This window comes from Carettochelys insculpta, chromosome 23, assembly GCF_033958435.1.
Source record: "Carettochelys insculpta isolate YL-2023 chromosome 23, ASM3395843v1, whole genome shotgun sequence".
Taxonomy (NCBI): Eukaryota; Metazoa; Chordata; order Testudines; family Carettochelyidae; genus Carettochelys; species Carettochelys insculpta.
In genome coordinates, this window is record NC_134159.1 from 8,027,612 (window position 1) to 8,098,032 (window position 70,421).

Here is a 70,421-nt window from a genome sequence, read left to right on the forward strand (position 1 = left end):
ATTCCCATGAAAGACCCATACAGTTATGACCGATGTATTTCAACACTTGTGGCCTGCATTCTCAAAGTATTTAGGCTCCTAAATCCTATTGAAATAGATGGAAGTTAGCCTCCTAAATATCATTGAGCATCTGGGCCTGTGATACAAGATTGAAAAAAGCTGATTTTTTGGTACTACAAGAAAGAGTCATAATTGTTTGACTGTCTTACCTCAAACTTAATATGAAAAAAATACATCTTTAAATTAAACTGATTTTTAACCTAGGACTACAAATATTTGTGTAGATTGCATCAATGAAGATAGGGCCCATCATTTTAATTTTATTTTTCCTGGGAATTTTCAGTGTTTTTTTACCATAACAGGTGAAAATCAGTGCCAAAAATAATTTTCTGTGTAAATATTGGGGTTTATTCTGGTGGACAAAAAAGACGGGACAAAAGTATTCAACAGATTAACTATTTGAATTCCTTTAATCAGTGTGGATGGAACTCAACAAATCAAAACACAATGCCACCTGAGTGTAACAAAATGATAGCTCTCTAATAGCCAGACAAAACTTTTCATATGAATAAGTGGTTTACTGTTGTAAATTTAGAAATTTTATCCTATATTTATATTTAATAATTGGACAACCATTTGCAGCACGTACTTTCAACTCCAGCCTTTTCTCCCATTTTTGTGTTTTACTACTTCCTTGTGTTCTAACATGTTCTGATACATATCTTCATTTTCTTCCTATTTTAGCATGTCTCATCTTTAAACTTTTATTTGCTAACAGCTTGAACGTGTGAGATTCATCAGTATGTTCCAATGTACACACACTTCAGCACTTGTATCTTTTATCCTCACTTCAACAAGCAGCTTTCCATGTTATCATAACACATACATCTCATAATATACTGTATTTTTCTAATAAAGCAAGTTCTTACATACATTTAAATGATATAGATGTAGGGGGAAAGAAATCAGAAAAAAAATATTTTTTGTAAAACCCATGCTTAACTATAGAATAGAGTTAAAGTGGTTTGGGTGCCTTAAATATGCTTTTCCATATCACTTCTGAATTTCCTGTATTGTAATGCTTGTTTTGTTACACCATCTCTAATTATTTTACCCTTACATTTATCAAAAGTCTCAATTCACAGGCAAATGGTGCCTGTGTGGGCAGGGAAGGAGCAGGTAGGGGCACTGCATTTACCAATTAGGTTTTTGAAGGGGGGCATAGGGGAACTGTGCACTTAACAAATACTTCTGGGACATCTTTGTCTCAATCTTTTAAAAAAAAAAAAAAAAAAAAAAAAAGAAGAGCTTAGAATCACAGAACACTAGAACAAGAAGGGACCTCAAGAGGTCATTGAATCCAGACCCCTGCCTTCATGGCAAGACCAAGCACCATCTGATCATCCCTGACAGATGTCTATCTAACCTGCTCTTAAATCATGTTGAGGGGTTTGGGGCAAGGGGACAGGCCGGTCCGAGAATGCATGTGCACGGATTCACACTTACCCCATTTTTTAAAAGTTAAACATTTCTGCATGCCCAAGGAAGAACACATCGCTGGCCTTTGAACAGGACTCCACACTACACCCCAACATGAAAGCACAGGAGCCTTCGTGCTTTCGCTCAAACCTTGACAGAAGTTTCACAGACTGAAACAAGAAGTCCTGCGGCACCTTACCGGCTAGCGGATATTTTAGAGCGCACGCTGTCATGGGCAAAGACCCACGTTGCCAGACGCATCTGATGAAGTGGGTCTTTGCCCACAAACACTTATGCTCCAAAATATCTGCTAGTCTATAAGGTGCCACAGGACTTCCTGCTGTTTTTGAAGACACAGACTAACTCAGCGACCCCTCTGATACATTTCACAGGCTTGTGTGCTATTCTGCCCTCCCCCTTAAATTTTCAGTGTCACCCCTGCCACTGCCATATGAGGCCACGCAAGCCACATAGGGCACCACAGACAGCTGACAGGGCTTTCCTGAGCATGCACAAGGCATGGAAGGCAGAGCTGGGGATCCATCCCACAGCTCCAGCTCTGCTCTGCTCCCCTCTCCTTAAAGGCAAAAGAACTCAAGGACGCTGAAGGCAGAGGACTGTGTTCCAACTAGAGGCCGGCTGCTGGTGGGGTCAATGCTAAGGCGGCCGTAGGCTTCGCCTACCTCAAACGGCTCAGCGACAAAGACTTTCCCGCGCGCAAGCCCGCCCCAGAACCCAACTCTCCCCCACCTTCCCAGCCTCACGCGTGCGCCTTGCCGGCGAGACGGATCGTACCATTCTTCTGAGGTGTCTACGGGGGGGAATGTTAGAATTGCTGCTGTCTCCGTCCCGAGGTACATCTTCGCACAAACCAAGGGAGGGATCCTGAGGTCCGCATGAGCGCTGCTGTACCCGGTTCCAAACAGACCTATTGCCCGACGTCGGCTCTTTCCAGTGCATTTCCAGATCAACCCCCGCAGAAGGAATGGTTCGTCCCGAGGCCGGGCTTTGCCACTGAGGGCCGGGAGCCGCCATTTTGTCAGCGGCGGCTGCAGGAGAGTGGAGGTGTCTGGAGCCTGCTTACCCGGGGTAAGAGCCCCCGGTCCAGTGAGTGGAACAGAGTTAGAGGCGCTGGTGTTTCGCGGCTGGGCCCTGCCGGAGCGGGTCGGGGACCGCGGGCAGCTAGGCCCGGCGGGACGCACGGAAAGGCCTAGCTCAGAGGTGTGTGGGCGGGTGTTATAAACTAGGCCTCGTGTAGGGGTAGCTTATCGGCCAGCCATATGGCCTGGTCCTCACCCCTTTCTCCTGGTAATGGTTTGATCCTGACTCCCTTCTCTCCTTTCCTGTGGTTTGCGCTGGCTGTGGTCGGAAGAAGTGGGTCCGTCCCGCGAAAGCTCCCCACCTAATAAGTTATTTTGCTCGTCTTTAAAGTGCTGCTTGACTGCTTTTTCTGTCTCCTCCCTAGTATGATTTACACCGTCTTCCCCCGTCCCCCTGATAAATGGTTTGGCCCCACCCTTGCAGTACCTGATCCCTACTCCCCCTTTACCTCCCTTTCCAGTATGGTCTGGCGCTTGGTTTCCTCTTTTTTCTCTTCCTAGCAGTTCCTCTTTTCCTTCACCCCGTCCCACCCATGCTTGGCTCTTGCTCCGTCCCCTAAGTTGGGCTGTTTGGTGAGATCACTGCAGATTGTAAACAAACTCTTTTCTTTTTCCAAGTTTTAAATATTTTTGTGCATAATCCCTTCTCTCCTGGCAGCCCCACTTAAATGTCACTTTACACATTTGGTATAAGAACATAGCACGAAAGCCATAGCTAGGATAAAATGCAACCTCCTGCTAGGGTCCTAGGACGGAAAGCGTGGTCAGTGTTTTACAAAGAAGCAAAGTGATTTATTGTGAGATTAAAAATAAAATTAGAGTAAAAAGATTGCCGATTCTCTCTTTCCATCTGTCTTTTTTTTTGTTAGTAAAATCCAGCAAAGATGTCTGAATACATCCGTGTTACTGAGGATGAGAATGACGAGCCCATTGAAATCCCCTCAGAGGATGATGGCACTGTGCTGCTATCCACAGTTACTGCTCAGTTCCCTGGAGCATGTGGCCTACGTTACAGGAACCCAGTGTCTCAGTGTATGAGAGGAGTCCGTCTAGTGGAAGGAATTCTGCATGCTCCAGATGCTGGCTGGGGAAATCTGGTCTATGTTGTTAATTATCCCAAAGGTTTGGTTTTGTTCCATGATTTTTTGGTACATCCCTATTTTCTTAGTTACAAGGAATTTTACAGCAAGATATAGAGATTCCTTAGCTTTTATGTATTCGTGTTAATTTATAAAATTATAGTGCAGCTGCAAATAAGCCCTTTTCACTTAAAAGTTTGTGCCTGGCCAACAGTGTGAATTTCAGAAAGTCCTTAAATTCATGAGAGTATTGTTTAGTATCATAATTGTACAAGGTGCTTTAAAATAAGACTTTATCTTGTGGATTGTAAGGCATTTAACAATCTTAATTCAGAACTTCCAAAAGTCCAGTCCTGCAGTGATGTCTGTGCAAGGCTGAGGTTCGCCCATATGACAATCATTTTGTGATCAGGGCCAAGGACATTAGTGTTGTAGGAAAGGGCGTGGGAAAGGTAAAAGATCACACACACACAAAAGGGGTGTGTGAAGTGTGTACTTTTTAACTGAGTAGCTGTTGTTTCAAAGTGTATATAATACAAACTCTGGTCAGGCATGTGAATGTTATTTGGTAGTACTTGGGTGGAACACAAGCTGAAAGATGAATTTGAATCTGCCTGTCTTCTGCACTCTTCTCCCCAGTATTATAGGACAGTGGAATATACATACAGCAAATAGTATTTCTTCCCTGTTAGTTTCCACAATATGTACTGCAAAAAGGATCTAATCCTTGTATTATGCTGTTTCTGACCAATGGCATTAGCTTTCTTTTCATGAGATGTGGAGTTGACAGTTTCTGATGCACATGTTTACATTCAGATAACAAGAGGAAAATGGATGAAACAGATGCCTCGTCAGCTGTGAAAGTAAAACGAGCAGTACAAAAGACTTCTGATTTAATAGTTTTGGGTCTTCCCTGGAAAACCACTGAACAAGATCTAAAGGAGTATTTCAGTACATTTGGAGAAGTTCTCATGGTGCAGGTAACTTTTATTGCACTTGATGCTCTACTTGAATCAAAATGTATGAATTCAAATAACTTGGGAAGTTTTTCTGCATGGGCCAGCACAAAGCAAATAAGGTAGTAAAACATCAGAGTATGTCCTTAGTGTACAGTAAACTCTCCTGTCCAACTGGGAATAGGTTGCCAGATATTCTGGATAATAGAGAGGTATGCCTAAAAATGCAGAACACTAAAGAAAAACAAGATTAGATATTAAGAAACAAACAAAAATGTACACAGACTACTTCATTTACCAACAACAGTAATACTGTATACTGTAAACTTATACTGTGTTTGCTGTATTTATTTGTACTTACTTTCACTATACTGTTCTTACGGAAAACATAACTAAAATTTGCTTATGGTTAAAATGCTGGTTATTTGAATGTTCCAGATGATAGAATGCCAGAGATGAAAGAGTTTACTGTAACATTAAAATTTGTTTTATGCTGTTTGCTTTGCAATTGGCTGTTTTTCTTGGAGGTATCTTGGTATGCGTTCAGATAGTTGAGCCATACATATCAAGACTGATTTCTGAGAATAAGATAGTTCTGTTTTTATGCCAGCGTAAATGAGATATTATATGGCCCATTGGGGTAGTTGATTTTTGTACTTGAAAGTTAGTTTATTGGTATGGTGTAATTGTAGCATTTGTGAAGTCTTATATTTTTACAGTTCTTGTTTGAATTTGAAACTTTAACAGTAAATTTGAGTTTAATTTTAAGGGTTTGTTTTATATTGAGATTGCATTAGCACTTTCCCACCATGAATCAAGGTCATGCTCTTTTGAACAGTACTTGCTGGAATGGTAATTCACACGCTCATAAGTATGAAACTTGTCAGATGCTTTTATGTGGTATCATTGCTAGTACCACAGACCATTATTTCATGAGGGAAATAGAAGCCTCATGAAGATAGGATCAGCATTTTTGCATTGAACTCTTAGTCATACTTTAGTAATCCTAGCATTCCTTTTGATCTAAGAAAGGAGTACTAATTAGCATGTGTTGCAGGTAGTTTAAGAATACCAGTGCATATGCTGCTTCAGTATTTCAAATAGCTAGATCATCTTTTTCTCTCTCTCTCTCTCTCTCTCTCCCCCCCACCCCACCTTCTTCTACTTTAGGTTAAAAAAGACATTAAAACTGGTCATTCAAAGGGATTTGGTTTTGTTCGATTTACGGAGTATGAAACTCAGGTGAAAGTGATGTCTCAACGACACATGATAGATGGAAGATGGTGTGACTGTAAACTTCCTAATTCTAAGGTATTGTTCCTTAAATTATTTTAGTGTTTGTAGAAACAAAACATACTCTTTTTATTAGTCCAGTTGAATGAAGGAAAGGAATAGGTATAAGGGAAAGCAAAGGGTGGGAGGATGGGCTTTAGAAGGATCCTTGAGGCATATCAGAAGACGAAGGCATGGGACCTGTAAACTGGAGGGTTGATGCTGAGGTGAAGAGAGAGAAGGAGCAGTAGGATGGGGATTTGAGAAAATTACTCCTTCACACAGGAGAGAAGATGCTAGTCTGAAAACTGTAGAAACCAGTCTGATGTCTAAAATAAATGTCTGACTGTCCCTGTTCTGCACAAAGGGAGAAAGTAAGAAACAGAGGATAGGTAACATGTCCAAGGCCAGACTGGGTCAGTGGCAGAGCTGGGAATAGAACTCAATACTTTTAACTCGGCCTGCTTCCTCAGTATATAAGCAAATATATGTTTGCTGCCTCCCTAACTAGTCCTCTTGTCATCACTTTTCAATTTTCAGCTTCCTCCAACTTGGCATCACCTCTAAGAGATACTGCTTGAGCAGGATATTCTAAACCAGTGTTTCTCAACCTTTTGTTTTTTTCTATCAAGTACCCCTTTAAGAAAATTTTAAGTACTTCCAGATTTCTAAGGGTACGTGTCTGACCAGTTGAGAAACATGGTCCTAAAATAATCTGAGGTCTTGAAACAAGTGCCATTCAGCCTTTCTGGATTATTCCCTTTTCAGGAGTTAGATATGTTTTGCATAATGCCAAGTTACACCTTGCTTAAAAACTACTTACTTACAAAAACATGCAAAAATATCACAGAAGACTACAACATAAAACTTGCTAATTTTCTACCATCTTCTTATCAAATAAATGAATTGAAATGGAAATATTGTACTTACAATTCCACATAAGACATATGAAGTAGTTGATACAAGTCATTCTCTGAATGAACTTTCAGATTGTACTGACTTTCCTAGTGTTTTTATGTCGTTTGGTGTAAAACTAGGCAAATATTTAGATGAGTTGATGTGTACCCCTGGAAAACCTCAGTGTACCCGCAAGGGGACACATAACCCTGGTTGAGAAACACTGTTCTAAACAAATCTGTAGTCATCAGAAGAGCTCTAGATTATGGGATGGTTAATGGCGGTGGACAGTATAGAGTGATCTTTCGACTATGGTCAGCACTATTGGAACTGCACCACTGTAAGAGCAAACAGGATAGATTTCCCTAAAACTTCTAGTGTGAACAAGCCCCTTGCATTTTCATCTACTTGGGAATTCCAAGTTCATCCTTACAGTCTGTCTCTCATGTGGTACAGATTTTAATTACATTATCTCAGGTGGACTGGACAGCAACTGGAGGTTGCTTTTCTTCAGATCTTCCTGCAGCTGTGATACACTCCCATAGCCTAGTTAACTGTTTCTTTTGCTATTGAGAATATCATGCTAAACTACGTTGTATGCAATATTCAGAAGGATGATGGCAGTTTTTTGGTCAGTATTGCTTTTTCTGTGATTCTACTCAGCAAAGTCCTGATGAACCTTTGCGCAGCAGAAAAGTGTTTGTTGGGCGCTGCACTGAGGATATGACTGCAGATGAGCTCCGGCAGTTCTTTTCTCAGTATGGAGAAGTGGTGGATGTCTTCATCCCCAAACCCTTCAGAGCTTTTGCTTTTGTTACATTTGCAGATGATCAGGTATTTATTTTAAAATAATTTAGTCCCTGATATTTAGGAAACCATTTCCCAAGTCTTTTCAATACTCCTCAGACTGTAAATGTTGAAAAACACTGCCACTTAGCGTGTAATTATTGGATTTGAATATATAGTGTTTTTCTCATTGCAGTTGGAAAATTTCAGTTCCACTTTGAATTTCTGTTGAATTACATCAAATGCTTACAGTTCATGTCTACAGATTCATACAGTTTAGCTAGTAGTGTGTGTATGGATCTCTGCACGAGACTAACTTAAGTTTATTCAGTGAAGTGAAAGGATTTTTGCTTTTAGTTTGAATCAAATCTTCACATACCATTCCTTTACAGCTTACAAATCTATTCAGAATCATGTGGTTTGTCTTGTGCTGTAACAAGTAACTTAAAAGGGGTCTAACTTTATTTCTTTACATCCCTTATTTCTTATAGGTTGCCCAGTCTCTTTGTGGAGAGGACTTGATCATTAAAGGAATCAGCGTACATATATCCAATGCTGAACCTAAGCACAATAGCAATAGACAGTTAGAAAGAGGTGGACGATTTGGTGGCAATCCAGGAGGCTTTGGGAATCAGGGTGGATTTGGTAATAGCAGGGGGGGAGGAGGCGGCTTGGGGAACAACCAGGGCAGTAATATGGGTGGAGGAATGAATTTTGGAGCATTTAGTATCAACCCTGCTATGATGGCAGCAGCTCAGGCAGCATTGCAGAGCAGCTGGGGAATGATGGGCATGCTAGCTAGTCAACAGAACCAGTCTGGGCCATCAGGAAACAACCAACCTCAAGGCAACATGCAAAGAGAGCAGAACCAGGGTTTTAGTTCAGGAAGCAATTCTTATGGAGGATCTAATTCGGGGGCAGCAATAGGGTGGGGGTCAGCATCAAATGCAGGATCAAGCAGTGGGTTTAATGGAGGCTTTGGTTCAAGTATGGATTCCAAATCATCAGGCTGGGGAATGTAGACACAGTGGGCTCTGATACTGACTCTGTGGTGGGAAATCAAATTTTTCTAAACTCATGGTAAGTATATTATAAATTGCATATATTCTAAATTTTTCCTGATCAATTTGTTCAATGTGCAGTATATTCAACAGTATTTTTGACGTTTTTCTTTTGTAAAACGAAAGGTTGAAGGAATTTTATAAGTTTTGTTACATAATTTGTTGGACTATTGAATGGTTGAAAGTGAATTGCTGTTTGCCTGATGGGTAAACTAACACACTACAATTGAGAGGAAAGGTTTCTCCTGTAATATTTTATTCCTTGTTTCCTGGCCAGATGAATTCTTTGCATGTTCAAAAAAGGAAACCATTGGTCAGAAACTACATTCTTTTCCTCGTTTGTTTTAATTTGATCCCCACCATAAGAATCTCTCCAAATGTCCGAGTTGGAGAACGCAGTGTCACTGTTGATTTTTTTTTTTTTTTTCTTTTAACACTGTCTTCCCTCATATACTAAGTATGATATGAAGGCTTCATTTAATCTCTGCAGTTCATCTCATTTCAAATGTGTATGGAAGAAGCACTTAATTGAAAGCAGTGCTGTAAATATTCTGCTTTAGGAATACTTCTGTCTACATGCTTTCTCATCCAAGAATACTTCATCACACTGCACATGCTACGTCTTAGACGGTGGGTGTTCCATTTTTATCCGCTACTCTTTGTTTCATGGAGTCGTATCAACGCTATGAACGCAAGGCTGTGAGATGGAACCAGAAGGCTGTTTGAACTTTTGAAACCTTGTGTGGGATTGATGATGGTGCCGAGGCATGAGAGGGCTGGTATGTGCGAGAAAAAGGAGAGAGCGCATGCAGAGACCTGGTGGTGCATTATGGGATTTTATTTACTTGGCGAGATGTCTCTCAATCCTGTGGCTTTGGTGAGAGAGTGTGCAGAGAGCAATGGTAGCAAATACAGTACGAGTGTTTCTTGCATTCAAAGGACATCCATATCTGGAAGACTAAGTGGGTTTCATACCTATTTAACCAGTTAGTTGAATGTGTTAAGTGAAATGAATCTGTATTTTTCCCCCTTCTGTCAACTGCTGTGAATGCTGTATGGTGTGTGTTTTTTTTCTGTTATTGATATGTAAGTGTGGTAACGTGAATTGATGATGGGGATGGTGACGAGAACATTGAGTTTGTGGTGTGCTTTGCGGTAGTTGTAGCAGAGTTCACTAGCGAGCTCAGTGTGCCTCTTAAGGGTGGAAGTTCCACTGTCTGTAAGATAACCATAAGAATGCTGTTTGCTGCAGTTCTGTGTTTGGATGCTTTTTATAAGATTTGTCAATGTAGGAAATTCTTAAATAAAACTGATTTAAGTAATATGTGTCTTTGTTTTGCAGCCCTGAATGCAAAGAATTCATATCAGTTAATTTATTTTGCGCTTTGAGATGAAGTTCCGTAAAGTTGTTTTTGCAGTAATCATATTTGTAAAATAATTTGTTTCAGATAAGCATGCTTTAAAGTTTGACAAGTCAAATGGATCCATCACTCATCATGCATTGATACGTGACACTCTACTTGTAATCCACTGTCTATTTCTTGCATTGTTCTGTGTAATGTATCTAAAATCAAGTTCTCACATGGTTGGGTGCCCTCATTTAAAATGGTAAGCCAGTCCCTCCAGCTTGCATCCTCATCAGGGAAGCTCCTTCTTGTTTTTAGGCAGTAGGGTTGATGTTTTTTTTAAGTGAGTTAGAAGGGGTGATGGTGAAGTAACTAACCCTTATATCTCAGGAGACTTGCTGTACATAAATGTATTTTCAAAAGCAGCTCCTCTGAGGATGAGACCATAAAGCAAAAAAAATTGTAGGTTGCTTTAAATCATCCTGCTGATTGGGGACCAATGGAAAAATATTCCTACTCTGTCAGCACAGAAGAAACTATAAAGTTATGGCTAAAGTAAAATATTAGCTTCTAATGACGAACGTCCACCTGAAGAATGTATTGATGTATTTATAAGAGGCTTCTTATCCCCAAACAAGAAAAGTATCTAGTGGTTCAGGAGTGGGCAAATTTACCGGCTCATGGGCTGGATCTGCTTCCCCACCGTTAATCCCTGACAGACTGCTGCTGCTGTGCCTCTGCAGGTATGGGAAATTGCAGCTCCCATTGGCCATGCATCACTGTTCCTGGCCAAAGGGAGCTGTGGGAAGTGCTGCTCCCCACAGCTCCCAGTGGCTGGGAATAGTGGTCTGTGGCCAACTGGAGCTGCTGTAATTGCCCATACCTGTGGGGCTGTGGGTAAATATAGTGGCAGCAGCCAGTCAGGGCTAAACCTGGTGAAAGTATTTTATTGCCCATCTCTACAGTAGTCACACATCCAGCAAGATTACTTCCATAAGTATTGAATCTTCAGAAACTGGTTAGTATGTGCTTGAATCCAACACCACACTGATCCTTTTATTACTGTATTCCATATTCTGCAGCTTCTATCTACAGAGATTTAGAGCAATTTAGCTTACATTCTGCTTTGACTTGGATATTTAAGTTCTTGAAGTGGATGTTAATTAGGATCTCTATTTGTGTCTCAATATATTTTCTCATGAAGGGTAGACCATCAAAGTTTTGTTAGATATTTGCACTGGTATTACTTTAATACCTCTAGTCCAAGAGGATAGCTGGCAACTAAGTCTCAATCTACATACTTTAAAAATAACCAGTGGGGACTGTGACCCCCTCCCTGAGATAACAGTTATAAACCCACATCTTCTCACGATTCAAATCCCTTTGAAAAAAGTTGCTTAATTGTTCTGCACCTAAATCAAATATGATTTCCAAACTCTGTACCATCTGTGAATTTTGCATTTTAGCACTTGCACTATTACCAGCTACTGCTGCTGAGTAACACTTAAATGGTATTCTGGGACCTCCAAAGACTAAACGGTGGCATGCCTTCAAGGAACTGGATGGTAAGTTTGTCATTAGCATGGCTTTAATTTGTTTAAACATGTTTAAGTCTAGAATCCAGTATTACAGGTTGGCAACATTGGGGAATCTTTACTATGAATTTTAGTCTCCCTTGACCCTTAAAGAAATTCTTGAAAGTTTTATAGCTGTGGTCATTTCTTGGTCATTTTCTCTAAATGTTTTTTATATTCTAGTGTTTTAAGTGAGTAAATAAAAAGTATTTTTGTCATCACTTATGAGCATTGTCTTGTTTTTTAACAATTTTCATTTTAAGTATGTATTATATATAATGTGATTTAATAGACAAACAGTGTTTACAGAAACAACCGGTTTTTAATATAGATTAACTGTACTCTCTTCTGGCTTATTTAGCACCAAAAAGTGCATTCTATTATAACACGCTCTGAGGAACTTTATATGGCAACCTGGTAAATCTTTCTTAATCTTACTAGTCGAAATATACTGCTAAAACTGATGGGATGTTTCAGTATCCTGGGCGGCACTGCTTTAAATATGAGTGGTACTGGACCACTACATAACTTACATTTCTCTGAACATTTGATGGACTGTACCTGTAAAATTATCTTCAGAATTTTGGTCGTGCTAACTCTGTTTTTGTAGAGGCAGGTTATTAAAGTAAAGATCCATGCAATTGTGTTTAAGGGCATTTACTCTTCCTTAGTTATGTCTAGACTGGCTTTTACTAGAGTTGAAAAAGTCTGACCATGCTTTATCGTTGTCTAGCAGAGCTGTCCTGCTGAAGCTATTGGGATTTACCAGAGGCAGCATGCATTCAAAGAACTAGTCAAAAATATTTATTTTGATGCTTGTATTCTAACTTGAGGGGGAATATTTATAGCTCTGTTAATAAAAGTGCTAAACTGTTTTTCCTGCTATATAAACAAGCATGTTTTTCTGTTAATTAGTTTAGTTTTACTGTAGTTTTATTAGATGTATATTTTTAAAAGGATTGTGATCCATGTTTGTAAGTGGACACTGCTAATTTTCAGATGGAAAATTTTACACTTCAAAAAAAAAAAAAACAAAAAATTCAGTACTAAGTTTAAATGAATTTCTCTTGCTCATTTGACTCTTCCAGATATGAAAAGCACATATAAAGTAAGATTTGAGTTTAAAACGAATTAAGTTAGTTGGGCAGTTGTAACTCTTGACAGTACTAATTAATACAATCAAACTGCACTCACAGTCTTTCAAAATATTACAAAACTGGAACTTGTTCTGTTGAAGGTCTTAATGTTCCAAAAGGAAGAACTGTTAATTTTTTACTCCCTGTTCATCCAAATACTCTACATAAGAAAGTAGACTGTTCAAGAATATTTCAAAATAGTGTTTTCAAGCCATGAAATGTAGTTAATCACTTTTGTATATACCCCATATTGGCCAGCGACTGCACAGTCTATGCCCCAAGACACAAGACCACCAACAAACCATTTCTTAGTCTGATTCTCTAAGAAAATTAACGGTCCCCCACTGTCACCCTGACAAGAGTCTTTCCCACCTTCTTCAACCCCAGCACACAACATGTTTTCTGTTACAGGCTCAATTTTCCCATGTGGCAGCTTTGCATATGCATCTTGACACTTTTTGTGGTCAATAACTACTAACTCAACATACAGGAGATGAGGGGAAAACCGCCTCCTTTCAGTTCTTCCCCAGCCAGCTACAATTCCCATATCATCAGTTTTCACATGAAATCTTTCTTCTCTTGTGGGCAAGCAAATGGGTGTAATATTTGCATTAATTGGGACTTTATGTTTCAGTTTAATCAGTGCAATGTCATTGTTAAAACTGACACCGTAATGGTAACCTTCATGTACAAAAATTTTTTCTGCCCAGGCTTGTTGGTAGTGAACAGAATTTTTGTTCAGAAACCCCATTTTGATGTTCAAGGTTGATGGGTCTCTTTGACGGGCTACAACATGAGCAGCAGTTAAAATCCACTCATCATATAAGAGGGCACCACCGCCTGCTGCTCCATCATCAGTAACTAGCCTAATTTGCCAGGGGAATTGTCCAAGCTTTGCCATTTTTCCTCCAATTATACGTTCCACAGATGTCCTAGTTTGTATTCCACAAACTGAGAGAAAAGAAATACAAGAAGTGTTACGTGTTGAGTAGTAAAGAGGTAAGAGTATGTCAGATGAAGACGTGTACACAGTGCTTCTAACCAACAAATCAGTTTTGGAACCATAAAATCACTTGCAAATGTAAATGTACAAATTATTTTTATTGTCATCTATGACATGGCTCTGTGCCCCCTTCTCCCAGGCACTGTTCTGATTAGCTGGAATTCTGGTCAATCAGCAGCAACTGATAGAGCTGCAGTTACAAGTAAGTAACTCACCCTTCTTCAAATAATGGTCCCTGTTGTATTCCCCTGTGGGTGATTAAGCAGTACCTGAGGAAGGTGTGGGAATGAGGGTGACACAGTTGAACCAAGAACCTCCATCCCTGACCATCAGCAGCCAAGTCCTGTAGAAGGGCATAATGCCTTGGAAATGTGGATGGACCCCACTGGACCATGTGGCAGTGAGAAGGAACTGAAGTGTTATGTGCCCTTTATTGCCTCTTTCGGACATGCAAGGTGAGCCAGGGTGTGTGCACAGAGTAGTGAATGCTACTTTCAGATTCTCTGACTGCAGGGTGATGGTGCACATGAGACCCATAATGGAATACAATAGGGACCAACATGCAAGTAGAACAGAATGGTATAAAACATTAGGCCATGTCTACCCTAGTCCAAAACTGAAATGGCCATTTCGAAGATTACTAGTGAAGCGCTGAAATACATATTCAGCACCTCTTTAGCATATGGGTGGCTGCAGCACTTTGAAATTGCCAAGGCTCACTGCTGTGCGGCTCATCCAGAGGGGGATCCTCTTCGAAAGGACTCTGGGAACTTTGCAATCCCCTTATTCCTATCTGCTAATAGGAATAAGGAGATTTCAAAGTTGGTGGGTCCTTTCGAAAAGGACCCCCCCTGTCTGGGCAAGCTGTGGCAATTTCAAAGTGCTGTGGCTGCCCACATGCTAATGAGGCAATGAATGTGTATTTCAGCTCTTCAGTAGTAATCTTTGAAATGGCTATTTGCGTGGCTAATTTGAAGTTTTGGGCTAGTGCAGATGTAGGCGTAATCTTTTAGCAATAGGGGGTGGGGGGAATTAAAAATTTTACTGTAAATGACCCAATATACCCTATAAAATTATGGAATAGCACAAACACCACTTCATGCTCTCTAAATACCAGCTTATTAGGACATCATCCTTTGATGATACATGTGCAAGCCACACAAGAGAACTTAGCCTTAGAAGGAAGAACTCTCAGACTCAAGAATTGGGAAATAAACTGACGTGCGTTTTTTGCAATCGACCATGCAAATCCAGTATTGGATGGATAAGCCATGAGAGAAGCTTCAGACTCAAACACTGCCCATAGGTCCTCACTGCCACGGCTAACCACCGTCTCTCGAGATGAAAAGGGGCCATAGCACAGTTTAGTTTTCCAAACAGTCACTTTCAGCAGGCACATTACTTGACAATATATGCATTTTCACTCAAGTCTTCCTGTGGTGGTCTGACACTTATGCAAAACAGACCAATGTTGAATATACAAACTCGAGCATTTCTAACTTTATTCTGAAACTTTTGCCTACCTCTGGTACCTGCCTCAAAGAGGTGTCTGCTCTATTACAAAGCAGTTATGAACTCGAGAGAGCTTGAGAATCCACAGCTTCTTCCGGCCTTGATGGGGGAAGCAATGAGTGCTTAGCTTCAAACCCACATGGTAATGGGTGGAAACATCCAGCCAAAAGAGGGATTCTTAAAAATGGGGCCCAGTGTAAAAGAATTAGTGACTAATGGAATCCTAGCTGAATTTTATATATTGTGATTTTTTTTGGCCTAGTAATGTCTTTTTCCTTTATCTTTTACTATAATTATACCATGTTTCCCACCGCGTCGAGTTTCAGATAATGCCACTTCTAAAGGCATCACTACACTGGATGATTTTTCATCAACATGTAGAGTACCTGCATTGGTAGCTCCATTGGCATGACTATAAGCAGTACAGCTGAAGAATGGCTAAGGCAATAAGAGCAGACGCTCAGTGTTCTCTGTAAGTTGTGTACTTGTGTGGGTGATTCAGATGCCACCCAGCTGATGAGCAGAGCTCCCATAGGTAGGCTTTAGTGCTCATTTGCACATGGCATGTAAAAATAAATTCTGACCATGGATGGAAAAATCTGCACATGGATAGCAAAGATTAGAGGGAACATTGACAGGCATGTCTGAAAGTTGTGGGTATGTACCCAAATACATCTGCACCAGGGTGGGGAACCTCTCTCAGGTCAGAGGTCACTGACATGAGAAGCACCCAAAAAAAAAAAAAAACCTCTCTGATGGGATCCCTGACTGTGGGGGGCCAGGGCTATAGTGTGGTGGGGAGGTGCAGGAGCAGGCTGGGAATTGCGGGGGGCCTGGGAGGGAGGGTGCAGGAGTGTGCTGGGGATGGGTTATCTGGGCAGGAAGGGGATGTAGGAGAGAAGTGGAGGTTTGGGGAGGTGCAGGAGGTTTTGGGGGATGAGGTCTGGGAGGAAGAGGTCAGAAAAAGGTGCAAGTTAGAGTCTGGGTGGGGTGGGGTCTGGGAGGAAGGAAGCATTAGCAGAGTGTGTATGGGGAGTTGGTGGGAGGGAAAGGGCAAGAAAGGGATGAGAAGGTCTGGATGGCTGGGGGCACAGGAGTTGTGTGGGGTCGGGGCAACAGAGGTGCACATACCTTTGCAGCACCCCCAGACATACATGGCTCTGTGCCCCCTTCTCCCAGGCACTGCTCCTCTGCTGCTCTGATTGGCTGGAATTCTGTCCAATCAGCAGCAGTAGGAAGCCTCCTGAGAGGACCACTGCTGCTCCCCTTCTCCTTCCCCCAACTAGGGGAACAGCAGAAGAACCCAAACCCAACTCTTGCTCCCTGGCTCCTGGCAGAGCCCAAGGTCTGCATCCAGACCACAGCTTGCCTGATTCAGTCCACAAGGCTTGGGGCTCTGCCACCCTTCATGCACCGTGGGCCATATTCTGCGGTGGTGAGGGGGCCCCATACAGCCTCACAGGGGGTAGCTTTGTTAGGGTGTAGCTTTAAAAATAACATCCAATCATCTGAGAAAGTGGGTCTTACCCATGAAAGCTCATGACCTCATACATTTGTTAGTCTCTAAGGTGCTACAGGATTGCATATTACTTTCTATACAGTTCTCAACTCACTCAACTATGCCTCCCCATCTACATTCCCATTTTTAGCTCTGTAGTGGCCTGCTGCTTCCTGTTGCTAGAAGAGACTATTGGGGTGGGAGAAAGGCTCTAAGAACATTCTGCTGCCAGAACCTTTCCTAATCACGCTGAAAGGATCTCACATCGGGGAGGTGCTGAATCTTTGGCTCTGATAGAGCCAATCAGTGACATGTGTAGCTCTTTGTATTATGGCATGTTACCATACACATCCTATGGGCTGTCAACACTGGTGCATAGACTTAGCTTAAGTTAGTCTAACTGAAAATCAGAAGCTTCTATCCTTTGTTTCTTTTAATGAATTGTTCCTAGCTTCAATGGCATAAAATTTAAAAATCCATGAAAAGTAGTAGTGATATTAAAATATTCTTTAGACAGATCACTTCACCCCTAAGATATGGGAGGTTTTTCATTTAGTAAGAGGAAAAATAGTGGACCAGGGAGTTATTAAATAAAATTGACATTACTTTATTTAATTGAGCGCTGGTATCTGTTGATTTTTTTTTTTTAACCTATGGCCTTTTATACTAATCCTCTAAAAATGCATCACCAAGAAAGCTTACAAATTGAGCATTTTTAAAAACTTCAGTCTAACACTAGGGCTATGTCTACACTAGCCCAAATCTTCAAAATGGCCATGCAAATGGCCATTTCGAAGATAACTAATGAGGCACTGAAATACATATTCAGTGCCTCATTAGCATGCCACCAGCCGTGGCACTTTGAAATTGCCGTGGCTCACTGCCACGCGGCTCATGCAGACAGGGTTTGTTTTCAAAAGGACCTTGTCAACTTTGAAATTCCCTTATTCCTGAATAGGGGGATTTTGAAGTTGGCGGGGTCCTTTCGAAAAGGAACCCCGTCTGGACGAGCCACGTGGCTGCGAGCCACAACAATTTTGAAGTGCCGTGGTTAGTGGCACGCTAATGAGGTGCTGAGTATGTATTTGCATGGCCATTTTGAAGATTTTGGATATTATAGACATGGCCATTTAGAGGTAAATTAGAGCTAAATAACAGCTTAGAACATAGACCCAGGACTGGTGGCTGTAAACAAACTTCATAGGACCACAAGAAACTTAGCCACACCCATGATAAGTGGTAGTCTGGCTAACTAAAATCATGAAAGGAATACAGATATTGCAGGACAAGGGAGGTTCAACCTGTAGTGTAATTTTTACCAATAACAATTTAAAGATCGATCATAAGACAAATTATATTAAGCAAAGCTGCACTTGTTAACCTGATATCAAGTTCCTTCCAACCTACATCAATGATGAATGTCTTGTATAAATTCATACATTACCTGGCTCACATATTGGTGGTGCTTTTTCTCCCTTGGAGTTCTTCCAGTATCCATCAGCTCCACATTGGTAACGACCTGCATGTCATAGAAAAGACAAGAATGCACATCTTAAGTGGCCGTGTTTTTAAAGCTATGCATGTATAGTATAGTGCTGTATCTGATCGCTGAAGTTTCTCCATTCTCAAGCATTCAGATCCTATTACTCTCTTAGGCTAAATCTACACTACCAAATAAATTCCATTTTATTAAATTCGATTTTATAATGCTGGGTTTTATAAATTCAATTTTGAGTATCCTCACTTCCCACCAAGTCCACACAAAATTGAATTAGTGCTGCCCCACTAGAGTGGCCAAACATCGACTTGCAGCAGTGCATTGTGGCAACCTATCCCACAATTCTCTTAGCCCCTCATTCTGCGCCCTCCACCCAGGCCCTGCTCCATTCCCATCGCTGGCAGCGCTTACCCTGCTGCCTGGTTCCTGGGCCCCCGCAGCTAGCGGGAGCTGGGAAATTGATCAATCCTTCTGCACCTGGCTCAGGGGAGCCAGGAGCCTGATGTAGCAGGGAGCCAGATGCTGTGCTGCTCAGTTTCCCAGCTCCTGTGAGTGGTGGGGAGCCGGGAATCACGCGCAGCAGTGCCTGCAGTTTCTCAGCTCCATGCCACTCTCAGGAGCCAAGGAACTGACCAGGACTCCTGCTCTGGTCAGTTTCCCAACTCCCATGAGTGGCAGGCAGCTGGGAGTCAGGTGCAACAGTGTCACTCAGTTTCTGGAAGCTAATGAATTTGATTCAAAGATACGGTGCTTCCACACTAGCCTTCATTGGAACTGTTACATTCAAACTTGACACTACACCTCCTGGTTCTGACAATATTATGCTATTGATATTAGTGCTCCCTAAATCAGGGTAATGGTATTTACAGTGAAGACAGTCACTTGGTACAATCGAGCTCACTGCCTCAAATTCAAATTTATCTCATAGTGTAGATGTAGCCTTAGGTGCTGTGAATTCCTATTTGAAGAGAGCTCTTTGGGTCGTGCTTCTCTTCAACTGGGCTGTAAGGTGTGGGAGGTTCAGGGCATTATGCAGCATAAATATCCTATGTAAGCCTAAAGCCACCACTCTGGCCCTTGTAAAGTAGAACCCTCAGATGGAACTAGAATGTAAAATTCCACATCCTGGCAGCTAAGGGAATGTACGAATATCAATTCAATCCTCTGAAACACATTTTCTGTAGCACTCCACATCCAGCTCTCACATAAGGATTGTTCCTTAAATCCAAGGTACAACTTTAAGTTTTTGAGAAATCAACATTAAACTCGTCCTCTATGTAATATTCTGGGGCCAAGTTGTATTGGTCTGAATGAACTATTTACCTGTAAACACTACAGCACCATCCCTCACTTACCAGCTGCAGAAGAAAAATACCATCATGAACCTCTTGGTGTACTTTGAGGCAAAGTGACTGGCTGGATTTTTTGTGCCCCAGCCCTGATTTCTAAATGTTACTGCCAAATGCAGGGCCTAGACCTGCGAGGTGCTGAGCACTTGCCACTGATGTCACGAGTTGCTTGCTCTCAGCATCTGAGGATCAGACTGTAAGGCATAAGGCCTCCCCTTACCATTATTACTTGCTTTCAGAGTGTAGAAGGTGCTTTCACACTTGTACTGAATCTCAGCTTTGTAGGTGGTCACTTCTGGTCCTGTGATGTAAGTAACTGTGCCGTTGTCTGTGTCTTTAGGCTGGCCACAGTTGACAACTGAAAATCATTCAGAAAGACAGACTTGTGAAACAATAGATGAAGTTTATAAAAAAAATAAAATGGCCCTTTTCAGTGTTTGTGCATTGACTCTTACGCAGCACTGATCTGCAGGAAGGGAATGGTGCAAGGCCTGTTTTACCCAAGATTTTTGCTGCTGGCAGCTAGCAGGAGGAGGTTTGGTGGTGATGGCGAGTGAAAGGATGGTGTAAAGTGGAATTACAGGACTGTCTTCTGAAGAGTGACTTATAATGCAACCAGACACACACACTTTTGTGAAGTTACGGTCACACTTTTGGGTGTTGTAAGCAGGTAAACCCAGGATCTTCCCAGGAAACAGACATGCATTCTAATCTTAATAGATCAACTATCCAAAGTATGTTGTAATGCATGTGGTTTGTAAAGGTAATTGTTATGAAACACACACCAGAAAGAAGTACGGATAAATCTAGAAGTTGCAATACCAGAGAGTTCAAAGTTTCTTATTCATTGTTAGAGCAAGAGACAGAACTTTAGTGTTCTGTACCCACCTGCTAGTGACTTGCTTAATGAGCGATACAGGTTGAACCTCTAATATCCATGACACTCTGGTCTGAGAACATCTGTGGTACAGCAGGACCAGAGAGCTCTTGTGGCTGATGGGTGGGGCAGGGATCAGCTGCGAGCCCAGTGGCCAGGGAGGTCTAGGCAGCTGCAGCCAGGCCACTGAGGGCCAGAAAGCTGACAGCGCTGCAGCTGGGCCAGCAGCAGGGGCCAGGAAGCTGGAGGCTGGGAGCTACAGCCAGGAAGCTGGTGTGAACAGCCAAGTAGAGAGAAGGGGCCAGGGAGCCCACCTGAGACTGAGAAGCTGCAGTTGGGGCTGAGAAGCTGCAGCGGGGCAAGTGGTCAGGAGCCCTGGTGGACCAGAGGGAAGCCCACTGGCCCAGGCTGGTGGCCAATGGCATGGAGGAGAGCCAGGAAGCATCTATCTCCCCATGTCCAACAAAATCTCTGGTTCAAGATTGCTCAAGTTCTGAGGGTGCCAGACCAGGGAGGTTTAACCTGTACCAAGTCCCATTTACCCCACTGTCTCCATTTACCCACCTACAAACAGGGAATGTCACTAGCCACAGTGTCACCTGAGTATTGTGAGGATTTGAATTGATTTAACACAAACTGGTGTGATTTGTGCAGGGAGTTATGGAACAATTGGAATAGCTTTCTCTTTCTGCTAATAGCCCTGATATCCATTAAGTCTCTGGATACCTTGTAGTGTGTTTTGAAAGTAAACTAATTTGGTGTTGGTACCATGATTGCTTTTTAAAAATTCACTTTTAAAGAATGGTGGAAAAATCAAGGCAGTGTCCATTTTTTAAAAAATTCAAATAACTACACGTGAAATTAAGATGTAACATAGTGAACTGAAATAAAGATGAAATGTCTATTGCCTTCCACATCTTTGAACTTATGAAGATAATTTTATAGTCTGTTTAACTGAAGTGTACCAATATCGTAATTCTTCTAAATTTTAGGGCCATTCATATTGACTTACTGGTGCATTTTGCCATTGGTTTGTTCCATGAACCATCCTTTCGACACTCTGCTTTAAAAGACTTCAGAACCAGTTCATTCTGCAGGAAGAAAATAGGAAATCCATTTAGTTCTTTAAAATTATTAACATGGCTTCACTAATAAATCAGTTTTTTATTGGGAGAATGTGTCAGTTACATATAATTTTTAGCTCACTAATACGGAATGAAAAATATGCATAAAACATCTTTTAGCTTTGTATGTTATTCACAGATGTTCTACTTGATTCTTAAACCACAGATGTATAATTTTAGGGAGGGGAAAAGGTATTTCCTATACTGTACTCATCTCAGATGCAAACATAACCTTTCTTAGCAAGATTTGGTGAAATAGCTGAGGAAACTTCTGGAAACTTGAGACATATTTATTTTGGAGTGGCAGTTCTAACCACTTATTGCATGCCTTGTGCTCCTAGTGGTTTGCAATGAAGATGGCTAACACAACATAAAAGCATTTCAAACAAGAGCATGCTGTATATTCTGGATTTTTATCTATTTTAGTACACAAACACACCTTTGTCACATCTCATTTTGATTATTCATTTAAACTAACACAATTCAGATGCATTTAGTTATCCTGGGTTTGTACATAAACATTAAGGTAATCAAACTGTCAAAAGCATGATAGATTCTAGAGTCTGTGAATGTCTAGAAAATTGAGAGATCATTAATGTGGGGCAAGTACACTTGTTTTACTGATCTTGAAGGTGAGCCTGTCTGAAACCACATAACAAAGGCCAAATTGTGATCTCAGAAGCTCTCTCTGAGCATGAGCTGTATTTGCAGTATCTTTAGAAATTGCATAGTGATCATTAAGGTTGAAATGCTATAGAACTGAATGTATGTCCTTCTGTGCCAAAATAGAGATTCAACATTTAGTTTTTAAAACTTCCTGCAGAGGTGTAGTAATAAAGAAATATTTAAAAAATTCTGTCTGTTAAGACCACATAAACATTTTTAAAGTTATTCTCTAGCCCCCAACTCTCAATTACAGACAAATTTATAAGCCGTGTCCAGAGATCTTCCAAATCCAGACACTAAAACTTGTTTGGCAAAGGACAGGTCTTTGGGAAGGACCAAAACCACATGATAACTAATGCAAACTATGTATGTTATAGTTGATGTATGCACAATTTTAATAATATAATATAATATATGGAGGTATGCATCTCATAGAACTGGGAAGGACCTTGGGAGATCATCAAGGTCAGTATCCTGCCGTCATGGAAGGACCAAGCACGATTCCTGACAGATTTTTTTTTTCATCTATTTGCCCCAGACCCCTAAATGGCCTCCTCAAGGACTTAACTCACAACCCTGGGTTTAGCAGGCCAATGATCAAACCAGTGAGTGAGGAGCAGCACAAAAGTTAAATTATTGTGTACAGTGGTTAAACAGAGATAAAACACATTTAATCTCACAGATTAACCTCCCAAGCAAAACCAGAAAAAGAGGGGTTGTGGCTTACTTACTGCCAACAGCACATATCCATTATCACAGGACAGAGTGTAGTCGTCTTTAAAGATGTATTTTGCTTGCACTGGATTGATGCGACCATGCGGTGGTGCTTTAGGACTGGGACACGTCAAAGCTGTAGGCAGTAATGGAAAACAAAACATGATCCTTCCTCCTGAGGCGGACTCTAATTTTTGTTTCTGAAGATTCTATCAGGAAGCCAAATCCTATGTTTTCCCCTCGCAGCATAACTGAGACCAAATGGAAGCATTTAATGGAGAAGTGTGGACACTTGCTGTGTTGTTCTCTTGACCAAGAGCCACAGCTAGCAACTCTGATTCTGAGTCACATAGGACTAACTAGTCTTCCTGAAGCTGCAGAGTGAAGGACATGTCCATAGCCTAGACACCACTACATAGCGTCTACCAAACTAGATGCTTATTTCTTAAAGCCAGAACCAGGTCAGAAAATTCTGACACTAGACTGGAAGAGAATCTCACCATGCACTGTTCTGGATCTTCTTGAGGGTTTTTACATTGGTTAATGAAGCAAATTAAAACTAAGTATGAAAGCAATTTGGAACTGTTTGCTGTGCATGGCCTCACTGGAATGAAGTCCTGGTGGTGCTCTGCAGCTGAAATTTAAGTAGTGGAGGTTCATTTTGCAGGGACATGTCAGAGATGCACTGCCTGGTACTGTAACAGAAGCAGTAGCAAACAACACTGCATCTGTTACCTCTGTGCTGTACACCTTGACCTTTTGGAACTTCACAGGGACAGAAGTTTATCCTGCTCCAAAAGTGCAAGTTTTTACTTGAGCTAAAGGGGAATTACGAGCAGTGTTGAGCCTATGAGATGAAGTTCATTCCATCCAGTATACAGAAGTGGTACACTTACAGAATAACCCGTTTGTTACAAAATCAAGCTCCTGATAAAGCAAAAAGGCACATATTAGTCTGAAAGCAGTAGCATGGCAATACTGCCAATTAAATATTTCTCACAGAAATATCTTTACAGTAGTAAGAGTCCTAGCCAAAAAGCTGATAGCCTGAGAATGTAGCAAGAATTAATATGTGTACAAAGAAATTTCGCTCTGAAATCAGCATCTTCCATCCTGCGTCCTACAGCAGAGCTAGATGTACAAATGGCAAGAACGGAGCTACCTACCTGTCGTGGTATATTTGATCTTCCAGCCAGTGTGGTCTCCAGAGATATCAGTGGTGAAAGTAATATCCACAGCATTGCTGCCTGTCTCAATTTTTGGAGGTACATTCTGTCCACAGAATGGTCCATATTCCTTTTTAGGTGTTTTAATCTGAAACAGCAAGAAGAGTCACACAATCATGCTTCATTCATTTCAGGGCACTCCACTCATACAACTTGACTTCAATAGGACATGCATAGAGGGGCTGTTCAGACCTCGAGCTATGGTTCTCTTAGGGAAGGATCAATTTTGTTAACTGTTAAATAGAAACACAATGCTGTAGTTATTCTGATTGATGACACATCATCAATAATTGCATATTGATCATCAATGTTCCCTGCAACATGTGCTCTCGTGCGGCTGCTCAGGAGAGATTCAAATGCTGCCCAGCTGATCAGCAATGCCCATAGCTAGGTATTTAGTTTCCACTGGTGACATACATTCACATGTGCCTTGGTACATGTGAAAATGTACTGCATGCCTCCATGAGAAAAAGCTGCACATGGATGGAAAATGCACAGGGTACATTGTTGAGCAACTTTCATCAAAGAGTTGCAAAGTGCTTCAGAAATATTATTGATGCATACAACTGCCTCCTGAGGTAGATGTTATGTCAATTTCGGTGGTAAGCAAGCTGGAGCTACATGAGGCTAAGGCCAGCTCTATACTAGACCTTAAAGTCAATTGTAGATATGCAATTCCAGCTACAATTGCACAGCTGGAATCAGCTTATCTAGGATCAACTTACCTGGCTGTCTTCACTGAGGGAGGTCAAGAGGAAAAACTCTCCTGTCAATCTCCGTTACTCCTTGTGAGATTGAGGAGTACAGGAGCTGACTGTCAACCCCGATAGAATGATTTAGTGCAGCCGCATTAGGCAATGTAAAAGCGAACCCTGGAAGTTCAACCCTGACTGGATCTATCTACCAGGTAGTGCAGATGTACCCTCAGTCACTTGCCTGAACTCACACAAGCTACATCTACACTACAGCGATCTGTCGAAAGAAGTTCTTCCGGAAGGTATCTTCCGAAAAAACTTCTTTCGAAAGAACAAGTCCACACACAAAAAAGCAGATAAAAAAAAAATCAACCCACTCTTTTGATAGAGAGCATCCACACAGGCCCCACTCTTTTGAAAGAACAGGCTAGGGATTTAAAACCAGTGCCATGAGGACTGCTCTTTCGAAAAAAAGGCACGTGGAGCATCTACACAGGCTTTTTTCTGCCCCCAGCCCCAAAAGCAGCTTTTGAAAGAAGGCGCTCTTCCTGATCCGGGAGCAGAAGAGGGCTCCCAGAAGAAGACCTACATTCTTTTGATTTTGGATTGAAAGAGCACATTTTGTGTGTAGACACTCCGCATGTTCTTTTGAAAAAGGGACGGATTTTCTGAAAGTATTTGCTAGTGTAGACACAGTCACAGTAAATCATGGGTGGAGCTTAGCAAAGAAGCCTGGAATTTTGACTCCCAATCCCTTTAAATAAGTGTTTTGTTCTTAGTGACATTCCCAAACAAGGAAACCTTCTAGGGCAAGGGATAAAGGGTATGAGTTGAAGGAAGTGCTGCAGGTGAAGAAAGTGGGCTGAGCCGCTGAGGCTGTGATGAAAAACAATGTAATGCAACAGACCTTAAGGGTGTCATAGGGACACACTGCTTCCATGTGACTTTCCACATTAAAGGTTTCCACAAATTCCAGGATGATCATGAAGCCATCTTCCACCCGAATGGTGTAGCTGCAGATGGAGAGTTTGGGATAAGGCTTGGGATAATTGGGGCTGGTGATTTCTCCTGATCTCTTAGTAAAAACAGTGTTTTGACATTGAGCTAGAAGAGAAACAAAAATGGTAACAGTGATGGTATTTTTCCCTGGAGCTACATCTCCTCACATTGTAGGGCTTGCAAGGCCTTTTCTACACCAGTCCATCCTCTGGAGAAGTTTTCAGATCGTTGTTTAGAACACAAGAGGAGTAAATTATGTATGTGGTGGGGAGATGGAAGGGTGGTCTAAAGGATGTCCCTAATCTGCCTTTGTCCCGGTTGCAAAAGTTATTCAATCTATCAGTTCTGTCAGTCAGAAGCCCAGCACCATACAGCAGTTCTGTCTCAGGAGAGACACCTTGATGCAGACAGGTATTTGGGGGGTGGGGGGAGAAGAAGAACCAGAAATTTAATAGCCAGGCCATTGCAGGTCAGAATTAAGAAGCAACGGTAGGGCTCTGTGAGACCAACAGAGGCTGGCTGTGAAATATTAGAACACAAATAAGCTAGGGTGTAAACAAGCATTAAATAGAGACCGTATGTCAGGTCTGTGATGCCCCAGCAACATTAAGCTGCTAGCAGTGGCTTTCCTACCATAACCAGCTTGTGCATGGTTCTAGTCCAAGCTATCAGTTCCTCACCTCCAGAGGCCTCATGATACATCTCCACCTTCTCCCTTTGTGAGAGATTTAAACAATTTTTTTTTGCAAGAGGCAAAACCAGCTGTGCCTCTTGGAGACACGTTTCCTGCTGAAGAGGGACAGGGAGGAACAACCACAAGGTGCTTTGATTGCTGTGAAGTGGTGCTTTATCAGCAGGGCACCAAGACTTTATGATGTGCTGCCAAGAGTCAGAGGAGCAGCTTCCTTTAATTATTGCAGAGGGATGCAACAGTTACTAAATTTGGCATGTTATTCAGTCTATAGCACTGTTAGTAAAGTTAATTATAAAAGGGAAAACTGTTTCCCTTTTTAAACAAGTCCTTAGGCCCACCATGGTAATCCCTGTCAATGAAAATATTCCCCCCCACCCTTAACTAAACACACACAATGCTCTAAAACAGATTTTTCCTAGGGGTTGCCTGTTGCATCATGTGTTGTCTATTTAGAGAGCAAACTTCCTAGGGCCACTGGGCCACTTATATAATTCTCAAGTTTCCTATGGTAAAATTGTGGGCTCCTCTTGTTTTGGAGAACGATACCTGTTCTCACCTGACCCTCAATTCAACAATAATCCAGTCTGCTGCTACTCCAATTTAAAGCGTGAAACTCTTGAAAGCAGAGATGTTTTTAATGTGTTTGAACAGCGCCCAGCACACCAGCACTACCTCAACACAAACAGCAATGCACTGGGGCCCTGCTTGTGCTTCTTTTAAAGATGCAGCATCCTTTCACAGCTAGCTGAAATTTTGGAACCCACAACTCTGACCAGCTCTTCTGGAGCCGCTCTGAACAATCACTTTTTACTCCACATAAACTTTTCCATCACCACAGTGCCTGAGCATCAGAGTGTGTTATATTTCAAATCCCTGAAGCAGATACATTGTCATCCAAACATCAGAGAACAAAATACAAATTGTTAGCTTTTTGGCTTCATTTAATAGCCAGCTCCTCTGTCACAGAATCTGAACACAATCTCAGTTGTAAAGTCCCACCTCTAGTGCCTGTCCCCCCTGCAGAGTACTTTGGCTTTTGCCCCAAAGGAGTGAGAAAGTTCTTTGATGCACTAACATGCCAGGCGTTAATCAACTGACTCAGGTCTTGCAGCCCCTGCTGCTCACTTTGTTTTCTGCAGCTGGTGTACAGGAATCAGCTGAGCTAGGTTAGGTGTTGACACCAATCTCCTCCTGTCAATCCATGTGCAGGGAGAATAATTGGCAACTATTATTTTTTTCTTTATGTAACTGCTACTTTTCCCCCACTAAATGGATGGCTCTGTGATTTTATGGTCTGTGCCTAAATGTACTGAAGCCTTTGGTGACTAGTAGAGAGCAAACTTGGGCTCCGTTGTGCAATTAATCTTCTGTGATAGGCCCTCCACCAGAGCTGTTTATGGTGTTGCTTATAGTATTGGTTGAGGAGCTTCATTGAAAGCAGCACAACCACATCCTCACTTTCATCCATTGCAGGGTTAGAACAAGAAGAAAATCTTGTTTAATATAAAGCTTTAGCTATGCCCTGGTCACAAACCAGGTAGTGAAAAATTGCTTGCTCTAGACCCAGTTCTTTAGCTATACAAGCCTTCACCCATGTCTTGCATCTACTGCATGAATTAGGCATAATACCCATGGAGGCAGGGCTGCCAAATGAAGCAGGGGGAAGGAGGCAATTGCCCTGTAATTTAAAAGGGTCCGGAAGTTCCCAGCTGCTGCCACTGTTACTGCAGCAGCAATTACAGCTGGAGCCCCTGGGCCCTTTAAATTGCTACCAGAGCTCTGCACAGTGCATTCCAGGCAGTACTGATGGCTGGCTGTGGGAAGCACAGCTCAGTCCAGGTAGTACTGAAGGCTGGCTGCCTCTAACCCCATCCCTTCTTCTTGAGGCCCTACCCCTTCCAGGGGGCCGAGAGCCAAGGCCTCCCCACATTGCCCAGGGCCTGGCAAAGTCTGCCACCAGCCCTGCATCGAGGCGAGAACGTGTGTCTGGGCCATTCTGTTACAGTGACCTCTGTGCTAGGCTATTTGATCATGGCTTCCATTTATTATGCATGGGAAATTGCACGCTATCTTTATTGTAATCATCGTATTTATTTATATTTAACTATATTTAAAGTATATTTGTAATACTGGGATTAGTTAGAGGAGGCATGAAGGGGCAACATGATAGCAGTATCTAAGATAATGAATGTTACAGAAGTGGTCAATCGGGCTCCTGTAATTTGTGCATATATAACCTATCACCATGGCTGCAACTGCTTTGGAGGATAGGGTCAAAATTCAAAATGATCTGGACAAATTGGAGAACTGGTCTGAGATAAACAGGATGAAGTTTAATAAAGACAAATGCAAATTGCTCCACGTAGGAGGGAACACACATAGAGAATGGGAAGCGACCGTCTCGGAAGGAGTACAGCAGAAAGGGATCTAGGGGTTATAGTGGACCACAACTTAAATATGAGTCAACAGTGTGATGTTGTTGCAAAAAAAGCAAACATGATTCTGGGACGCATTAACAGGTGTGTTGCGAACCAGACATGAGAGGTCATTCTTCCGCTCTACTCTGCACTGGTTAGGCCTCCAAGTTGTGTGTCCAGTTCTGGGCACCGCATTTCAAGAAAGATGTGGAGAAACTGGAAAGGGTCCAGAAAAGAGCAACAAGAATGATTAAAGGTCTAGAGAACATGACCTATGAAGAAAGGCTGAAAGAATTGGGTTTGTTTAGTTTGGAAAAAAGAAGATTAAGGGGGGACATGATAGTGGTTTTCAGGTATCTAAAAGGGTGTCAGAAGGAGGAGGGAGAAAACTTGTTCTTCTTGGCCTCTGAGGATAGAATAAGCAGCAATGGGCTTAAACTGCAGCAATGGAGATTTAGGTTGGACGTTTAGGAAAAAGTTCCTAACCGTCAGGGTGGTCAGACACTGGAATAAATTGCTTGGGGAGGTTGTGGAATCTCCATCTCTGGAGATATTTAAGAACAGGTTAGAAAAGTGTCTATTAGGGATGGTTTAGACAGTACTTGGTCCTACCATGAGGGCAGCGGGCTGGACATGATGACCTCTCAAGCTCTCTTCCAGTCCTAGCGTTCTATGGTTCTATGGTATCCAAAGATTATTTACTTTCACCAATACAAGAACAAAGTGACTCTGACATGAAATGAAAAGCCAAGACATTTTTTAAAAACCCTTGCATGTAATTAGCCTATGGAATGTGCTGCCACATGTTAATAAAACTAAGTTTAGTGGGGTAGAATCAGGCTAGACAATAAGAGTTAGTAACCAGGCTCAGAATTGTCTAAGAGAGCTCAATGCAGAACATAAGGCAGCCATCAGTTGCCCAGGGTTAGGAAGGAACGTCCTACTGAGGTATGTTTCAGGGCAGTTGATTATGAGGGATTTATACCATTCTCTGAAGCATTTGGAAGGGACTGTTGTCAGAGACCAAATATTGGACTAGATGTACCATTATCTGATCCGTTAAGGAAATTCCTATGTTCCAGAATTGCCCAAAAGCTTTTACTCCTAACACGGCGCAAACAAGGCATTTGTGGAGAAGCTTTCGGGGCAGGAATAGTCTATTGGTACTGTTTGTACAGAGCCCAACACAACGGGCTCTTGGTTTGTGACTGGGATCCTTAGATGCTGCCTCACTATTAAGAAGGAAAGGACTGTGCAGAGTTTGCAGACTGCTCACTAATTCGGAAAATGGATCCTCAATCTTAACTTCATTCTGAAGGACCGATGAAGGGCAAGGACACAGGCTAATTCATTATTCATGCTCAGTTAACTTGGGTTTTTTAAGCCTGGAGCATCCATTGAGACTCATTGTGGCTGGTGTTTTTGCAGCAAGAGAGTTTAGGCAAATGTGAGCAGACACCAATAAACCCTCTTGATGTGTAGCTACAAGCAGCAGATAAAACCAGCTGACCAGACCTGAGCAGACTCCTCAGGCCAGAGCAAGGGATTTGCAGCTTGAAGATGAAACACTTCAGGACCTGTTCTACTTCGCTATTCAATATCTCCTGGATGTGGCCGTCGGGAGCTGCCTTTGAAAGGGCTGTAATTTTACTCCACATATCTGCAAGTGAGAAACTCATAAACTAGTCAGCACAAAAAGAATCATATCTTTTTCACGGAGCTCTCAGCTGTAACGCACCATCTGGGTTTCTCAGACCCACCTTTAGAGCTGCCCAGAGAGTGCTCAATTATGCTTAGCCCATATTCTTATTAGAATCACAGTGAGCTCTTCGCCCGAGACTTGAACTCTGAAAAATGAGCCCCTCTAAACTTGAAAGCTCAGTGCCACTGGCTCATTAGGTTTCCAATGAGAAGTGAGCTGTAAATCATGCCATCGAGCCACAGGAAAACCTCAGGCTCCTCTAAGCATGGAAGCCAATAGAACTACTGTGAGCAGGATGCGGCCTTCAAGACAAAATCGAGTATATTTGGACAGAGCCTTCATAACCATGAAAGAGCTAGTTTGCCTGGAGATAGGCACTATGATCTCTGCCTAGGTTTGAACATAGCCCTCATCAGCAGAGTATCTAAGCACTTCATATTCACAGATTGGAGGGGAATTACCCTCACAACTCCCTGTGGTGGAGAGAAGTGGTGGTGTCCCCATTTTACAGATGAGGGATTGAGGCACACTGACTTTCCCAGTGTCTCACGAGAAGTCTATTACTGGGCCCAGATTTCCCAAGCCTGCATCAGATGCCCTACTTATTAGACCATTCTTCCTCCCAGGGATTGTTTGGGGTGTAACTGAACCGAGCATAGAAAAGCAGAGACTGGAGTAGAGAGAGACAGCCTCTGAGGCTTGTTCTAATTGTCCCTATTTTGTAACCTTCAGCAATGACGAGGCTCCACGGCCATTAAACTGTCTTTGGGCTCATTAACTTACTGAGGTTTTCAAAATTGAAAGCTTGGCTTTATCTGCAAGGGGATTTTTCTGGAGCCTTTCAGCTCTGCCAGTGAGTCTCCTATCTGCAGCCAGAAAAGAGAGCCTTACCTGGCCAGCTGCTGTCTTACCCTGAGATAGGAAAGAAGGCAGGGATTGAGGCTATGGGCATATTAGTGGAGACTGCACCTCAGCTGCTGTGCCCTTTATAAAGAAAGAACTGGGCACTGGATGGAGCCACTTATTTAAACCCACCTCTTCACCCTGATGTTTCCAGGATACATAGTCCCTTTGTCTGTGGCAGACAGAGGACACACGGCAGAATATTCTAGCTCAGCTGAACTGCCTTGTGGTTAGATTCAGAGCTCTGGATCTGTCAGAAAAGTGATGGGACTTCCTTCCCACACACAGTGGATAGACCCCGGTCCCTTAAAAGCTGGCTGCTTTGCTTACAGCTACTGCTTCACTGTTAGCTTTAGCAAACCATCTAGAGCCCAGAAACTTTGCAGAGAGCCTACCAGATTGCACCAATAGAAAGGGGTGCAGTTTGCAGTGGGAGAAGTGGCTTAAATCGAAGTGTGGATCCAGGTCTGGATTATTCCACGGTGTCAGCCTGCTCAGAACTGGGGATTTGGGCTTCTCTGAATACAGACATAAGCTTCTCTTTTGGAGCCTGAATGGGGGTGAATTCTTCCAGTGCCCAAAGGCAGGGAGGGGTTCAGGCACTGCTCTAGTTTCAGCACTTTGATCAGTCAAGCAAGAAAAGCCATGTGTTCGTCCTGAGGCAGCCCCTTCTCTAGGTAGCTTTACTACCAACAGGACAGTTCTCTTATCAGCCTCTGCCTTATCTGCCTTCTCCCTTCTTCAGCAGCACAGGGCAAAGCAAACAAAAGATGGAGGGGCTGCAGTTGAGTTTAGGAACAGGAAAGGCATTTTATTGTTTGCAGGAGGCAAGTTTGGAAGGAAGGAAGGAAACAGACATGCGCAAGTCACTAATCAAGTGACTAAGCCTGGCCCTCAGTCTGACAGTGCCGCGCAGCTATGGTCAGGTCAGGAAGAAGGGCAAGCCAGCTCTTCCCTGCACATTTGTCTTGGTCTCTGTCTATGCGAGGAGAAGCTTAATTATCTCATGCTGGAAAATAAAGGAGAAAGAGAATAAATAAATGAGAGGGCAGGCAGTAACAGCCTTCCCGGATCGAAGCCAAAAACCCAAAGGGGCAGCTTCGGGAGCCTGCATGCTCCTATACAGACTGCTGGAGTCTCCGAAGGATGGAATGAGCTCAGCACTTGTCATTTTAAATCAAAATGGGAGATTTGCTTAAAAACAGCCAACAAGCCCAGCCCTGCTGAGGGGCTACAAGCTCCGGTGATGGAAAGAGGAAAGGGAACTGGGGCAGGAGTTAAGAGTACACTAGAGATACACCTGAATCACAGAGTCTAGCTCCTGAGTCAGACCCAAACATCCCTAGAGCCTGGGGGTACTTGCAACGGGCCAGAGGGCCTCAGAGGTTAGCTCTGAATGCGTAGCCAGAGAAGCCGGGCCTGCTGTATCAGTCCCCGCCAGGGTTGACAGAGCACCTAGTGGCCCTGCTTCTCCCCAGGCACAGGAGTCAGCTCCCGGTCAGCAAAGCTGCATGCAGCAGGGAGGAATCTGGCGCTGGGCATCGGTATACATCTTGCTGCAGGCAGCTCACAGCCCAAGGTGTTGATCATTGCACTGATTCAGAAGCCCCGGGAGCAGGCTTTCTTCCTCCAAAGAAGAGGCTGAAAACCAGACCTGGAGGGATGAGTTCTGGCAGGGACCAGAACTACTCTAACCCCCTGGCCAAGCCACATACTGGCCCAGGCTGCTGACACCAGGGCTGGTGAATTCCAGGAGCAGGAGGCCATTGCCTGTGTAGCCGGTGCTCTGATTCATCCTGCCTACCATCAGGGGGAGGTCAACGGGCCTACAGGGGCAGGAAGACAGCTCTGAACTTGGCTGTAATGTCACAGGTTGCTCACTGACCTAGGTGTCTAGAGGGGGAGAGGGACTCCTCTGCTAGCATGGAGTGGGGCAGCCCGCCCTGCGCATGGGCAGAGGAGCAGACTCACCTGTGCAGGTCCTCTTGTCTTCATGGAGGACGTAGCCCACCCTACAGCTGCAGTAAAAACCGCCCACGTAATTATGGCAGTGATGGTCACAAAGCGGTTCACCGTCAATCAGTTGCTGGCACTCGTCAGCATCTAGTGGGTTGAAACACAGCAGCATTAACTGACTGCAGTGGGTGCAAGGGTCGCGGGGCTCTGTGCAGGAATGACATGGGAACTGCGGGGACAGGGAAACAATCGAGGTGGGAAGGAGAGAGCAGGGACATGTTTGTGGCAGCTGACTTGATACCCATTTTACATGCTCTGGGCATCTCTGGGATAGGCTGGTTTTCCTTGGCATTCTCTCGGAAACATAAGGTGGGGATCTCAGCAGAGACTAAGAAAGGCACGAGCACAGTTCCCACCAGAAGCGACCTGGTACTCCTGGATCTCTGGGGCTTTTGAAATGCACTTCTTGCCTCCCTCCCTCCCTGTAGATTGTACAGTTGGAAGATTCCTTTTTCTAGGCACCATGCACGGTTCAAACCAAACACCTGGCACTATCTGACAGCTCATAAAGGATTTCCCCATCCCCAGATCCCAGTTCCGCCTGGCCCGCTGTAACCATGCCGTCTCGCGCAGGGATTACTGAAGCTGGCTCTGCGCTCTGTTCTCACCCGGATTGCTGTCATATGCCATTGTCTGAGGAACAATTCTGGCTCCTCATGCTTTGCTCTCCTCTGCACTCTCAAGTGCTTCAGACACATTAGTTAACCACCACAGCAGCCCTGGGTGGTAAATCAGTCTCCCCATTTTGTCCCTGGGGCAAGAGGTGGTTCAGAGATGGGAAGCGACTTTCCCTAGGTCACACATGAGACAATGGCAGAGTGGGATACAACCCAGATGTCCTGAGTCGCTGTCACCCACTTCAGCCACAGCTCACAGCAAACTCAGCTGCTCCTAACCTGTTCCAGAGGCTACCTCTGCACTAGCCTGGAAAATCGACCTGCTCAGGGTCGATCTTACAATGTTCGATTTTGCATGTCTAGCAGGGACGCGCGAAATCGACCTCGCAGGGTGGCAGTCATGAGGTGCAAGGCATAAGGGAGGTCTCTCTTGTTGACCTTCCCCAGTAGGGACAGCCAAGTTAGCCAAGCGCAGGTACATCGATTCTAGCTAGGCAATTGCCATGGCTAGAACTGCGTATCTGCCATGGACTGACTTTACCTAGTGTAGACACAGCCTTAGTGGCGTAGGGCGAGTCTCCATCCACATGGGACACACAGACATCTCCTCAGTCAGACCCTGGTGCTAGCAGCCAGAATCCATGTGAGGCCAGGAAGAGTGTGGGCCCACATGTAACTGGGTTGGTTTCTCTACCCCTCCCTCCTCAGTCAGGGGCTTGTAGCTCACCTTCAGCTGCGTAGAAGGCCTCGAAGCCGGTGAACTGGTTCTCGTTGGAGTAGTCGGAGCGGAACCTCACAGTGAGGGTGTTATCAATGGAGTGGTACGTGGTGTTGCCCGGAGCCTCCTCGGTGTCTGTGCTCTCACGCCCACACAGGGTGGCCACCTGCTTCCCGCCGGAGCTGATCTGTCCAGGGGATGGGGGAGTCAGTCACCTCTACACCCGGCGCAACCTCTGCTTCTCCCATCCATGCAGTCCCCCAGTGCTTGGAGCCCAAACCTACAACCCTGAAATTAGGGGGACCAGGAACAGGTTCTTGTGCAGGCCCCTCCCCCAGCACTTTCCCTAACCATGGTATGCCCTATTGCCAACCCATGCATCCAGAACCACCCCCCCACCTGCTTCCAGCTTGACTTAATTACCACCCCCCCCCCTTTCAGCTGGGGCACCTGCTCCTCTGCAGTCTCTGGAGACCCCTCTGAAGAGTGAGCAAGCAGAGGGACAAGGACTGGAGATTGTTGGAGGAGCAAGAAAAGGGAAGAACCACCATGACAGGCATTAGCCAAGAGCAGCTTCAACTTGTGGCCTTGGCCTCACAGGACCTGCAGGGCAGCGTGCACAAGGGATCCAATGAACCAGTGCCCTGGTGGTGTGCTCTCTCCTCTGCAGGGTCCCTGCTCCTGGCAGACTTTCCACCAGCATGAACTTTCCTGGGGGTGCAAGGGGGTGCAGCAAGGGTGTTTAAATTGCAGCCCTCTCAGGGGCACATGTGTGATGAAGCTCATGTCAATCTGGAGTCTATCATGGTTGTGATGTTCTGTAGTGGGCAGTGATTTCCCCACACCCTTTCTCTCCCCTGTATCCTTGGCTGGAAAGGTCATTGCCCCAACCCTCCCCTTCCTCTTCCCCCTGTCCCAATGTACACACAACAAAGCCCAAAGGCCAGCTTGGGCACGAGCCTGGTGTTTTGTTTGCTGTGGGTTTTGTTCGTGTTTACTTTCCCCTTCGATCCAAAGTCAGACTCCTGATGGTAAGTTGGAGCAATCCACTGGACTGGGGCCAATCCCCGGGGGAAAGCAGGGATGAGGGGTAAACGCAAGGTAAACACATACACCACTTTGCATTTCCCGTACAGCCCCACTGAGCTGGGTCTCTGTGTTCCCTCATGCTCTCTGGTGCAATGTTTTCTCTGGGCGAAATCGCTGAATCCCAGTCTCCCAGTGCCCTGAGTGTCTTTCCCTGAAGGTTCTGGATGCCATTAGGCCATTTTCAATGCAGGGTTTGTGCTGCCCCGGCGGAGACAATAGCTCATGTAGACAAGTTGTAGCAGTGGATAAGAGGCAGGTGGCAGCCTCAGAGGAAGACTGTGGTGGAAAGTACCATGGCCTTAGAGGAATGTGAACATCTCACCCCAGCAAATCAGGAGATTAAGATTTCACTTAAACTGCCTGATCTGGTTCCTGCACGGCCCCAGCAGATACAGCTCCCCTAGCCACACACTGACCCACACGTGTGCCTCAGCCGATAACACCACCACCACAAGGCTGGACAGTTGGTGTGCTTAAGGTGACCATCCATCCTGTTTTTCCCAGGACAGTCCAGAAAACGGGCAAATGGTCCCGTATTTTGCAAGGTTCCTGTTCCCTGGCACCTGGTGTCTGCAGGCAGCAGCCCTTGCTGCCAGGCAGCTCCTCCTCTGGGCAGCTGCGCCATTCCTTGGCACCCCACAGCAGCAGCCCCCACTGCTGGTGAGCTCTGTCATGGGACAACCTCTCAATTCCCTGGCATACCTCTGCTGGGAGGTTGTGGAGCCTGCATCCTCCACTGATTACCGGCACCTCGGCAGACCCAGCTATGGGATTGGCTTGCAGGGTGGGGAGCTGGCTGAGTACTGGCCTCTCTTCTTTTCAGTGGCTACCACACCAGCAGAAGTGGTGCACTCCTGCAGCTCGTTTCAGTATTTTCACACAGGAATTTCAGCCATAGCATTTTGGGAAAAAATTTCTTTTCTTTTATCCACCTGGTTCGAAAGGAAATTTCAACGTGTCCAATCTGCCCAGGGAACACAAATTCTGCATTTCGATCAGCTCTCATTTGCTTCCAGCGCATCTGCAACCTCCTAATCCTGTGCGCCAATGGGCAGGCCTCACTTGCAAACCAGGTGAGTACAAACCTTACAAAGAGATCTCCCCCTAAGAGACGCTGATTCCTTGAAACCTGTAACCCCAGCCTCTGCCTCCAGAGCTGATTGGGCCACCTGTTGGTCCACGCATTGCAATCTGAATGCGAAAGAGGATATGCAGCTCCCATAGACGCAGACAGTATGAAGCAAACTACTTCGATAAACGCATGCGCCTCTGCAGAAGTGCCCATGTGATTCTGCACTGTAAGCACAAATATACATGGCTCATAGGTCTCACAGCCATCAACACGCACAGACACAACGTTCTATAATACATAGGCCTGACGTAGCTCCGCATACCGTGACATAATCATATTCACACTGGTAGGACAGCTCCATGTTAAAGTGGGTGAAGTAGATCCGAATGGTGTATCCCTTGGGGACGGCGATGTTCCAGGTTCTCTCCTTGTTGTTGGGGTACACGTTCGGGAAGTCAGGGGACGTGATCCTCCCATACATGTTCTGCAGCTGGATGTTGCTCCCCACTCCGTGGCAGAGGGTCACAAAGAGGAGGTACAACCTGCCCGAAATGGAACACAGCCCGTAACAGAGGGATGAACGTTAACTCCGAGATCATGTTCGCGACACAAAGAGGGCACTAGTGCATTAGTCAAGACCTCTGGGCCTGCTGCTCCCTCTCACTTTACACCTGCATAAATCCCCCACGTGTCTCAGCTGAGGTATGACCCGGAGCGGAGAACTGGGCTGCGTTTCCTTGCATACAACAGGAAACAGCACTGGAGAAGCCAGGATGCCTTGCGAGCACTCACCTCATCCTTCCACTGTCCCACCGGAGCCTGCAGCAGCCTGCACCCGAGCCTGCAGCAGTTTCTCCTGGTGTGGTTGCCTCTGAGGCTGACTTTGCTTTGCTGTTTGTCTGGCTCTTGAACGCGGATGCTTATCTCTCTTTTCTCCCCCCTCCACCAGCTGAGTTCTGACTGCAGAGTGGGCCGGGGCCCAACGTACAGGGCCTGAGTTGACCCCAGCTCAAAGTGCAAAGCAGAGCTGAGAGTGCAGCTGGAGTCTGAAAACTTCAGCCCCCCCAACTCTCTGGAGGGATGAGCAATGGGCCTGTATTTGTACAGAGAAGCAGGGGAAGGGGAGCGAACGGGTGGGGGCAGGTACAGGGTCGTTCAAGATTGTGTGCGCTCGGGTGTAGTCAGGGTGTTTGGCAGCTGTTCAGTTATTATTACCTAATACAGCTGTTACTAGAAGCCTGGCCTCTTTCAGAGCCTGTGCCTGCTGAGCTAAGCAGGGAATAGATGGAAACCTAGGTTCCTTTGCTGATCCATTTTACCAGCAGCTTTCACAGAGGAGGATGACAAGACTCTAGTGCACTAGCCATGTGGAAGCCATAACTCAGGGATGGGGAATCCCCCGCCCATGAGCCGTGTCCAGCCCTCCCAGACAGTTGATCCAGCCCACTGATGGGTGGAGCGGGTTCCACTGAATCTGGCCCATGGGGGGGAAGGTTGTTGACCAGTGTGTCCTGTAAATAGAACACTTGGGCGGTTGCCTGGCGGGACAGTCAGGTGCCATCCAGAGCACCCACAGCTGGCAGCATGTTTCTATTGCTGGTGCATGGCTGCACATGCCTGGGTGCACACAACAAAATTTATTCCACCCACGGATGGAAAAAATTAGAGGGAACATTGCTGCCAACCAGCGATGTTAAAGGTTACCCAGTTCACTGGCAAACCCCATCCTGAATGGGATTTCCCCTGATTTCATGAGGCTTACCAGTTCCAGTTAACTGGCAGGGGCTGGAGCAGTCCCCCGCCTGGCCTGGGGTGCCAGGGATAGGGGCTGCTCTGGCCTTGCTGGAGTGCCCCCCACTTGCAGTAGTACTGCAAACGGGGAAGCTCCAGCTGGTCTGGAACAGCCCTGGCCACTGGCACTGCCCCGCTTTAATTGGTTAATTGATTAACAGGGAGGTTTACCTGCCGTTTAACCAATTAATGAGGATTTTGCATCAGTATGGCTGACCCCACCCCACTCATCTGCAGTGCAGACACATCTGACTCCTCATCCTGCATGCAGGCAGGTGAGGAACCGGTGTGCAGGTGAGGTGGCTGGCAAGAGCGGGCAGCAGCACCATAAGCGCAAAAGCCACTTCTGTGCTCCCTGCTGGGTGGCCAGGCGCTGTTTCCCACTTGAGCGCTCACCACCCCAGGCAGCTGACAGCGGGGGACGGCAGGAACCCTTCCCCACCTGGGGCGGCTGTAGCAGGAGCAGAGCAGTCACTTGCTAAGGTAAGGGGATCCTCTTGGTGGAGAAGGAGGGGAGCTCCTGCATCCCTCCTGCTGCTCAGACCCCACATCCCCAGCCTGCTCCTGCACCCTTCTCCTGCCCAGATACCCCATCCCAGGCAGCTCACCTACACCAGAGCCGATCCTGGAGACGCAGCAGTGAACAGAGTGAGGGTGGCAGTTGGCAGGAGCCCTGGGGTAGCAGGGGGTGCCCAGAAGCTTGATCCAGCAGTGTCACCTATTCTATTTCTTTGCCTTCTCCTCGAGGTCTCTGCTAAGCTCACTGGTGCTGAGGGCAAAGCCCAGCCCGGGTAGAACCTGGTCTCCACTGAATCAAACAGGTGATGTCTGCTCTGGTGCAAGTCAATGTGGCTCTGCCCCCATCTCACCAAGTGAGGATCTGGCCCGGGTTCCCCTTGAAGTCAGGGAAACTCACTCTGAAGCCACTGGGACAAGGATTTGGGCATCCCAGGGCAGAGCGAGAGTCTGGAGTTGTCTGGATCCAAACCGGGAACCTGCTTAGCATTGGTTGCATTTTTTTTTTCAGTTACAGGTTTTCTAGGAACAGCCCATCCCTCCATGCTGTACACACGCTGCAGGAGACCAGCAGCAATGAGCGGAACAAGCTCCATGCAGGTTGCGTGGCCACAGTTTCTTGTCCCTCACCCAGGGGGAAAGGAGACAAGGGAAACCAACTTGTGTCAAGAACCACAGGCTCCTGTGTAGTGCACAGAAAGGAGTTCTGCCCGGACACCCACTGCCCTCCTACCACAGGCAGCTCTTCTTAGCCCAGAGGCCTGCTAGCAGTCTGCCTGGATGTTTTCCACAGCATACAACTGAAGTCAGGGCCTCCTGCCAAACGGCCGCTTCACACAGGGGAACAGCAGCCAACAACAGCCCAGGCAACAGCAGCAGTAAATGAGATTAATGGGTGTCAAGAACGAATGCCTATAAAGGGTTAAACCCAGAGAGTGAGTTCTCTGTTGGCAAGCAGGCAGGTGAGCCAATGGGGAGAGAGAGGGATCTTTTGGATTGAAGCAGTTACCTGATGAGTAGGTCTTGATTTTTTGTCTGGCCGGAGAAAAGAGTCACAAATATGTTTAAGCCTGACCAGGCTTAAAGAATTCCGTAGCTATTAGGCCACAAGGAGATCTGGGCGTACAGATAGGTAAGTAGAAAGGAAATGTTTAGTCTGACACAATCAGGTTATTGTTTATTTTGGGTTTGGTGTGGGACTTCACAGGCTGGTTGATAAACACCCTGCCCCCAAAGTGCACTGTCACTACTAAAGTGAATCCCAGGGAAGCACTTCTCCATGCTTATATCTACCTCTAAGTTGTTCTGTAAGAACTAGAAACCAAGTATGCTGTATCACTTTCTTTACATACTTTATCTTCCCTTTTCTTAATAAATCACCTTTTTTTTTTGTTTATAGGCAATGATTTGACTCCTGTGCCCTAGAGAAGGGTCTGTGTAGATGCAGGCCTAAGATGAAAGGTCAGCTATCAGATCGCAGCTTAATTTCTTCCTCTTTGTTTTCAAGCTCTCTCCTAAGGGAGGATTAAGATCTCGGGGTTACCCCCCTGGGAGGCATCCCGAGTGTGTCTTCCCAAGTTTTAAAAAGGTCTTTTCCCCTCACTTCAGTGGTGGCAGCTACCTCCTAGATTCAGGGAATCTGTGGCTTTGGAAAGGTTTTAAGCAGAAGCCAATAGAGGCAAGATTTTTTAAGGTCTCTTTTGGACCCTCACCTTCTGCCCTAAGAGCATCAGAGTGGAGATCAGCCTTGACAATGGGCTAGACTCCACAGAAGCTAGAGAGGACTCGATGCTGTCAGTGTCCACCGATTGCTAAACAGCCTTCACTGAGCCCTCACAGGTCATGGACTTTATGTAGGCTAGAGATGCCCCAAAAAAATAAAATGTTGGGAAATCAATAAGGGCCGAGCAGAATGCTGGCTGTTTGCCTGGCATTTCAGCCATGCTTGTGTGTAGGAACTGGTGTTGAGAGAGAGAGAGCGTGCGTGTGTGTGTTTGTGTGTGTACACTCGGCAGAGAGAGTGCATGTGTGCCTATTTGTACAGCTGGCAGGCAATGGTTCCTTTGGTGGGAGGGTGTACGCGCATGGGCAGGTATGTACAGTTATCAGGCAACTGTGTGTACATCTCTGAATTAAGCCATCAGATCCCAGAGCACAAATCTGTTCAGAGGAACTTCCATGTCCCATTGCCACTAGTTCTCCTGCCTGCAATGTGCCCTCTCTGTGCTTGGACATGAATTATTCTATTGTCAGTCAGCTCGTCGTCTCCCTGCAACTGCAGGCTGCTCTTCTCCACTGTATTCCCATAGTGCCTCAGAGACCCAGCCACAGACCAAGACCTCTTTGTGCTAGGCACTGCCCAAACACAGAACACAACAACCGTCCCTGCTCTCGCACGTTGTAGGAGCACTGGGCTCCAAGCTGCAGGGGTAAGTTCCAGAATGAGGGTATCCACTGTAAGATGGGTCTGAAATGTCTCCAGTGTATGGAGAGTCTGAGCAAGCCCTTTCCTCCATCAGCCCCAGGTCCTCCAATCTGATGCTTGGATTCTGATCCAACCCATTCTAGTGTCCAGAACTGGCCCTCAGCATGGCTGTGCATCAGAACATGGAAGCGAACCTGACAAGAAACCAGGGAAGGGGTTGAATTCTTGGTGTCAATACCAGGGTCCAACCTCCATGGCCCCTGGAGAAGAAACGTTGCTCGCCACATCTGGAGGAAACCTTCCAGCATAGTGGTGGGCAACCTGCAGCCCACTGAGGTTCTACGTGTCACCCATGAGACATCTTGTTTCCCGTTGCTCATGCCCCGGGTTGCCAGATTCTTCTGGTTTTCTTCCACGTGGTATTGTTCCGACTGGTATTGCAAAAGTGACACACACGTAAAGCAAAGGCACACGAAGTCAGGTGTGTGCCAATTGCACACAATGACGTGAGTGCCGTTCATGCCCTCCGCATCCAATCAAAACGCTGCTACGCTTCAATTGGCCCGCTCTGCAAATTCTAGCTATGCAAGCGCCATTAGCAAAACGACAATATTCCAGGAGACCATCTTGGTGACAACAATCTTGCAGCCCACTGAAATGAAGGAGGGCCACTCACGCAGCCCACTCACTGGCCTCGGTTTCCCTATTTTGCCAAACGCTTTGCAAAGAGCCCTTCCCATTTCGGCACATCTTGCCGCATCAGCCAGCCGTTCACAGCCCTAGCTCCCCAGCATCATGCTGACTAACTGCAGGCCCTACAATATGACTCCTAACACCCATCGTCCTCCTCCCCGCAGCCCCAAGCAAGCCTGACAGCTGGTTGCACCCACCCGCTGTTCCTGTGAGATGCATCTATTTGCCAGTGGCCTAGTTACTGACCCACTTTAGAAAGGGCTGGGGTTATTCTATGTGACAGGAGCCCATTGTGAAATCTGGCCAGCTGTCTTCTCACTCCCCAGCCTGTCCACACTTGAGGGACCGAGAGAGCCTGGAGGGAAAAAGTTGCATTCAGGAAGGAAGTGCGTGTGAAAGCTGAGGTTCAAGGAAGGGGCTCTACCTTCAAATCTGTCTGCATGGCAGCAGAGACTTGGTGTGACACGAGAATGCTTGTGAGACCTCATGTGGGGACTGCAGCAGTCAAACATCTTCCTCGGAGCCGTCCGGGTTTATGTTCGTGCTCCCCCAACCTCTGAATCAAAGCAGCCTGCCAAGAAAGTCTTGGATCTCCTACTGGGCAGCAGCTTGGCAGTGCACCTCAGGAAGTCAGTGTGAGCAGAGCTGTTCAGTCTGGGCCCAGTTAATGCATGGTCTTACAGACTGAGCTGTCCTCCAGCCAAAGATCTCCTGTGGAGTTTCCTGGGAAGCATGGGCTGGGAGGCAGGTGGTGCTGGAGAGCTGTGCTGGAGGGAAGCAAATGGGGGGTGCCTGGGAGATGCACCCAGAGGGCTGAGTTTTGTACGTTGCTGAGTTCTGTACATTCCCTAAGCTCTGTTCCCTGTTGATCTGGGGGGCTCCATGGATATAAACCACTCCTTCCAGAGGCCCCACGCCTCTCCTCACCCACCATCGGAGGAGGGAAATTGGGAGCTGCAAGCCAGCTCGCTGAATAGAGGGGGAACACCAAGAGGATGGGCAGAAAGGTCTGTGACAGAGCAACAAGGCAAGATGCACAGGGTGTGTGGCCATCAGGGAGATGGGGGAAGAGTCAGAGGAGCTCGTGAGCTCTGATTTTACACTGCTTAGACTGTAGGCCTCTTCCCACACAGCAGGAGCAGATTTTGCTGAAGAGAAGAGTGAGGGGCAATTTGATAGCAGTCTTCAACTTCCTGAAGGGGGCTCTAGAGGGTATGGAGAGAGGCTGTTCTCAGTAATGATGGGTGGCAGAACAAGGAGCAATGGTCTCATGTTACAGTGGGGAAGGTCTAGGTTGGCTATTAAAGAAAACTTTCCACCAGGAGAGTGGTGAAGCACTGGAATTCATTAGCTAGAGAGGTGATAGAATCTCCATCCCTAGAGGTTTTTAAGTCCCAGCTTGACAAAGTCCTGGCTGGGATGACTTAGTTGGGGTTGGTCCTGCTTTAGGCAGGGGGCTGGACTCAATGACCTCCTGAGGTCCCTTCCAGCCCTAGGATTCTATGATGCTAATATACTACGTTTACCCCAGATAACTGAATGAGTAGGACCTCCAGCAGACCTGTCCCTGAGGCCATCGCACCACTGCCGGTGGAAGCCGAGGTTACATTTATCCAAACCAACTTGAGTTCTCAGAAGCCCAGCTGGAGCCCCCTTAAAGGGGCTATATTTTCAGAGACTAAATGCTCAGTACTCCGTGAAACTGGTACATCTATGACAAGACAAAGCTCCTTGTGTACTGTGTAGTGGTTATTCCCCCACTACTGTATGCCTGTGAAACCTGGACAACAGACAAGCATCCTTTGAAGGCACTTGAACAAGATCATCAACACTGCTTCAGAAGAATCCTAAATATCACTGGGGAGAAGAGGTGCACGAACACTGGTGTCCTGGAAAAGTTGAACATGACCAGCATTGAAACCATTATCATTCAACAACAACTTCATTGGACTGGTCACGTGGTTCAGATGTCTGATCTCCCAAAACAGATGGTTTTCTGAGTGGAAGGAAGGCAAGAGCAGAGCTGGGGGTCAGAGGAAGCAGTTTAAGGATGTGCTGAAGGTGCACATGAAGAAGTGCAACATTGGTGTAGACACTCGGGAGAACCTTGCCCAGGATCATCCCCAGCGGAGCTCAGTAATCCGTGAGAGGGTGACAAAATTTGAGAGGACCCAGCACACTGCAGACAAGGAGAGGCAGAAAAGGAGAAAAGAGCTGCAAAAACTGCCCTGCGCCCCTCCAACAGCTACCAGCTCCTGCCCTTCTGTGATAAGACCTGCAGCTCCAGAATTGGGCTGGTCAACTATCAATGGACTCACAAATAAGAGGGTGACATGAAGACTTCCTACTTGTTATTAAGTGACCACCAAGAGACTCCTTGAAAACCCAGCCCCTTTAAAGTGACTCTAAATAGGCATTGTAAAATGGCTAGTTGCTTTAGAAAGCCTCAAGCCTCAGCCTGCACATCCAATGCACCAAGAAGGTATTGCTAAGCCTGGTGAGCAGCAGTGCAGAGAAACCAAAATCAGTGAGAGAGTAAGCAGGCTACTCCCTAAAGCAGAGTCACAACTAACCCCATCTTGCTCAGGGCTGGTTCTTTCCTAGACTGAACCACACATTCCCCCCAAGTCTGCACTCAGAAGCAGAAAAATCCACCCCCCAAACACACACGCTCTCTCTCTCTCTCTCTCTCTCTCTCTCGCTCTCTCTCAAAGTAATAGCTTGGAATTCCAACACGGTCCTTGACACAGCACAGTGACCCATGTCCCCCACCCCCACACTCCAGACCTCTGCAGAAAACATCAAGAGGAGAGCCCAGTGGTCGTTGGAGACTGGCTCTGAGCACGACCACAGAGAGCAAAGGATGTGAGACGATGGCTGTTCTTCACAGTTTCGACGCCAAACGTGGCACACGGGAGTTGTCATTCTGGATCAGACAGAGGCTCCCTCGAGGCAACATGATGCCCAGCCTGGGGTAGGAACCTGCATGGTAACAGTTCTGCAATGACCTGCTCACGGGCCAGATTTTCAGCCCAAGGTCAGCTGATGGTTCACGAGGGTTCACAGCCCTTCCTAGCTCATCCACTTGTATAGCCTATGAAGGAAATTGTGCTCCTATCAGGGACCCCAACAAGCAGCTCCTCTTGTTGCTTAAAGATGCAGCTTCCCTCTTGCTCTGTCACTTCCGCAAGAGTTACTGGCACATGGAAGCTGCTTGCTTGTTCCCTGCCGCCATGCGACCCTCAGGGGAGGGGAGAGAGGCGCAAGGGGAGAAGAGCTGAATTTCCCCATTACAAATCCAATAGCTGTGATTGACATGCAAGGACAACCACAAACCAGACAGGCCGGGGGCGGGGGTGAGGAGCAGCAGGACAGAGCTGGCAGAGCTTTGAGGGGGGAACACAGACTGGGTAGGCAGAGGGAGGGCATAATGGAGAGGAAGAACCAAGATCTGTAACACAGGTGGGATGTGAGGGAACAATCTTGCCCCCAGGTGAGGTGAGTGAACAGAGTGAATTTCCTGTGTCAGGATAGTTTCTCTGTTTAAGTGGCATATACCCTCCCACCCCGCTCCAGGTCACTATTTTCCATGGTCCTTCCCTTCAACTAACACTGAACTCTACAGCATGTCTCTGCTACACTGCCTACTACAGGAACACGCTCCACCTCTTGTCCACTCCCTCCATTGACTTCCCACAGAAAAGCGAGCCAAGGTCTCAGTTTGATCTTCAAGGTACTCTGTCATGGGCAACCCCTCTGCTTCTATGGAATGCTCGGTGAGAGGAGAGAGAACTTCCCTTGGGGGCCGGTGGGAGACCAGAGAACGACCTGGCCCCAAGAACCAATGACTACCATCTTCGCGCCAAGTGCCAGGCACATTTCCTTGATTTGCCTTCCCTAACATAAAGCTGCACACACTGTAACAGAACACTCCACTGCACACGCTTCTCCCGCAGAGGAGAGAACAAACATGACAGATGGCAGTCACATTGCCGAAAGCACTGGTAGGCACTCAGACACAGCCATGCAAGCGGTACAAGAATCTCTCTCCTCTCTTGCTTGGCCGTCTGTCTCCCCCTCTCCTGTTTCCGTTCACCTGTCTCTCAAAGAAGGAAATCATTCCCCTGGCCCCATGCCCTGGGTAGCTACGCTGCGTCTGCCACGTTGGCTTGGAGTCGGCCACTGCAGAGGAACAGCTGTTTCCTCTCTCTGCAGAGAGAGTTTGGTTTGAGTTCAGATAAAGTAGGAGCCTGGCCTGTGTTGTAATACTCTGTCCTCTGCTTTCCTCTCTCAGATCAGAGGAGATATGTATATTACAGGCACAAACAGTTTGTTTCCTGGATAATCATGGCTCAAAGCAAGGAAAAGTCCATGTTATTCATACTCCTGGGACAAAACCCTAGAACAGTGAACATGTGGTCAATGACAGAGGGAAGGGACCAGAGCAGGACACAGCCCCCTAGCAGAAGACCTGGAGACTAGCAAATAACGCCGCCCCCACCCCCCCCAGAAAAGGGCATGTACCAGTGCTTCCTCACCACATCAGCCTCGCTCGGACCAAACAGCCTGCCCGAGTCCGTAGTTTCTATCCACCTGTAGCCCCATCCCTTTCCCAACCAAAGCACCATACTTGCTCTTAGGTGGAGCTACAGGCTGCTGTGGCCCACGGTGGTGAAGGCAGGCCACTCATGCAGCCTGCTCACCATCTGCAGTTGCCCATCCCTGATCTTAGCAGTAGATAGATTCAGCAACTAATAAACAACAGCCCCATAATGAGGCTCAGTAGAATGTGCTTTATCAGAAGCATCTTGAATTCAGAGTGGATTTGTGTATTCAGGTATTCTTCACAACCTGCCCTAAGCTGCTACATATAACTGCTTCGTTTCCCCCAAGAGATGGCTGCATTTCAGGAGTGAGAGAAGTAAGCCAGATGAAAAGGGCCACATTTTCAGCCACGAGTGGGCTTTTACTTGTGTGCTCATTAGAGTTTCATGCCCAAAAGCATATACAGTTGGAACCGCCTCATCCACATTTTGCTAGTGCAGTTGACATGGGGCGGCCTCATTTGAAAGCTACCTGACAATTTGTTGAGCTAAATGCAGAAGACACAATGCCACTACACATTGCTGACTTCTAATAGAGTCTTTATGTCCCTTGGCATAAGCAGAGAGGTCTGGTGGATGTAATACAGGCATTTGAGCTATTTAATTTTGAATTAGACATGGAGTCTGTTGAAATCTACCCCAGCGTGCTTCCGGTGAAACTATCTTGCAAGGACTGCTGTGGCAGTGTCAGACAGCCATGCCAGCCTAGTTTGCTACAATCAAGACCAACCTTCCTGGAAGAAAAAACAATTTGGCCTATTAGAGCGATTGGAGACACGAACCTGGCTAGACTTTTGATAGGGACTCTGTCTCCAGCAATACAAAACAGAAGGCACAATACCAAATTCCTCCCAAGCGCTAGTGCTGAATGACAGGGCATTGGAAAGGCATCATACTAAACTAATTCATCCAAGTTTAGGGGGGGACTCTTGGCTACAGGCAGGACATTGGAACCGCTGGTAGGTCAAAATGCAACATGTGATACCAAACCACATCAGCCAATACACAGAGGTCAGTTATAGGCTATGTTAATAGGCATTATGCACAGTTAGATTAGATTAATAAATAATCTATCAATCAGATAAACAGAGGAGTTATGTAAACTGAATATATTATGACCTTCCTCCAATTCAAGCCTACAACACTGCTAAACTAAAGTCACCCACGGCATTAGAAAAGAGTAAACCAGTCAAAGACAAGTTATGTTACTATTGTGTCCCAGGATCAAACTTAGAAAGTGGCTTCACACTTATTAGTAGCTGGAATGCTGTGTGCAAAAGAAAAGGTACAAGGGGTCAATCACAGCAACGGAAAACAAGTTGAAATTGGCGGGTGGATTCTTAGATGTTGTGTCAAGAGTCATAGCTTGTGCACATCATTAGGAATAGACGCAGTCCTGGCGTGCACACCTTCTTTGTAAGGTGACCTGAACCCCCTTCCTGAAAGGACTGATGCTGTATTAACTCTGTCTCTCCCAACCACACTGTTTTGTCTATCAACAATAAATTGGCTGAGCTTCATTAGTTGGTCTCAAACATTTTCAACGCAACATTGCAAGTAGAGTTAAAAATCAGCATGCAAACAGCAAAAGGGAGGACGTCTGCTCTTTCTCACGGAAGACGGTGGAGAGGGAACAATCCAAAACGCCCCCAGAGAGCTGGCTCTAGCTCCTGGTTATGTTGTTCTTAGCTACTACCATAGGTGCATTGCCAGGGGTTTGAAAAGAAGGGGAGTACATTACTTACATTAGTCAGGTCCTTACACTGCACTTGTTCATTTGGAGTAGCTTGGGTTAGACAGAACTCCAGAAGCTAGTAAATTACAACATCTTACTCTGCTGTTTAAATGTTTCCATGGGATTTCCAGGGGACCAGCAAGAAGGCTCTTTGGGGGGGAAAAAAGAGGATGAAAGGAGGCTGTGCATTAGCAAGGATGAGGCAGAAAGACAGAGGGGCTGAAAAAAATCACTCTTGCTGAAGTCAGATTAATCTTTCTCACTTGTCTTGTAGCCTCTGTTTAACAGCATCGTAATGACCTGAAATTGCAACTGATAAATCGGTGCTGAGGGTTTGTCTCATCACGGCTGCCACACAAGGATGGGCCATTACTCTTTCAATTTAGGTCGCTGATGCCTGTTAACATATATTAGACTTTTCCATATGGTGCTTTTTAGCCTGGTGCCCAGGGCACCTGCCCAGGTCCCTTCCCCCACCCACGCTCTCAGGCCCTGCCTAATGAGAATGGATGACAGCCCCGGCTCAGTAATGGGACACAGATGGTCCAAATGGCTTTTCACTTTTCTACTTCGAAACATATTTTCCATCTTAGGAAGTCTCATACAAAAATAAACCCTTCTCATCTTTGGCGATGTAATGTCTTGTTTGCTAAACTGGCAACGGTCTCATTGGAGAGGGCAAAATCTTTCAGAGGGTTGCAGGCTTTTTATTAAAATAGATTGGGCACTGAACAGAGTCAGGTGACCCAGGGCTGTGGTCCCAGCTCTTTCCATGGGCAGTTTGGGGCAAGTCACTCCCCCTCTCTGTGCTTCTGGTTTCCTTCCAGTCTTTATCTATCTTGCTACTGCAAACTGCAGGGCAGGAGCTGTAATTTACTATGGGTTTTTACAGCATCTAGTGGCATTACTACTGTTATTTATATTTCTGTAGTACCTAGGAGACACAGCAGCAGCCCATAACCACGTTGTGCTAGGTGCTGTACAAACACAAACAATCCCCTGATCTCTACTGTGGCCCCTAGACACTACCATAACACAAATAATAATGACACAAGGCTCATGGGAGTTAAAGGCTAGTGCACATGGGACAAAAGGGAGAGCCCTGAAAGGAGATGACCACTTCAGAGCTGCATTTAAGAGTGGGTGACTGAAGGGTCTAAGCAGAAGATTTGGCAATAGCTAGGCTCTGTGGCACTCCAGGTTCAAACCCCTGCAGGTTAACACAATCTTCATCTGATGAATTATTTGTATTCCAAGAGGAGCCCTAACTGCCCTAGGATCATAGGACACTAGAACTGGAAAGGACTTCAAGAGATCATCAAGTCCAGTCCCCTGCCCTTGTGGCAGGACCAAGTATCCTCTAGTCTCTCCCTGACAGGTGTCTGTCTAACCTACTCTTAAATATCTCCAATGATGGAGATTCCACAGCCTACCCCGGCAGTTGCCAGGTGCTGTCCAAGCTTACAGGAAGAGGGAGATGCAGCAGCTTCTTTGTAATAAACTGGGCAAGAGTCTTTTATGATGGTCTCATCTCAAGTGTTCTTTTGGACTGAGCCCCCGTTGCCTCCAGTGGAGGCAGAGGAAGCCTCAGCCTGGCACTCTGGAACAAGTACAGGAGTTTCAGTTAAACAAGGGAATGATCCAAAGTTTGACAGTTTTCTCTCTCTTAAAACTTAGCTCTTCAACCTGGCTGAAAGCCAGAAGCTCCCTTCCTGGTTGCATTCTCCACGTGCATTCCATCACTTACTGGTTCAGGCTGTTTTATCAATGCCCTTGCATCTTGGCTCATCCTCTCCTCTCCCTTATTAAAAGCTACAATGCAAAGCTAGCCAGTTCCTAGACAAGTGGGCTGGTTCCAATGGGAGGGGAAGAGGCATCTTGTATATTGACCGTGCAGACCAGGTAAATCAGACAGGCAGAACAGCACCTTGTACACATCCTGCATCCCTCAAATGCCTGGAGCCCCTTTGGAGTAGGAGAGCGCTCCTGGTGTACTCCTTGAGCAACCCCAGTACTGACAGCTTAACAGGAAGGAGTTAGACTTAAAAGGGAGATGTATTTAACCAGCCCCTGCCAGAGAACCTTAGGGCGTGGAAGTCTTCTCATTGTTTCCTTGTGCTCCCCTTGTCTGTCTGTCCATATCTACATTCTCATGATTAGAGTGTAAACTCTTCGAGGAGGTGACTTTCTGTTCTGAGTTTGTTCAGTGCTAAACGCAGTGGGGTTCTGGTGCATGCCTGAAGCTTTTGGCTGTGACCCCATCCTTGCTACTACCTTTGAAAGGAGGATGAACCAGAGGGTGCTCACATCTCTTCAAAGTGCTGGTGGGTCCTTTGTGTTTATAAAATCCAGCTTTGCACTAAACCTTAAAAATAGAGAAACCAGCATCTTGCTGTTCACCAGCGATACTCACTGGAATCCTCAATACGAGTATGGAGTTAAAAGTCTCCTTAGGAGCTATAATGAGGTTGTCTTGTTTCTATTTGTGACATATCATTTACTAGGAAGTCTCCCTTCCTGACGGTGCACAGTGGTAATTATACGCCTCTGTACGATGGGGGAGAGGGACGCAGGAAAACAATTCCTTGAATCCTTCAGCTTTCATTACAGTTTTCCTTAAAAATGCCAGCTCTGATTTACAGCCTGCCAGGGCCTGCCGTCAGATCTGACTAGCTGCCAAAGCAGGGCTGACAGAGCACAAAACTTATTAACCAGCCCTTCAATCTTTCCAGATACTTGGTGTTGCAAAAGATCCTCGGTCTGGGCTGTTCCCTACATGAGCAAACATTTGAGCTGTAACCACCTGTGGCTGTTGGGGAGGTTAAGTCTGAGCTTCCCTGTCTCTGTCTGAAGACTGCAAAGGGGCAGTAACTTGCTGACCGCCTGGCCTTGTGCTCAGAGCAGGGGCTAAGCACCAAGACTTCTCAGGGCCTATTCCTGAACCTACCACTCCAGATCAGTCACTTCACCTCTCATGCAGTTTGGCCAGCTGTAAAACGGAGGTAATCAAACTTGCCTGCTACCCAAGAGCACTGGGAGACTGAATCAACCAAAGACTACAGAACTCCCCCCAGGTTCACTGCAGGAGAGGTGCTCTTCCTGCTACAGAAGCTGGAAAATACTGCTATAGCTCCTACCACATGAGACAAGACAGATGCACATCTGACAGTCCCCCAGGCTCCTCAAGCTGTCTCACGCTACAACACAAGATGCAGGGTAATCTCAGTGTACCACGCGCTGTGCATGGCAACTCTGCCTTCAGAGGTGCAGTTGCAGCCCATGGAGACGTGTCTGGCCAGCTTGTGCAACAAACAATCAAAGATCAAAGCTAGCTCAAGTAACAATTGCAATGATGCCGCAAAGGCCAGACTGCTGGAATATGCACTCAGGGCCCTGAGCAGACAGAATTAGGTTGATCTACAACAAAACTAGGTGCTAGAACCAAACTCTCAATTGCAGTGTAGTCGTACACATAGTGAGAGTGATAAATGACCTGTACAAGGATAAGGGTGTGTGTGCCTGGAAATGAAGAGCTCTGGGTGCTGGTCCACTCCCTGCTCTAGACATGCATTGCAGCACACATCTAGGAGGCATGTCCCATCCAGAGTCCTTGGCAAAACAGCAACACTTTCCTCTCCTTTCCGGAAGGGAGAAGCCACAGCTGCCTTTCTGCTCACTTTCTGTTCTCCAACCCCTCCCCACCAGCACACCTGCACCCTCCCACCTGCTATGCCCCTCACGAGCGCTGAACAGATTTGCGTTTGCTGTTTCGGAAGAGCAATCAGGAGGCACTTGCCAGCCTGCTGGCTCCCAGTGGTGGGTGAATCCTTCATTTCACGCACCAAGCCAAATACCACCTGGAAGCAGCAATTTCAAATCAAGAGACAGACGCACTCATCCCTTGAAGTGTTGGGCCACTAATGGGCGTTCATTCCCAGGCTCTTTAGGCAGCTGCAGCTTCCCACATGCACACCTGCATCTAAGCGCCTGGCTGGGTAGCTTTCACCCGGGAGCTGACGTATCCCAGGGAATAGATTAGCAGTTTAAGAGCAGGGAAAAGGGGAAGTTTTTGTAGCACCGGAGGCTCATTCACAGATGATTCTTTGACGTGGTGGTTTCACTCTGTCGCAGGGACAGCCAGTGCAAAATCTTGTCCTAAAAGGCAGGAGAGAGGTAACCTTCACTACAAAAGATAAAACATACTCACACTTCCTTTTCTCCTCTCCATCAGCCCAAGAGCTGCCCTGAACCTCTGCAGGCTCAGTGCAGACTGAGGGGTTCAAAGCCACCAAAGGAATTTGGACTTTCAGTGTCCATAAAAATTTAAAATCCCCGCCACAGCTAAACCTACTACCCTGCTATCCCATGCAACCCCATGGGCCCCAGGCTAACAGAACAGTGGGGACCAGTATCCAGAAAAACAAAGACTAGGGTTACCATATTTGACCTTTCGAAAAAGAGAACACCCCTGAGATGGAGTGTATCTATACACATATCTACAAACTCACATTGTATTAACGTACTACACACTGAATTGGTAAATACAGATACAGATATGCCCCCTCATGGGGGTGTCCTTTTTTTTATGTAACAGCAATGAAGGGTCCTGTGGCACCTTACTGACTAACAGAAAAGTTTTAAGCATGAGCTTTCGTGAGCACAGACTCACTTCATCAAATGCTGGTCTTGGAAATCTGCAGGGCCAGGTATAAATAAGCCAGAGAAAGGGTGGGGATAACAAGGTTAGCTCAGTCAGCAAGGGTGAGGCTTACTACCAGCAGTTGATCTGGAGGTGTGAACACCAATGGAGGGGAAGCTGCTTTTGTATTTAGCCAGCCATTCGCAGTCTTTGTTAACCCTATTTAAACCCCTCCTCCAGGCAATCAAGAGGCTCCCAGACCATACCGAGGTATTGCACGCCAGGAGCAGTCAGCTTCCCTAGCCTCTCAGCCTTGGTCTCTCTCCCCATCAGGCCTGCCTATTAGTACCAGTTGAAAGGGCCTTGGTGATGCAGACACACATTTATTGAGTTGGAGTGAGACCAACAAGTTTGTTTCACACAATGGCCAACTTTGATGCCATAACCACCCTGATCAGGGTCAGAACAGGTCATCCACTCCATCTGGCCTCTCTCTCCCATCCTCACGTTCATAATCAGCCACTGGATCAGGACCAGAAGCAAGACGGCATTAATCCTTTCGATCACGTTTCCTGAGCTTGCCGCTTTCAGATCCAAAATCCCCTATCACAAGAGGAAGGAAGAATGATGTGAATAACCAAGTTTGGGTCCAGGACCTCAGCGATCCCACACTGCTGAGGAAAGGGGTCTGTAATCAAATGAGTGTTTGCATGCCAGTTTGCGAGGGGCGGAGGAAAATTATTTAAGTAACTAAACACACTGAGAATTTTCTAGTAACAGAGAGGAAGCTGTGCTAGTCTATACACTATCAAAACAAAAAGCAGCCAAGTAGCACTTTAAAGACTAGCAAAATAGTTTATTAGGTGAGCTTTCGTGGGACAGACCCACTTCTTCAGACCATAGCCAGACCAGAACAGACTTAATATTTAAGGCACAGAGAACCAAAAACAGTAAGCAAGGAGGACAAATCAGAAAAAGATAATCAAGGTCAGCAAATCAGAGAGTGAAGGGGAAGGTCAAGAATTAGATTGAGTCAAGTATGCAGACGAGAGAATTTTCTGTATTTCTGCCACCTCCTAAGTGGCTTTGTCTCTTTGACTTGGGGTGAAATGTTCTGGACCACCACTCAAGCACTCAGCTTACAGGGAACAGGGCTTGCCTCTAGTGAAGCTTCAGGTGACAAGCAAGCCAAGCTCTGCACAGGTAGCAAAGTCAAACTTTTTGGGCTATACATGGCTGCCCTCTAGAGGGAGACATGATTTAGAGGGCTGAGGGCCTAAACTCCCGGGTTCTAATCCCCTCAACCACTCAGGGTGTGTCTACCCAGTAAAACTAATTAGAGCAGCTGATGCAGGAGAGCTCTGCAAATGGACAGTCTATCCCAGAATAATTATTCCACTTTGCCATTCTGGAATATAAATTGACTTTTTTTCTGCCTATCCACAGGGAGAAGCTGCTCTGGTCAATTTGTCAACAAGCCCTAACTTGCGGCATAATCCTGAGTGAGCCATTTCACACATACAGAATGGTAAGTGAATGTCTAGGAAGGAGTACAGCAGAAAGGGATCTAGGGGTCAAAGTGCACCACAGGCTAAATATGAGTCAACAGTGGGATATTGTTGCAAAAAGAGCAAACATGATTCTGGGATGCATTAACAGGAGTGTTGTGAGCAAGGCATGAGAAGTCATTCTTCTGCTCTGCTCAGCAGTCATTAGGCCTCAGGTGGAATATTGTGTCCAGTTCCAGGCACCACGTTTCAAGGAAGATGTGGGGAAACTGGAGAAGGCCAAGAGAAAAGCAACAAGAATGACTAAAGGTCTAGAGAATATGAGCTATGAGGGAAGACTGAAAGAACTGGGCTTGTTTAGTTTAGAAAAGAGAAGACAGGGGGGACATGATAGAAGTTTACAAGTACCTAAAAGAGGATTACAAGGAGGAGGGAGAAAAATTGTTCTTCTTGGCCTCTAAGGCCAAAGAGGCTTAAACTGTAGCAAGTGAGATTTAGGTTGGACATTAGGGAAAGCTTCCTAGCGGCCAGGGTGGTTAAACATCAGAATAAATTGCCTAGGGAGGCTGTGGAATCTCCATCACTGGAGATATTTAAGAGCAGGTTAGACAGACAACTACCAGGGATCAAAACAAAAAGCAGTCAAGTAGCACTTTAAAGACTAATGGGTCTTTAGAAGTGGGTCTGTCCCACGAAAGCTCACCTAATAAACTATTTTGCTAGTCTTTAAAGTGCTACTTGACTGCTTTTTGTTTTGATAGTGTATAGACTAGCACGGCTTCCTCTCTGTTACTAGCTACCAGGGATGTTCTACATGGTACTTGGTCCTGTCATAAGGGCAGGGGACTGGACTAGATGACCTCTCGAGGTCCCTTCCAGTTCAAGCGTTCTATGATTTCACTTCTGTGCTCTAGCTTTCCCATGCATGGATTGGATAGTAATAAACCATATCCACCACCTGTGTAAAGTTCCTTGACATGCTAGAGCTCTGTTATCCTTCATCCTCTCTCAAGTGCTGGCAGTGTACAGTATTTCACACTGTGATTTAAGTGTAAGCACAATACAAGGCACAGTCTCTCCTTTCTGCAAACCCACCAAGTGCTACAATGCCTCATCAGTTCACCCCAGCCCCTCCATCCCAGCCCACTTATATCCAACCCCCAGCTGGGCCAGCCTGTGGAGAAGCTATTGTTTCAGATGTTCCTTGAAGTTGCCAAAGAGCCATTCGCATTCAAGAATCTCTGCGTTTTACCTAAGCCGCTGAGCTACCTTTATAGTCAAGAAAATATTTTTCTTTCACTGAAAGCCCTCGGTAGGGTAAAAGGATGTATTCACAGCCTGCTGTTGCTGGGTTTCTGGTGAATTAAGTTGCTCAGAGGAGTAAGTGAAGACACAGTTTCGGAGCCCACTTCACAAATGAAAGCCTTCACAACTTAGATATAAGGTCAGGGAACAGAGGAACTCAACCCGTATCTGACTAGAAAGAAAGTGAGTGAACAAATTTGACCGTGTTACATTCCCACTTCAACGAGACTGAGTGAGGCAGAAAATTCACTAAGGCCATGTGCAGAAGCAAACACAGACTTGTGGTTAGAGCAGGAGGCTAGGCGTGAGGACTTGCTGGATGTATTGCCAGCTCTGCCAACAATGAGCCTTGTGATTTTAGGCAAGTCACTTTTTTCAACTCCATCTCTGAGATAGGTGAAATAGGAACAATGGTTTGCACGTACCACAGGAAGCTGGGAAGCTAAATTCATTAGTGTCCATCAAGTGCTTTAAAATCCTCAGATGCAGGTGCCTTACTAATAAATGAAGACTAACCCAAGAACCTCTTGATGCCAACTGGTAAGGGTCATAGACGTCCCACGGGTCACTGCAAAATCTTTAATAAAAGTCTGTGTCATACCAACCCTTTGGTCACTGTGAGGTGTATGTACAGAGGGTATGTAAGGAATTACGCATCTGTACAAAAACATAGTCTTAAGGTCCGTGTCTGGGGACTGGTCAGCAGCAAAGGTGAAAAACCAGGTTTTTCACAAAGAAGTAGTTGAGCAATTAGTTCACATGTAAATGGAGGATTGTATGGCTCACAATGGGCACCCCACTTACAAGTCTGAGCCACATGCTAATGAGGGATCGTGAAACCTTCAAAGAGAGGAAATAAACAGGAAGAAGTAAACGGAAGGCGTTATCCTGGTCAGGGGTAAAACGATGAACTCTTGACACTACACCTAAGATAAAGATGAACTCCTAGGTATTCCTTCAATCTCTGAGGACAAGCTGGCAGCTGGCTTGCTCTTACGAAGGTCTCAGCCAGAAAAAGCTGAGTAAAAATCTGAAAGAAAGCAGCCTGTCGAAAACAGAGGAATGTTTTGCTACTTAAATTTAATATCTAAAGTAAAATTTAACCTCTAATCCCAAAAAAGCATGTTCTAATTTAGTTCTACATGTAACCATTTGTATCCAATATTCTCACTCGCTATCACTTAAATCTCTGTTGTATGATAATAAATACATTCTTGTTTTCACTGTATTTAAGTCAGAGCTCTGTGTTCAGGGAAGCGGTGTTCTACAGTACTACTATAGGTTGAACCTCTGTAGTCTGGCACACTCTTGTCCAGCAACATCCATAATGCAGCATGATTTTAGTTAGCCATGTGCTCACTTATCATGAGTGTGGCCAACTTTCCAGTGGTCCCATATTAGGGCGCATTAGGAGGAGCATTTCCATCAGATCTACAGAAGTTACTATTCTCCTCTACTCGGCACAGGTAAGGTCACATCTGGAGTACTGCATCCAGTTCTAGGCCCCTCAGCATAGAAAGGATGTGGATGCATTGGAGCAGGTTCAGCAGAGGGCAACGAAAACGGTGAAGGGGTTGGAGCACATGACTTGTGAGGAGTGGCTGAGGGATTTGTGCTTATTTAGTTTGTATAGAGAAGAGTGAGGGGTAATTCGATAGCAGCCTTCAACTTCCTGAAAGGGGGCTCTGAAGAAGATGGAGAAAGGCTGCTCTCAATGGTGACAGATGGCAGAACGTCAGAACAGTGTCTGAAGTTACAGCAGAAGAGGTGTAGGTTGGATATTAAGAAAAACTATTTCACCAGGAGGCTGGTGAAGCACTGGAATGTGTTACCTAGAGAGGTGGTACAATCTCCATTCTTAGAGGTTTTAAGTCCCAGCTTGACATAGTCATGGCTGGGATGATTTAGTTGGGGTTGATCCTGCTTTGGGTAGGGGGCTGGACTAGATGACCTCCTGAGGTCCCCTCCAGCCCTAGAATTCTATGATTCTATGAAATGTCTTCTAAGAGCTCAGTAAGCAGTGTAAGTGTTGCTAATGCTGCTAGGTAATATTGACCTTCCGTAGTCCAGCAAAGTCTCTTGTTCAGCGCCAGTCAGGTCCTGAGGGTGCTGGACTAGAGAAGTTCAATCTGTAGTAAGCAGCGGCATACTGAGCCTTTGGGAACAGCAGGCCCAGTAATTCTGTGGATGCTTATTAGTAGCTTAAGGGTTAGACATAACAAGGAACGCTCCAAGGACTCTAGTGTCAGGTGTTTGGATATCACTAACTTTTGCAAGACGGCAAGGCCTGCAGAGGCCCGGAAGGCAGTGCTTGCATGGAGACTGACAGGTGCAGTCAGGGAACTGACCAGCCACAGACACAGGTAAGGCTTCCTCACACCTACAGCAGAAAGCGGAACAGTGCCTCAAAACCCTGGGAAGTGATGCAGCTCATGAGGTTCAAAAAAAAAAAAACAACAAAAAACAGAGGAATCCATGGATGTCATACGACCTGTCTTGTTGGCTCCAGGTCCTGGCCTCCTCCTCTCTGGCTGAACATATCCCCTAACACCTGTTCCCATTCACTACCAGCCAGCCAGCGCTTTCTCAACTACCTGGCCACTCCAGTGTCCTAGAGGAGTGGGGATATATTTATTCATGCTATGGCAGTTCTGAAAGCCAGGTCCTTAGCATGTAGGTGAGTCGTGCCATGCAATGCCAAAGCTCATTAACGGATGTAGCGAAGGAAGTGATAGAAGCTCTCTGACCTGAGCCATCTATGACTACAGAACTAGCATGTATCAGTTCTGCACTGGCCAAGGCAGACTGATTCATTACTATACTTGGTACTTTTATGATACTTTCAATCCATGATTTTTAAGTGGCTTTACCACCAGTGATGAATTTAAATGCACAGTCCCCCCTGTAAAAGCACCAGTTTACAAGCGTGGTGAACAGCTCAAGAAAATGTTGGTCCTGATTTTCAGAGGAACTGAGCACCCAGAGCTCCCACTGGAATCACTGGCCAGCACTCTTGGTGATGGGGGCAGGGGAGGGGGAAAAAAAAAAAATCACACAGTGCCCCCTTCTTGAAAGCTGTGTCTAAGTGATTTGCCCAAGGCCGAATGCGCACATCAGTGGCAGATTTCAGAACAGCCTGTGGAGCTCTGACCCATAGTTAAGGCATTGGACTAGAAGGCACTCATTTGTTTCAACTAGACTTTTTTTTTTCCTTTTTACTTAAAACTAATTGATTACAAGGTGTTAACTATCTTTAGTTAATTGGCAAAGGTTAGTCTGGACATTCCTCAAACCTTGATGTGATAGGTATGATCGTATGTCATTGAGCATAGACATCCTGTTAGCATCGGCCACAGCCAGCTAGCATAGAAAATCCATGACTTATCCTTCTTACTCTAGGGCCTTATCTTTACTTGTGAGCAACAGTGTATTTTTAACCTCAGGGAAGCTAATGTGCATAAGCTAGCAGGAGATAAAAATCACAGTGCAGACAAGGCTCTCTTGTTTTACCTCACAGTAAATTAGGCAAAGCCAGCCCCAGGCCAGGGTATGGGACTGTCTTGTTTGCCACAGGGCAGAACTTAAAAAAACATAGTGAAGACAAGGCACATTAGTTTTGCCATGAGGTGAAGTAGGCAGCTCTGGACCCCAGCCTAGGGGTGACCTCGACTGGTTTACTGTGAGGTAAAAACAAAGAAGTACTTTGTCTTCTCTGCTGGGGTTTTTTTCCTGTTTTCTTTTGTTTTAATTTTTACCTGAGGGTAACTGAAACGCAAGAGCTACCTTGAGGTAAAAAAACACCTTCAGCAGCATCTATGGCAGGGGTCAGCCACCTTTCCAAGGTGAAGTGCCAAAATTTGCCCTTTTGACGACAACGTATGGTTCAAGTGCCAGTGATACTTTTTACAGTCATTCATTGTCCGACTCACAACAGCATCATTAATAAATAACTGAAGAGTCAGAGCTTTACCATTGAGGTGGCGGTCGGTAGAATTAGCTGGTGTGTTGTTAATCCACAGGCGACATGGCTTTGAGCCAGCGCCTGCCTGCATGGGGGAGGAGGGGCGGGGCTGAGCTCCCACCTCACGTGCCGATGCAAACTGGCTCACATGCCACTCTTGGTGCCCATTCCAAGGATTGGTGAGCCCTGGTCTATGGCTTTAAAATGTAGTAGAGTGGCGGTTCCCAAAGGGTGGTCCATGGCCCACTAGTGGTCTGTGAGCTTGGGACTAGCTCCCCTCAGCAGGGAGCCTGCCCTGGCTCTCTTGCCTGGTACCTCCCATATTACAGTGCATCTGATTTTATGCTCCAGTAGACTAATATGAATAATTGAGTGTGATGTTGGGTGTGTGTGTGCGGGTGTGGGTGTGAGAGAGAGAGGGAGGGGGTGGGGGTGGGGGTGGGGAGAGAGAGAGGCTGAGCAGCTCACACAGACTGGGGATGACCCCCTGCTGTCTGTAACCTAAGCTGTCAGGTAACACCTCTGCCCCTGAACAAAGAGCGGGGTGGAGCCCAGATAGGTTCAAATCAGAGGCTGGCAGTTAGCTTGGGGGTTGCTGGCAGGCAGTTAGCTAGTGCTGAGGGGAGAAGGACAAAGAAGGGGGCTAGATCTTGGCTTGGGAGCACACCCTCGGGTCTCTCCTCACCAATATGGATTGGAATGACTGCCTCCGCCTGCTGTACTGACACCTCTGTATTGTAAAAAGCAGTCAAGTAGCACTAAAGTGGTTTATTAGGTGAGCTTTCGTGGGACAGACCCACTTCTTCAGACTATAACCAGACCAGAACAGACTCAATATTTTTTATTGAGTCTGTTCTGGTCTGGATATGGTCTGAAGAAGTGGGTCTGTCCCACGAAAGCTCACCTAATAAACCATTTTGCTAGTCTTTATAGTGCTACTAGACTGCTTTTTGTCTTGATAGTGTATAGACTAGCACGGCTTCCTCTTTGTTACTATTCAACATGCAAGGCTCTGTATTGCACTGCGCCTCTGTCAACTAATAAATTTCCTGTCCTACCCACTGAGTGAAAGTCAGGGTGTGGAACTTGGGGACCCCATCGCATTGAGTATTTAAGGGTGAGCATTTTGTCATCATGAGTGGCTGGCTGGGGGTCTGCAGAAAGGTTTGTGTTCTTTTCAAGACACCTTTCTTCCTAGGGGTTGACAGAGCCACAGAGGGCTCCCAGCACCTGTCTAGAAGTCTGGGAACTTTTACTTAAAAAAATCACAAACAAAAGCCAATCGGACACAGACAACATGCAAAATAAAAACCCTCTTTGAACCACTCACAGACCCCCCTGGTCACTGATGACCAGCACATAGTAGTCCCACCGTCTGCACTCAGGATGCAAAGACATGGCTCCCACCCCAATCTTTCGACTTCGTCTGAGGAAAAGGCAAGAGTAAACACAACACCCACACTGCAAGCACAGATTTCAGTGCTGGGGAGAGATGCTGGCTTCACAGGAGACTGGAAGCTTGTGGTGGCAGTTCTCGACCCACAGCCCTGTCAGCACATAGCTGCAGCCCAGGTGACAGCATCAGGCTGGTACAGGTAGTGCATGTACTATATGGCAGTGAAAGCTTCCACTCAGAAAAGCCCATCACAAGACTGATAGAGGGAGCTCAGCCTCCACTCCTGAGCACCATGACAGGATTAGGCTGCTACCCATGAACATATGAACCTACCAGCCACCGAACAGAGAGATATTGTAGGGAGACAATACTAGGGGTCAGAGTGAGACAGATTCTCCCGCATCTGCCAACTTGTAGGGCTTCTCTCACCATCCTTTAAAGTGGTAGTGGGTCCCCTTGCAGGGGCAGGGGGGGCACAAAATTTCATCAGCTGCTGGTTCTCAGGCTCATCTGTCTCATTAAAGATGTTGAAATATGTTACTGGTTTTATGTCTGTGTAGTCACATTTATATACCGATAAAAGTTTTTACATCCTACATGCTCATTTTCCTACACATGCCAAAAGGTTGGGTTTTTTTTCTTCTTTCAAATTAACATAACCAAAATTTCCATTGGTTTGGATGACATTAGATGGGTTGGGAGGCCCTGGCATTTGCAGGGATAAAAAGTAGGGCTGGACGTAAAAAGTTTCCTCTCCCTAGCTTTAAAGCACCCAGTGCTGAGCCTTGCCAGAAACAAGATTCTGGACTAGCTGGACCTTGGGTCTGATCCAGTCAGACAAGTGCTACGATTAGGCCTTTTGTCCCCTACCAAGCTGGGCTGGACTCATGCTGGTAAGCCAGGATAGGAGACGTCAGATCCCCTTGCAAGGATCTGTTTTTTTCCTTACAGAGTGAGAGATAAAACAAGCTTCAAGATTTCAACAGCTTCCGAAAGGCAGACGAACAGAGCCAGAAACTTCCACAGCAAACGAGGTGGAAAATGCAGCCTGACAGAGAGCAAAATGGCAGAGATGAGTTTGCCCATCTGGGTGCCAGAGTGGCTGTATCACTCATTACTCCAGGAGCGCGGGGGAGGTGGAAGTGTTACCTCAGCTGGAAGAAGAAAACAGGCTGGGGGGCTGATTTGACAGAAACACTGCTGAGAGCAGAAACCTCGGTGCCACTCGCATTTGCAAACCAAAGCAAAGATCCTTACTGAAACCAACCATCTAATTCAGCACTTCCTGGCTTCCAGCAATGGCCTCTCAGGCTTCGGTGCTGTTGCCTCCCAGCTCTCGCCTCTGTGGGTCCCACTGTTCACACCTGTGTAAAGAGGTTGTATCTCCAGATAGGCAATGTGGCCTAAAATCTCAGCTCTGTTCCTGCTGCTGCCCCTAACCTGCTGCGGGACCTGGGCACTTCACTCCCCCTGTTTCTGTCTCTATTTCTTTTCTCACTTGTGCATCACATCTGTTTAGCTCTTTGCAGCAGGGACTGCTAGATGCAACATCTAGCAAAGTGCAGCCCTGCTCTCAGTTAGGGCCTCTAAGCTTTCCCTTAATGCTACCACTGAGAATAATGGGAGATCAGACCAACACTATTTTATAGTCCTTCTGCACCTGTGGCCATTACTATCCAGGTAGAAGGCAGAAAAGAATCAGGTCCCCCATTGTCTGCTAGAGGCTACATCTACACTGCAAAATTATTCCGAAATCACAGCTGTTATTTTGAAATAACTTAGCTGTGGTCTACAATAGGCACACGCTATTTTGAAATAAATTTGTAATAGTGGGTGCGTTACTTTGAATTTTGTAAACCTCATTCTAATGCCTATTTCGAAACAGCTACTTCGAAATAGGCACTGTTCAGACATGGGATAGTGCTATTTCAAAATGAGCTATAATTACGTCCAATGACACTATGGTTACGTCTACACTAGCTCCTTCCTTTTGGAAGGGGCAGGGTAAAGAGCGAGGTTGGAAGATGATAATGCAGCACTGCCGTGAATATGCAGCACCTAATTAGCATAATAGCAGCTGGGGCAATTTGAAAGTGCCACTTACTAATCACGCGCCGCCCATGTAGATGGGGGCTTTTCGAAAGGACCCCTCATTCTTCAGAAGTCCCTCATTCCTATTTGGTTTTAGGAATATGGAGCTTTCAAAGTCTGGGGGGGGGGTCCTTTCAAAAAGCTCCCATCTACAGGGACGGCTCACAATTTGAAAGTGGCACTTTCGAATTGCCCCAGCTGCCATTATGTTAATGAGCAACAAAGGGTCCTGTGGCACCTTATAGACTAACAGAAAAGTTTTGAGCATGAGCTTTCGTGAGCACAGACTCACTTCATCAGATGCAGCATCTGATGAAGTGAGTCTGTGCTCACGAAAGCTCATACTCAAAACTTTTCTGTTAGTCTATCAGGTGCCACAGGACCCTTCATTGCTGTTACAGATCCAGACTAACACAGCTACCCCTCCGATACTATGCTAATGAGGTGCTATATATTCACGACAGTGCCTCATTAGCATCTGCTGACCTCGCTCATTACCATGCCACTTCTGAAAGGAAGAAGCTAGTATAGATTCGGCCTATGTGTGCTATTTCAAAATACATTTTGCATGTAGCTGTATTATTTCGAAATAAGAAGTTTCAGATTAGCTATTCCAGAATGGATGATTTCAAAATAAGGCTGCTGTGCAGACAGAGCCTGAGACACCAGCCTCCAGGCTGAACTTACCTCTGCCATTAGTGCCCACCCGCCCTTCAGCTGTGCTCATTCTCGAGCCTACCTGCAAGAGGGTTGCTAAACCAAGCTCCTTGGCAGGCGAGCATAAGACGAGGTAGCAGGCCTCAGAGTGTCAGCTTGGGGAATAGGCACAGTTGCCCAGAACAGTAGCAGAGGCAGGAGGCTGCCTGGTTAGCCAGCACATGGACGGATCAAAGAGCACAAGGAGGCTCTGATGAGAACTAGAGCAGAGCTGGTGCAGGTTCCTGATCCAAGCTTCCCTGAGTTTTGTTCCAGCTTGTTACAGAGATGGAGACAAGTGTGATGTTTGGCTTCTGACCTGGAGGTGTCTGAGGAGCGAGGGTTAAACAACTAAATGCAGCCCTCACTGCAGCATGGGGCTGGCTCTCTCTACAGTGCTCTTTATGGCTTATTACAATAATCTGTAACCCATTCAGCTCCTCTTTTTGTCCTTTGCCTGCAGCTGGGTTAATGGGTCACTATCTTGAATGGTCCCTCACACCAGGGATAGTCAATAGATAGACCTCCATATCTTTTGAACAGACCCTGAAATATTTTTTTATTTATTATTACCATCATTCTTATTTTTCTTTCATTATTTTCTCTGAATTCTGTAGTGTGACCAGAAATTTGCACCTTGACAAAGAATAATGGACTACCTCGCTTCAACCTGTGTGTTAACTGCTAGGGCTAAACAACCAATTCCACCTTGCATTTTTCTATAATCCAGGAGTACCTTTCCCGCACTGCCAGAAGAGTTCAGAGCAGCTGAAAAACTTGGTTCTCTCACTGACAAAAGTTGGTTCACAAGTAACAAGCAGTCCTGGGGTACCTCACAGATGAACAAATTTAAGATTTTACCTCCCCACTAAATATCCTAGGACCAACACAGCTACAGCCATGCTGCCCAGAGCTTCCTCCTCTGACATTCCAGCCACTTCTCCCCTCACCTCTAAATGCACCCAGGGCTCATGATGAGTGTATTGGGGGTAGGCAATTCTGCCTAGGTGTCAAGAGCACAGAGTGGGGAGCAGTGTTACCTGTAAGATGAGTGCTTGGGCAGCCACCTAAGGGAGATTTAGGTGCTGCCAGCTGATTAGCAGAGCACCCACAGCCAGCAGCCTGTGTTTCTATTAGTGGTACACATCCCCATATGCCTTGGTGCACGCAGCAAAATTTATTCCACCCATGAAAAAATTAGCAGGAACCCTGGTGGGGAGGAAGAAAGTTAAAATCGCTCTGCTAAATGGCTTGCTTCTCTCCTGGATGAAGGGTACTGGAGATAGCTGTGGCTACCTGCAGATCCTGCCCTAGAGGCATCATCTTCACCAAACACAAGAAATGGGAGTGGGGTGGGGTCAGGCTATCCTTTTGAACCCACACACTAACTGCTGCAGTGCTGCTCCCTAGTTCATGACAGGAGTGCACGACTCTCTTACATCAACAGACCCTTCCCCCAGTTCCTGATTATCATGGGGGTGCTCTCAACAACGGGGACTAACACTCACCACATCCCAAGGGCACAGAGAAAGGCAGGGGGAAGAGACTGGTGGAGTATCACCCCAAATGCTTCCCACCTCATTAGTCCTGGCTGGACTCACTGGCCTCCTCCAGGGCAAAGCACCCCACCTGGTAGGGCACTGCAGCCGCCTGGGGAAGAGACTGCTGTACTTGTTTCTTGCAGCCATGTGGATTGCAGAGGGAACTTTCTCTTTTCTGAGCCAACAACCCTCAAGATCAGGTCCTCCGGGCCAAGGCTGGGAGGGCTGGCTAGGCCCTACTTCCCACCCCTACCCCAGCAGGGCCAGATGGACCAAATCACAGTCTAACTGAGGGGGCAATTAGAGTCACGCCCTTCTGGCACCCCCATTATAACATTATTAGCCTCCTACCTACGTATTTCCACTCTCCTTCCTCTTACTCCAGGATGCTGCTGGGCCGCGCCTGCACGCACAGAATAAATGCTTGTCCAGGAACTGGGGGCAAAGAGCAGCAGCTGCCAGACCACGGCTACCTCTGCAGCGCAGGTGGCCAGCCCCGATCGTAGCAACCTCCCCTGGGCTCCATGTAAAACTTGGCAGAGAGTTTCTGGGGAGAGGCGTGTCTGTGGTTGCTCCAAAATCCTGGTTAGGAATCTGGAGGAGATTCCCTCAGGACACTACCTTGCCTAAACCAACTGCATCCCAGGACAACAAGAAGTCCTGTGGCACCTTGCAGCCTAGCAGATATTTTGAAGCATAAACTTTCGTGGGCAAAGACCCGCTTCATCAGATGCAGTTGGTTTAGGCAAGGTAGCGTCCAGACGGAATCCCCTCCATGCTCCTAACCAGGATTTTGGAGCAACCAGAGATATGCAGCGGCTCTTTGCCCGCGGAAGCTTATCCCCCAAAATATGTCAGTCTCCGAGGTGCTACAGGACTTCTTGTTGTTCTCGAAGATACAGGCTAACACGGCGACCTCTCTGACACTTGCATCCCAGTAGTGTCCAGAGCCAAGTCTCCAGCAGGATGAGCTGTGGGCTTCCCTGTGTGTCGCACTAGTTATCTTTTGTGCCTGTTGATAAATTGTAGAGTCAGTTACTGGAACATGAGATACTCACGAGATCAGCTAAACAGTCAGGTTTATTGCTATCAGGTCAGAAAAATGTTTTATACCATCCCAGTCTCCAGAACAGGTCCCCGAAGTCACAGGCCTTTTTATGTCAGCGCAAGGTGCTAACCATGTGTGTGTCCCCAGAAACGGCCTTCAATTAATCAGATTTTATCTTGTTAGTTGCTGGTACCCTAATGCAGGGGTGCACATAGTGGGGGGAATGAAATTTTGTATGAGGGGCCTGCAACGTGATTGGCTGTGGGAATCTCAGGCTCAGCCATCTCATTAAAAATTTTGAACTATGTTACTGTTCTGTGTCTGTTCACATTTATATACCAGTTAATATTGAACACTCTTATTTCCTTACACATGCCGAAAGGTTTTTTTTTTTTGTATGAACATAACTGAGATATCTGTCCATTTGGATTACATTAAACGGGTGCAGGGGCCTGTTAAATTCAGGTATGAAAAGTGGGGCCCAATGTAAAAAGTTTGCTAGTTCACCACTTTATCTTCTGTGCTGAACCTGCACATTCCAGGTCATGATGCAACCACATCTGTGTTCTGAGCACAAGGATTCCAGATTCCGAAAGCCGTTGACACATGCTTGTACCAAAGTAAAACATGCCAGTGCCTGGCCCTGTACCAGGGGAAATAAATTTTGGAGGGTAACTCCCTTCTGCTGCTATAAGAAAACATATGTCCTGATACTGATTGCTTACTTCTGCTAATGCAAGATGTTATGGAATACTTGCACAAGTGTACAGGATTATAATAAAAGTCCAGGCCAATACAAACTACATCATTGCTGTATTAATGTTTAATCTTAATATGTATAAATATGTGCTTGAAATATATATCGGTGGTAGTATTACCAGCATACTACATGAGTGTGCTAGCCTGCCTATGTTAGGTAATACGTCCCTTTCCCCTTAACACATTTCAGGCCAGATCTTAATCTTTGCTCACCCCACAGGAGTGTGGCAGGAGGTCCAGGTGTGAGTGTATGAATGTACTTAGCTGCTGCAGGCACAAAGAAGCAGACACATGTTCCTAAGGCGCCTCTCAGGCATGCTTTATTTGTGAATGGAATAATAAATGAACAGTGCTCAAATCATTTGAGGAAAACAGAAACCATTGACACATGGATGCTATTTACAATGCAGGTACAGTTCTCATGTTCTAAAGGAGCTGGGGGAAATCTGAGGGGCCTGGATCCAGGGCTGGGGGATATGGTTTGCAGGGTTAGCAGGAAGTGAAGGTTTTCCAGAAGAAGTTTTTACAGGGGGCCTTGCGGTCTCGCTGTGATAGCTGGGTTAGCCTCCCCAAAGCCAGCCGCTCCTCTTCCAGTTTGTTCTCCAGGGGCTCTTCAAAGTCAGGGGAAGCTGCCTCATGTCCCATGTCCACGCCATCCAGCAGACTCACCAGCATCTTCAAGATCATGTCCTTCCGGGCCTTGGTCTGCTCCTGCCAGTGGAAAGCACAGGAGAGATGATGCCTTCTCTTTAGATTGCTCTGCAGGCACTGGTCTGACTCTCCACTCCACCTCTAGACCCCACAGCTCCAACCCTTTGGACCAATGGTTCCTCTATTTTTTCCCATCTATGTGTGGAATGAATTTTGTTATGGGTACCAATGTACACCCCCAACAGAAACACAGGCTGTCAGCTCTGGGTGCTCTGCTAATCAGCTGGGCAACAGCTGAATCTCTCCAGGGTGGCTGTGCAAGCCCTCAGCTTACAGGGAACACTGCTTAGGACACTGGGCAATCTTGGGGGACTAATCACCTTAGACTGGCCAATTGCTCAGTGCTGGAGGGGAGTCACTGGGGTCATCAAGGTGGTGGTGGGGGGTAAGAAATAACTGTGGGGGCATTTGCCAATCCCAGCTGGCCCTCTCCTACTCCCTTGGTTTGCTTTTCTCACCCTGTGAGCCAGCAGAAGGGAGGGGACAGTGCACAGGAGGTGAGGCTAGAACCTGGGTGGTTCTCTGCTCACTGCCAGAAAGCCTGGGCCTTGTCTGAGACGGAGGAGGCAGACAAGGAGGATAAAGCCAGGCTCCCAGTTCCTGTGGTTCCCTCTCCGTCACCACGGGCTCCTGGCCTGAGGGGTCTCAGCACCTGGCCAGCACTTGTGCTGCAGACAAGAGCTCATCAAACCTCACCCTGCCTCCCAAGGAAACAGCTGTTACCACCCCTATACAAGCGGGGAAACTGAGGCCTGAGGGGACATAACTTGCCCAACCTCGCACAGCAAGTCAATGACGGAGCTGAGATGAGAGCTCAGGAGTTTCTGGCAACCAGACATGTGTCAGATCATCGTTTCTCTGACGTGCCCAGCTGGGCTGAGAAAGCAACACCTGTGTCATGATCCCAGGGACAGAACTGCTGCTAAGGCGGTTTGCTCAGATGCAATATTCCCTGCTTCTCCCATCCCAGCCTGCCGGCAACATGCAGCGTTCCCTGTAAGCCGTGGGCGTGGGCAGCCACCGAGGAGAGATTTAGGTGCTGCCCAGCTGATTAGCAGAGCACCCACAGCTGGCAGCAGCCCCCAGCAGGTGTTTCTAGCCGTGGTGCCCCTCTGCACGTGTCTGGGTGCACTGAACAAAATTTATTCTGCACCCTGATGGAAAAAAATTCAGGGCCCATTAGCCACAGCCCCCCCACTCCGGGGTCATTGTCTGCACTGCCTGGCAGCCCCAGCGCCCGCTTGGGAAGCGCTCCGGGGGTACCCGGCGCTGAGAAAGGCTGACACGGGGAGACCTCTAAGCCAGGCATTGCCAGGGGCTGCAGCTCCTGGCAGCCCTGCGTGCGTGTGGGGGGAGCTGTAGCCCCACGGGGCGCTCCTTGAACCACAGAGACATGCGGCAGCTCACACCACCTGCTGTGCCATCGCCGGGGGCCAGGTTCTGAGCTCAGTTACCCCAGCCTGGCGGCGGGGTAGCTCAGCTGGGTTCCCTCCTTACCCCCGGGAGAATCTCACCTCTGCGGCCGCTGCCGCTAGCCTGGGCTGTCCCCAGCGCGCGGCCGGGGCAGGGGCCATGCGAACCCTCCCCTCTGTGGGTATTGGCCCAGGGAAACTGAGGCACGCAGCGGTGAGCAGAGCCTGAGCATTGGCAGCGAGAGCTGGACGGCAGGGCTGGGGTCTAAGCTGGCAGCCCCCGCCCGCCGGGTGTCCCTGCCAGCTGGGCTGGGGGGGCGCCTCGTGCGCTGGCGGGCGCCAGCCAGCTGCGCCCCTGGCTCCAGCCGAGCACAGGTGCCGGGGGAAGGGGCTCGGCGCCCGCCCGCAGCGGCCATCCCACCCCGGGCGCTGGCCCCTTGCTCCCGCCGCTGGGTCCCGCCCAGAGCTCCGAGCCGCTGCACCTGCACTTCGGCCGCTGTTTCCCCGGCGCCTCG

At 46.4% G+C, this 70,421-nt stretch overlaps 3 protein-coding genes across 7 annotated transcripts in view; 1 reads left to right on the forward strand and 2 right to left on the reverse strand.

Annotated features, from left to right (window-relative positions):
- The first annotated feature begins 2,509 nt into the window (after window positions 1-2,509).
- On the forward strand, window positions 2,510-9,952 carry TARDBP (TAR DNA binding protein). Of its 5 annotated transcripts, none has more exons than XR_012642360.1 (7): window positions 2,510-2,568; window positions 3,449-3,701; window positions 4,475-4,638; window positions 5,785-5,925; window positions 7,447-7,617; window positions 8,061-8,649; window positions 9,121-9,952. XR_012642360.1 is itself a non-coding variant. In XM_074975738.1 (6 exons), the coding sequence occupies exons 2-6, from the start codon at window positions 3,464-3,466 to the stop codon at window positions 8,589-8,591; spliced, it is 1,245 nt and encodes a 414-aa protein (XP_074831839.1). In that variant the 5' UTR covers window positions 2,510-2,568; window positions 3,449-3,463; the 3' UTR covers window positions 8,592-9,952. The 5 variants fall into 5 exon arrangements, 3 of the variants coding, with proteins under 3 accessions (XP_074831839.1, XP_074831840.1, XP_074831841.1); XR_012642361.1 differs by having other exon boundaries at window positions 9,191-9,952; XM_074975738.1 differs by having other exon boundaries at window positions 8,061-9,952.
- A 2,915-nt stretch (window positions 9,953-12,867) lies between these two features.
- On the reverse strand, window positions 12,868-37,887 carry MASP2 (MBL associated serine protease 2). Its single transcript, XM_075018181.1, has 11 exons — window positions 37,868-37,887; window positions 37,398-37,617; window positions 34,924-35,101; window positions 33,535-33,666; window positions 25,756-25,952; window positions 24,094-24,241; window positions 22,945-23,063; window positions 21,436-21,514; window positions 19,767-19,904; window positions 18,144-18,218; window positions 12,868-13,637 (listed from the first exon to the last, which is right to left on the reverse strand). The coding sequence occupies exons 1-11, from the start codon at window positions 37,870-37,872 to the stop codon at window positions 12,868-12,870; spliced, it is 2,061 nt and encodes a 686-aa protein (XP_074874282.1). The 5' UTR covers window positions 37,873-37,887.
- A 30,196-nt stretch (window positions 37,888-68,083) lies between these two features.
- The window catches only part of CORT (cortistatin), a 3,075-nt gene continuing 737 nt past the window's right edge, over window positions 68,084-70,421 (reverse strand). Inside the window, exon 2 of the mRNA XM_074975890.1 lies at window positions 68,084-68,494. Within this exon, the coding sequence (XP_074831991.1) occupies window positions 68,273-68,494 (222 nt within the window). The 3' untranslated portion in view covers window positions 68,084-68,272. The remainder of the gene's footprint in view (window positions 68,495-70,421) is intronic.

Excerpts from the sequence above, each read along its gene's own strand:
- TARDBP (XM_074975738.1), top strand. The coding sequence starts at position 3,464 with ATGTCTGAATACATCCGTGTTACTGAGGATGAGAATGACGAGCCCATT. Across the intron at positions 4,639-5,784 it reads GAGAAGTTCTCATGGTGCAG|GTTAAAAAAGACATTAAAAC; the intron begins GTAACTTTTATT and ends CTTCTACTTTAG. Across the intron at positions 7,618-8,060 it reads TTACATTTGCAGATGATCAG|GTTGCCCAGTCTCTTTGTGG; the intron begins GTATTTATTTTA and ends TATTTCTTATAG.
- MASP2 (XM_075018181.1), bottom strand. Across the intron at positions 18,219-19,766 it reads TCTGAAAGCAAGTAATAATG|GTCGTTACCAATGTGGAGCT; the intron begins GTAAGGGGAGGC and ends TATGACATGCAG. Across the intron at positions 13,638-18,143 it reads ACCACCAATATGTGAGCCAG|TTTGTGGAATACAAACTAGG; the intron begins GTAATGTATGAA and ends CTTTTCTCTCAG.